General features: G+C 46.6%; 1 protein-coding gene across 13 annotated transcripts; it reads right to left on the bottom strand.

The window, feature by feature from the left end:
- Nucleotides 1–616: 616 nt before the first annotated feature.
- Nucleotides 617–54,397, bottom strand: Nod1 (nucleotide binding oligomerization domain containing 1). Of its 13 annotated transcripts, XM_087206571.1 has the most exons (16): nt 53,986–54,394; nt 39,834–39,897; nt 37,950–38,058; nt 30,565–30,790; nt 26,298–26,603; nt 25,211–25,385; nt 21,440–23,264; nt 18,452–18,535; nt 16,143–16,226; nt 15,990–16,028; nt 15,393–15,476; nt 12,558–12,641; nt 11,526–11,624; nt 9,133–9,216; nt 5,217–5,300; nt 617–1,750 (listed from the first exon to the last, which is right to left on the bottom strand). In XM_087206571.1, exons 5-16 carry the CDS (start codon nt 26,496–26,498, stop codon nt 1,678–1,680), a joined length of 2,916 nt encoding a protein of 971 aa, XP_087062697.1. In that variant the 5' UTR covers nt 26,499–26,603; nt 30,565–30,790; nt 37,950–38,058; nt 39,834–39,897; nt 53,986–54,394; the 3' UTR covers nt 617–1,677. The 13 variants fall into 13 exon arrangements, 12 of the variants coding, with proteins under 12 accessions (XP_087062697.1, XP_021109715.2, XP_021109717.2 ...); XR_204989.4 differs by lacking the exons at nt 30,565–30,790; nt 39,834–39,897 and adding an exon at nt 3,244–3,393 and having other exon boundaries at nt 53,986–54,397; XM_021254056.2 differs by lacking the exon at nt 30,565–30,790.
- Between the last annotated feature and the right edge of the window lie 474 nt (nt 54,398–54,871).

Below are 54,871 nucleotides of genomic sequence, written 5' to 3'. Positions count from 1 at the left end.
CATTAGGTGACAACACAGCCTGGGCTGGGGAAAAGGTACATGGAAGTAGTCACCATGGCAGTCAGAGCCTTAAAGGGAAATGAAGTCAGACCCTACAGGATTTCCCCCATAACTTCCTGGATGGCACTCTAACAGGCTACCTGCAAAACCAGGCTAAACTCTGGGAGCCCAAAGAGGCTGCTGGAGGACCCTCCTCAATCACATGCTGCCTGTCACCTCAGTGCCGCCTTTTGCCACAGCCCCACCTGGCCCTCCACACAGCAGGAAGAGCTGAAGAAGTCAATGGACCCAGCCTGCAGGACCTACCATGCAGAGCACTGGGGGTGTGCAATTGGGCCGAGCCCACATGTCCTGACCCAACCAGTTCTGATGCATAAGCTCCCTGTATGGATTCAGAGACCAAACAGAGCAGCTCAGATACTGCCTCCACCTCTTCCTGTCCCTTGGTAGGTGGAGAGGTCTGCCAAGGCTCCACCTGATGATGCCCTAGCCTTCCCCTAACAGGGCTCTCCATACAGCACATTACCCAGAACGCCCAATGCAGGATGGGGCTCCAGTTCCTAGTGTGCTTACTCAGCCACATCCCTTCAAAAAACCCCAGATCTGAGCCATTGAGTAGCATTTTCATTATTTTATTAAATGACATGGCAAAAGAACAAGTTATAGAAATATCACCACCCCATCCCCACTGAGCATCTACCGCGTGCCAGCCATGGTGGTGGGTGTCTGGCTACCATGCTTTGCTGGTGAGTTCGAGGGCAGTTACCTGAGTCCTGACTGTATTCAGTAACCCTCCGCCTGCTCAAGGGCAGGAAGAGACTTCTCAAGACACAAAGAGAGAAAAGCTTCCATTTGGATGCCAAGTCCAGTTTGGAGCATAGAAGTGGATTCTTCTTCCTGGGGCAGGCACGTCAACCCTGAGTATGGAGTCTTCCAGGGAGATTGACTGACAGGAAACAGCCCAGAGTAGGAATTCCACAGCATAAAGGCATTGTTCGTTTTCTCAGACCAGCTAAGAGGGCAACCTCTGATCTTCTTAAGCATTCAGCAAGACTCCAGGACTGACACCAATTCCTGTGATGAGCTTTCTCCCTGCAGGAACTTGGCTGAACCCAGTCTTCATTGTCTACACCTCAGTGTCTACAGCTGCGAAGTGGAAACAGTACCAACTCACGGGGAGTAAGGAGAGGGGGTGTTTCAGGCATAACACTTCGTGTTTATTGAGCACCTTCTTTCCAAGAAACTTGGCACACACATCCTCAGCTCTTCCATGAAGACATCAGAGACCAGTGTGCTCCTGTTGGTCCTCAGGGCAGCATCTGTACAAGCTGAGATTAGCATCTTCTGTTCTCCTCTGTCTTATTACCCCAGCTTCTGATAAAATAATTATGGATATGCATTAAGTCTCTTCACGGGAGAGAAAACATGTTACTGCCTGGCAGTAACTGGAGTGGCACACAAGACACACTTAGCTTCTACAGAATCCTCACTGCTGCTTAGGCAGGGCGCCTGCCAGCCGGAGCATCCGCAAGGAGGCTGATTTTCAAGGTGAAACAGTGGGTTCCTAACAGTCCCCTGGCAGCAGCCCTCACAGGGCATCCTACACACCAACTGTACAGAGCAGTGTCTGATGCTGAGAAGTCACCAGGGTGAAGATCCACACATGGGAAAGTCCTCTCAGAAACAGACGAGACGCTTCTCCTCTTCGAAGACTTTGGCCTCCTCTGGCTTTATCAAATTTCCATTTAGACTTGTGAGAAAGAGAAGAACAAATTTTACATATGTAAAGTCTTAGGGATTATTATATGCTCCTTCCAAACATGTGTCCCTAACACATGCTTGTGCTTCCCAGCACCCCGAAATTAAGGGGCATGCTCTAGTCAAATAGTTCTTTGATAGTAACATTAATCGTCTCCAGCTACCATCACTCTCTACTAATTTGCTCTAACCGAGGTCACTGACAGTCCCCATAAGCCTAAATTTAATGACATTTTTTAGGTCTTATCTTTCTATTGAGCCTTCACAGGCCTTTGGCCATCCTGACCTCTCCCTCCTTTTTGAAGCATCCCTTCCCTTGGCTTGGCATTATGCTCTCTGGGTTTTCTCTAGGTGCCCTGACTCAGTCTCCTTTCCTATGTACCCTTCCGATGTGACCTCTAAATACTGGGCTTTCTCCAAGCTTGGGGCCAGGCCCTTTTCCCCAGGCTATTTCATCCATAGCTCACTAGAGCCCATTTCCTACTTGTTAGCTTTCCTTGGTCATCTCCAGAACCTTGAAGAGACCACAGCTCCCTTGGGCTGATTGAATGGTCCCACTCTTCATAGTACCACAGGACCCTTCATAGGGTCCGCCTTGGCACCTTCTTCCCATCCCCAGAGTCCTTCTCCCACAAAGTTCTACCTCTCCCTATCACAAAGTTCCTGACCATCCCTGGACTGCCTCTCTGGAGTCTCTCGATAGCTTTAACCTACCAACCTCATCTAAGCACCAGCAGCTCTTCTATGGACCACAACAATGCTTTGCTGACTGGTCCCTTTAAATGTGCCCTGGTCTTCTCAAATCCAGTTTCCTAGAAGAGCCAAGAGTGGTTTCTTTATTTTATACATCTGACCCGATCCTTCTTCTGCTTCAAACCTTTCAATGACTTAACATTGCTTTTAGGATAGAGACCAAAGTATGCAATGTGACCCACAGATCTTTTATGGCTCAGCCTCTGCCTATGCCTCAGCCTCCTCCTCCACAGCCTGTACCTATGACACATTAGCTTCTGCAGCTCTGTATGGACCCATCCCCCAGAGCTTTGCACATGCTGTACCCCTACCTGCAGTGCTTTTGCCCCAGCTAACTAACTCCTGTTTATGCTTCGTGGCTTAGTTTAAAGGCCACTTCCTTAGAATACCGTCCCTGAAACCTCCTCCATCAGATTCCCTCCTGGTCTTCCCCTTTATAGAGCCCCCTCCTTGTGGTAACTAATTACTTGAATGATTTTTCCCCTTTCCTGTGCATCTCCTTCAGAGACAATGAACCCAAGAGAGCAGGCCCGTTTTGTTCACCACTGGATTCCCAGTACTAGCACAATGCCTGGCATTCAAGCATTGTGCTGTTCAGGGAAGGAATGAAGACACAGTACTGGCCCCTGGGGACATGGCTGGGACCATGATGGAGGCCCCACCCTTAAGGAGAGCTCACAGTCTGCAGGAGAGCATCACACAAAAAGCTCTGTCTCTGAAGACAGAACTCACCAAGGGACTTCTCTTTGGAGAAGAATGAGGTAGAAATCAGTGCCTGCAGAAAATGAGTTCAAGAAGGTGCTCTGTCCATGTCAGCTATGGCCTCCAGCAGCTGTTCTCCTGCCAGCCTTGCCACAGTGCTGTAGCCTAGTGCAGCAGCCCCTGGACAGGGTCAGAACCCTCTCAGAGTCCAGTCTCATGAAGTCACACACAGGAACATCCTTTGGCAGCTCTCAGGACAAGACAGGAGCTGAAATGAAGATGCCTCAAGGCCAGCACCTGAGCCAGCTGTCCTGCCCCCTCAGAATCAGTGGCGGAGCCCCTAGCCACCTGACACAAGTACCTCCTGCAGACTGTGGAAAGCACGCCTCGAAGGTAAGGACACCTGTCCCTGCTCAAGTAGGTCCTAGCTGCAGGAACAGTGGCCCTCAGGAAGGAGCACACAAATCGTTTCAGGCCTGACAAAATGAAAGCAGCTACAGATCCAGACAACTGTTCTTTTAGCATGGGAGCACCGTGCAAGCCAACTGTGGTCTGCACCCTGTTCTGAAATCTGGCTGGCCTCTTTCAGCTGCCCACTGCCTGTTCTCAAATCTCCAAGTCAGCAGGAAATGGAATGGCCCGAGGCAGGGTCACTGTGAGGGTAGCTAGAGATTTGGGCAGATAAACCCTGCTCTCCAGCACCTTCCTGTCTGAGGAGCCACTGCACAAATATCAGTGTTGTCTTGTTGGATCTCTGTGACAGCATTTTTCAAAAAAGTTTTGACTGCATCTTCACATAAGAATCACATTTTATGCTGAAACAGGTGTGTTCTACACCCCTGCACATGTGCCTGGAATAAGACTAATGAATAATACTTCTCCCTCCTTTGCAGGCTGCAACCGGTGTTCTGTCTTTGTCTATTTCATTTTAAAATAATGTTGGCTGTAATCCACCAGACTTATTTCATGATCTCTAAAGAGTTCTAGAAGAAACACTATTTGAGGAGGCAAGGACTGCATTTTTTTTGGCTATGAAAGTCAAGAAGGGAGAAAGTAGTTAATGGTAACTGCCCCTGAGCGGAGGTAAGGCTGCTCACAGGGCTCAGAGAAGCCACAGTGGGCAAATGAACTCTACAGTCTGTGCCCTCCACAGACACCTGCTCTACTCCCTGCCACTTGTGGGGCCTGAGCTTCACACCAGGAGGGGCTCTCACTTCAGAGGTTGAGAACACATTTCAGAGCATTTAGGAGTCTAGCCACTTGACCTCTCTCCTCGGCTCAGGTAGTGCTCTTCAGCAGTGAGGGCCCCTTGAGTCACATTAATTACTGCACTTGCCCCAGCCCTGCTGCCCACGGTGCCTGGCATAAAGCAGGTGCACAGGTGTGGTGACCCACGGCTCCTGGAATGTAATGCATATTCTACAAGTCCCTCCGGCCCCTCAGTCAGGCCATTTAGTCACCAAAGGGGATGCTGTGTGCATGTGTGTGCACGGGGGAAGGGGGTCTTCTGAGGCACAAAAGAAGGGGAGTGAGTTCCACATCATCCTAAAGCAAAGGATGGCTTTTCTTCCATTAGAATTATCAAGCTCTCAAAGCAGAGGAGAGAAAGAACATATGATGGCTCAATTGCAGCCTGGAAGTCTCCTGAATCCCAGAATGTCCAGAAAAAGGGAAGCACAAGCTCCAAACTCCTGGCCAGCCTGGCCACTCTCAGGCTTAGTGTCCCAGGTGCTTCCCGGGGACAGGCCCATGAAGTGGGGCAAGGACAGGCGCAGGACAGGACAGCACAAACCATGACATCAAGCTGGGCTCAGTTTACTCCTCTATGTGTGAACCTGGGCACATTTTACTCATGGGCCTCAGTTTCTACATCTGTACACCACCACACTACAGAGTACTGGATGAATAAATACTAACTGCCCTGCCCAGGGCCTGGCACACAGTGAGAGTGCTGAGTTGGCATCACTGTCCTTGTCACTCTGCCCAGTCGTGGGTGGCCTTACCAAATCTCCGTTATGCCAGTGTTCTCCCGGAGTGCCTCTGCCAGCTGGGTAGTCCCTTTGGCTGTGATCTGATTCTGGATAAGCCTGAAAGAAGAGCATACCTGTGTCCAGTGCAGAACACTGGGCTGAATCTTCTCCTTTTGCAGGGAGTGGAAGGGTCAAATGGGATCAGAGAGGGGCTGGGGGGGCTGGGTCTTCATGACTTCAGCAAGCTAGGTGTGTCTCGGTCAGATATAGGCAGTGTTTAAAAGGTTTGAATCTCTTACAGTGAGCATAATATATCTGTAAATTCATATATAGACAGTGCAATACATGAACAAATGTGTGTGTGTGACCTTTTTCACCACCCAACCAAAAAGGTTTGGAAACCACTGATCTGAACAACAAATTCTGAGAAACATCGCCAGGGGACAGGCCATGTGACACCACCTGGGTAGAGAGGAAAGGAAAGGCAGTTTTTAAACTTAAGTAGCTACCAACTAGTTGTCCCTCCTTAGGGACCCAAAGGCCCTTAAGATGCTAGCATGTCCTTCCCAACATCCACAGGAAGGGCAGAGAGAGACAGAGTCCTGCTGCCACCACCCATGAGTCCAGTGGGAAACCTTGATAACAGGGTCTCTTGAAATGTGCCCCAGGGCTAGGGATTTAGCGCAGTGGTTTTGCTGCCTGCTGCACAAGTGCAAGGACCTGAGTTCAATTCCTGGTACCAAAAAAAAAAGATTCATTAAAAAAAAGGGCCGGGGATTTAGCTCAGTGGTTTTGCTGCCTGCTGCACAGGCACAAGGACCCAAGTTCGATCCCTGGTACCAAAATGAACAAAACAAAACAAAACAAAAAAGATATAGGAAGGAAGGTGGAGGGGTAGGGGAAAGGAAAGAAGGGAATGGAATTAATATGAGAAAATGGAAAAATAGGAACAAAATCTTTGTAAATAGGGAGGAATGGAGGGGTTGAAGGGAGGGCTGGGCAAGGGTGAAAAATAAGAACCAAGAGAGACTATGTAAAGGTGCAAATTTCCAATGATGAATTTCATTATATTGTATACCTAAAATGTACCAATGATTAGAATGAATAATCGATAACGCAAAATAGGAAGAAAAGGTCCAAAGGGGTAGGGGTAGTGGGAGGGGCAGGGGAAAGGAAAGAAGAGAAAGGAAAAATGTTGAGAAATGGAAAAAATGGAAATAAAGTCTTTGTAAATAGGGAAAGGTGGAGGGCGTGAAGGGAGGGCTAGGAATGGGGAAAAAATAAGAACGAAGATGCATCATGTAAAGGTACAAGCTCCCAGTGAGAAATGTAATTGTGTTGTATACCTACAATGTACCAATAAAAGAATTTAATACAAAAAAAAAAAAAAGAAATAAATGTGCCCCATGCTGCTGAGTGCCGAGATCCAGAGGAAACCAAGTTTCTGACATAGCGGGCATGGCTGGAGCTTTCCTGAAATGCTGGCTGGCAGCCAGGCCCCTGACCAACCAGGAAATAAATGCAGACAGAGACAGTGAGGTGTCTATCCTTCGTCCCAAGCTCACTCCCCACTCCTGGCTGTTGGTACAACAGGCTACTGCTGGACCCAGCTCTTAGAAAGCCTGGGCACTGACCTGAGAAGGTGCCGTGCAGGAGGATATGGGCTGTGCTCTTACGATGGATGAGGTTATAGAGATTCAGCATAAAGAGGCCTCCCTCTTAAAAAGTCCTAATTACAGGGGTCAGAAGCTCCCCTCCAAGCCCTGTCCCCTCACTTTTCAGCAAAAGGACCCTGAAGAAATAAACTTATCCATGCCTCAGTTGTCTCATCTGTAAAATAGGAATAATTACAAAAGTGCCCCCCCCACACTAGGGTGAATGTGAGGCATGGTGCCCAGTGTAAAGAGTTCTTGACATTAATGCCAGGCACACAGGACCACTGGTGGCCGGGCTCCCATTGGGACCCTGTGTTCCAGCCACAGCCCTTGGCTAAGTGGCAGAGATTATGACCTTCCAGTGAGCATTTCCACAAGTGGGACTTGAGCAGAATGAACCAAAAGGGAACCTGGAAGTGCATACAGAGTTCCACATCCAGATAATGCTTTTTTCTACTCACCACCTGCGTGGTAACTGCCACTACCCCCCCTTAACATCTTTTAGGGGGCAAGGCAGGCTGTCTTCAATCAAGACATGGCAGGAGGCCAGGACAGATGGTGCCTAAAAACACCCGGCAGCGGCAGGCACATCTGCACACTGGGGCTGCCTCCACCAGGTCAGCAAGCTGTGCACACAGGAAGCAGTCATGACTCCCCAGTCTGCTCAGGTTCCCTGCTTGCAGGAAAGCTAGCCTGGCTCTGAGGCAGGGCCAAAGAGGAGCTGCAAGCTACATAAAAGGAAGAAAAACAGATTTTGCTGAAATGGACATGGTGATTCTAAGTTCATCTGGAAATGCAGGGGCCGGAGAATGGCTAAAACAATCTGGGGGAGTGAACAAAATCGGAGGAGCTTCACTTTCTGATTTCAAAGCTACAATAATTAAGACAGCACAGTCCTGATGTAAGGATAGACATGCAGCTCAACAGACTGGAATAGAATCTAGACAAGCATTTCTGGTCAGCTGATTTTTGACAAGTGTGTCAAGGTGTTCAACAGGGAAAGAGCATTTTCAACAGATAGTGCCCCACAGCTGGATATTCACACACAAAGGAATTAAGTTGGACTCCCACCTCACTCTAGACACGAACATTAACTCAAATGGATCATAGATCTACTGTTAGAGCAAAACTAGAAAACTTAGCAGAAAATTTGGGTGTAAATCATGACCTTGGATTAGGCAATGGTTTCTTAGATAAAACTTCTGAAGTATATGCAACCAAGGAAAAAGCAAGTAAACTGGACTTCTTCAAAACCAAAACTTTCTGTGCTTCAAAGGTCACTTTCAAGGAAGAGAAAAACCTTATAGAAAAAGAAAAAATACTTGCAAATCCTGTATTAAAAAAAAGTCTAGCACCCAGGGTATGATCCCCTACAGCTCAGCAATGAAAGGACAGAGAACCCAGTTTTAAAATGGGCAAAGGATGTGGAGAAGTTTCTTCAAAGAAGATGTACAGCAGCCAACAGGTGCCTGACAAGACAGTCAACACTGCTAGCAGGAAAACGCACATCAAAACCACAACAGGGTACTGCGTCACACCTATTGGTATGTCTAGACTTAAGACGAACAGCAACAAGGGTCGATGAGGATGTGGTAAAGTTGGAATGATCAGAGGCTGCAGCAAGAATGTAAAATAGTGCAGCCGTTCTGGAAAACAGTTTGGTGGTTCCTCCAAAGTTAAACATAAAATCACTGTAGGATACAGCAATTCTGTTTTTAAGTATATACTCAAGTGAAATGAAAACATAAATACTCACACAAAATCATGTACACAAATGTTCATAGCAGCATTATTCATGATAGTCAAAAAGTAGAAACAATCCCCCAAACCAATCAAGTGATGAATAAACAAAATGTCATATGCCCATGCAACCAATGGAGTATCATTTAACCAGAGAAAAGCAATGAAGTACTGATACATACTATGATGCAGATTAACCTTGGAAATTTATGCTAATAGAAGAAAACAGAGACTAAAGGTCACATGCTGTATAATTCTATCTACATGAAATGCAAAGAATAGGGAAATCCATAAGTAGAAAGTAGATTAATGGTTGTTGGGGGTAGGGGAAGAGGAGGATGGGGAATAACTGCCTAAGGCATATAGGGCTTTTTTGGGGAGGGGGAGGTAGTGAAAATGTTTCAAAATCAGATAGTAGTGATTGTGCAGTCTTGTGAATATACTGAAAACCTCTGAACTGTGTGTACACTTTAAAAGGGGGAAATCCATGGTATGTGACTTTATCTCAAAAAATATTTTTGAAAGTGTAAAAATTCTATGGCTTTCTGACTTACCATAAGTGCTTCAATGTCTGATTGACTTTCAGCATTTCTGCGAAGCTCTCTGCCACTTCATCATTGAGTTCATTTTGGGTTAGCCTAGAAAAGAGGAAGTGTTGACTCAGGAGAGCTGAGCAGGCAGAGAGTGTTAATGAGTTCAGAGAAGCAGGATCCTGACCCAGGTCTCTGCGGCTCTGCAGCTCATCACGTGCTGAGAACCAGCAAAGGGCCAGGTTGGCCAGGCTTTCCACCCCACAGGCACACTGGGGCCTCAGGTTTAGGGAGACCCTCCCGCGGACACCTGTGTCCCAACCCTGCTGCCTGCAGTGAAGCCCTCACTTCCGACCTTCCAAGACCAGATTTCACAGAAGATGGGGCCCCAGAAAGCAAGGGCTCATGCCTGCATCTCAGGCTTCCTCCAGCCCCAGGTCCCCTTGAACACCAGTGACAGCATGGTAGCTGACTCAGTGTGGAGACCTGGAATCCCACCACCACTGCCAAGGGAACACGTGCAACTCTGAGCTCTGAGCCAGCTGTGAACCACCCACGTTCAGTGACTGAGCATTCAGAAAGCCTCTCGATTGTTCTGAACACCATCAGTGGTCTGGATAAAACTCGGAAGCTCCTGGGTATAACTAGGGTTGGACCCTCCTGTTCCAGTGAATGAAGGAATAATAAGAATACTGGAAATAAAATATCATTTTTAAAAAGTCATTCCTGAAAGGGCAGTTGAGTTGTATCTGTTCGAATTGTAAATGTGTTTAACTTTAAGAGAAAATTCCCCTACACTGTGCAAGATGTAGAACAAAGATTCACACCTTGCAGGGTACGCCATGGTATTACTGGTCATAATGAAAATTTGAACAATTTGAAACACCTACCAATGGAAACAACTGATAAAATAGCAAACATCCATCCATTCAGAGGGACACTGTGTGGCCTTAGGAAGAAGGAGGGGGAATAGAGGAGGCAGAAGGGTACAGTGTTTCAAAGTGCTCTGGAGTCAGACAGGCAGGTTTGTATCACTAGCAAGGTGACCTCAGGCAAGCGGTTTACCTCTCTGGATCAGAGTCTTCCCATGGGAAAATGTGAACAGTAATGGTAGAGCTGTACCACATGGGTGTGTGACTGAGTTAGTACATGGAAAAGGCGCAGAGTAATACACAGAGTGCAGTCACACTCAACTCCTAGGTATCGACGTCACTATCCATGCAGAGCAGTGGTTCTCAATCAGGGTGATCTCGCTCTCCATGGGACACCTGGCTGTGTCTGGAAACATCTGTGACCATCACATGGGGGAGCCAGTGGTGTCTAACAGGTAGGGGCTGGTGATGATGTCTAACATCCTCCAATGCACTCGACAGCCCCCAACAGCAAGGAAATACTCGAACCAAAATGTGAACAACGCTGAGGTCAAGAAACCTGACATGAAGGTACATGTCAAATATGTACAATATTTAGTTATTTTTTAAAGCTACTTGGTAAGGGCTGTTTGCATATATTTGAATACGTAGAAAAAGGCTAAAGGGAGAACACAAGAGATGTAGTTTCATTTCCTATTTTTCAGATTTCTGGGTTAATACTTTTAGTCAGACATTTTTTTAAAAAAGCCATATATTACTTTTCAAAATCATGAAGATTTTTTGAGGGAAAGAATTAAAAATTCATTTACTGGCCAACAGGTCTAGCCATCAGAACTATCAGAACTCTCTCATAAAGATGATATGCTCATTATTTTCAGTAATTATGTTAGCAAAATCTAATGAGCGCTGGGCTGTGGGTGAGTGATACAATAGGGTATAATGTGCCTTGCTCAGTCATAAGGAATTTATGATACAGATAGGTAAGTAAAATAAAAATAAAGGAAAATCAAAGGTCAAATGACACAGAAAAGAAACAACAAAAAGCACCATCAGGAGGCAGCATCCACTTGTGAAGTGCCCTGGAGTGCAGAGAGGGAGCAAGAGCGGTGGGCTTTCTGTGACAAGTGACAGGCAGGATGGGGCACTGAAGGCCAAACACTGATGTGATGTAGAGACCCAGGGAAGGAGGCGTGGAGGGAAGGCAGCTCAAGAAGAGAAAGGGAGAGCATTCTGAGCCAGGCACATGAAAGCTGGGCTCTCCCAGGCATCTGGGAGGTGGCCTGAGGGGACTCCCGCAGAGTGAATGGCCGGCCTTCTGACTGCAGAGTGGCACAGGAGGACAAGGCCTCAAGCCCACACACGTGAGGCCCATGTCCCCCTTCTATATCTATTTGTGCTTCTGGAAATGGCTGTTTTCTTTTCTAGGAAGAAACTAAATCCATCTTTTTTCAATTGAGAGGCAACTTTTCAGTCAGGATTCCAGGCTGTGAGCAGCCCCTGGCATAATTACCAAGACCCAACCCCTGGAGATGACTCAGGCTTTACCAGAATATTGACAGAGATGTGTTGTGCTGCAGGGCCTTCGCAAGGCTCTTCCCTCCTTCTGAGGAGATGCCGTTGAATGCAAGACTAGGAAGGAAAACACTTGGGGTGGGTTATTTTAGACACATCCATGAGGCCCTCAGCTTCTACTCCAAACATCAGGGAAGCTCCATCTGGATGTGGCGCCTGCCGGGCCACTTTGAGGCAGGAAGTGAAACCACTCAGCCTCATCAGCGCTGCCCAGGCTTTGCAGCCTGAGCCCAAGATCAGCGCAAGGGGATGGGCATAAGACTGCTCAAGCAGAGGCCAGATGGAAGTGGACACAGACTCAGCGAGCTAAGGAGACCCGAGAGCCCTGCCTCAACTGACAATCTCAAAGGGCTCCTTCAACAATCTGCAGAAGTTCCCCTTGTTATTGTCCTCACTGGGACTCTCATTCAGGGGCACAAAGGGCAGTGGCAGAGCCTGAGGCACCAAAGCTCTTGCGATAGGCTTTAGGCCTGAAGAAGAGCTGGGAAGGAGCACCTGTTTACAGGGAGGAAGGGTCCCCTCTATGCCGCACCAGTCCGAAGGACAGGAAGGGCAGGAATCTCTGTGCTAAGGGGCCTTTCTGTTTTATGTAGTTTTAGGAATTCTTCCAACCCCCAAGGGGCCTGAGGGGATGGCTGAGGGGCTGCAAATATCTCATGTGTTGGCCCGGGGATTTAGCTCAGTGGCATTGCCGCCTGCCTTGAAAGCCCAAGATCCTGAATTTGATCCCTGGTACAAAAAAAAAAATCCCGTGTGTTGGTTGGGGTGGCGGTTACACTGGGGTGTACATGGACAAAACTCACTCTGCTGAACACATAAGAGTACTGTGTTTCATGCTTCTAATGCATCAAGAAAAATCTTTTAGAAAGAGGAAAATACCACCTATAATCTCTCCCCTATGAGATAAGCCAATCCCCTCTTCCTCATCAGTGCACCTTGGTAAAACCCAGAATAGCTGGGTGACTGGTTCCCCTCGGGGACCTCAGCCTCAGAGGCAGCCGTTACCTCAGGAAGGTCAGACTGGGGTGGTTCCTCAACGCCTCTGCGAAGGCTTTTGCTCCTTCGTCCCCGATCTTATTGCCCCACATCCTGAGGGCAGAGGCAAGACACTGAACATTAGCTCCCTGTTCCACTAACAGCCACGCTCACCCCTTATTTTATGCCCATGGCCAAGGCTTGATTCCTATCAACAGGCAGGCTCTTTGCTCAGTCTCTGGAGACCAGTTCCTCCCCCTGGCCCCAAGTGAGCGGCTCTAAATTTTCAATTCAAAGGGAGATGTAAAAGAATAAAGAAAAGTGGCAGCCTTGTGAACAGAAGTCGATCAACAGGTTGTACAACTAGAGACTGGAGCCTCACCCAAGCTTTTGGAGAGCTGTCAGCCCGAGAGCCTCAATTCATGACTGCTGAGGATGGAAATGTCCTGTAAGTCATCTGCCAGGTACACACATCTGAACTGGCTGAAAGGAAGGCATGGGGGTGCTGGGCTCCCAGCCCTGTTTGCCTCTGGGTGGGTGGGGGCTGGTCCTGCAGACACTGAGCTCTTCCAGGAAGCAGAGGTCAGGAAGTGTGGGCAGAAACCACACCAGTAACATGCTGTGCACGCTAAAGACACTGCCAAGCCACACGCTGCGGATGCTGCAGCGTTGGCAGAGAGCTGGGCTAATGAAGCTGACTTCTCCCACCCAGAGCAGATGACTGGGGAGGATCAGGCTAACAAAACCTGCAAGAGAAGATGCAGGGCTCCCGCCCTGGCTCTGCCACCTACTACCTGTGCAACTTTAGGTAAATGGTATATATCTTAGAAGACCCCAGGGTCCTCCTCTGTGAGATGGAGATAGTAGGAAGACCCTCATAGAGTTGTTGGAGCATGCTGGGAGTCAACAGATGTAAAGAACTCAGAACAGTGCCTGTCCTGTACAGGATGAGGGACCGTGTGTCTCCAGGGGGCAAAGCCATCGGCCTGGCTCTCCGTTAGCAGTGTGCTCCCATCCAGCCAGCCTCCTGCCTATGTCCTTCCAGGTGTGGCCTGCACAAGCCAGGGTAAGACCTCAGTATTTCGCTTACAATATGAATGTACTATACTAATGAAGAGCATGGAGTCTGAAATAAAGTGGCAAACTACTCACGCCATGAGAGTAAGTGAAAAATGAAGGCTAAAATTCTGTACCTATGCATTGACCTCTACTATATAAAAATAAGGTGGGGGAAAGAAACCAGGAGAGTTTAAATGAGCTCAAATGTTAACAGTTATTATTTCTGGGAGATAGCTGTCATATTTTCCATAGTTGCTAAATAAAATTATTTGTGTTCTTTTTATAATCCAATAAAAATTATAATGATTATACAAAGCTATTAGAAGCTTTCTAACCTCCCACGCATTAGGACTGCTAGTAATAACAAAACACAAAACTATTAATTGCTGGTGAGGATGGGGAGAAACTGCAGGCCCTGTGCACTGTTGGAGGGAAGGTAAATTAGTGCTGCTGCTGTGGAATACATTTTGGCATTTCCTCCAGAAATTAAAAACAGAATTTCCACATGATCCAGAAATCCCATCTCTAGGTCTATATCCAAAAGAAATGAAAGCAAGATCCTGAAGAGGTACTGGTACACTGTGGTCACAGGACCATTATTCACAGCAGCTGAAACATGGAAGCAACCCAAGTGTCCACTGAGGGATGAAAGGATAAGCAAAATATATACATGCAGCTGTGTGTGGTGGCACATGTCTGTAAACTCAGCTACTCAGGAGGCTGAGGTAGGAGGGTCCCAAGTTTAAGGCCAGCCTGGACAACTTAGTGAGACTCTGTCTCCAAGAAAAGAATAAATATAATAATATAATATATAAATATATATAAATAATAAAAATATATAAATAATATATATAAATATATTATATATTATAAATATCTTATATTATTATATATAAATAATAAAAATAAATATAGCTGGGGATGTTGCTCGGTTGTAGGGCATCCCTGGGTTCAATCCCCAGTACGGAAAAAAATCTAGTATCTACATACAATGAAGTTTTATTTGGCCTTAAAATGGAGGGAACTCTGACATGTTACAAGAGGAAGGAACCTTGAGGAGATTATGGTAAGTGAAATAGGCAACTACTACATGACTCCCCTTACACGAGGTTTCTAGAGGAGTCAGATGCATAGAGACAGTGGATGGTGGCTGCCAGGGGTTGGGTAGGAAGCAAGCAGAGGTTGGCATGGAATAGTGCAGTTTCCGTTTTGCATGATAAAGAGTTTTAGAGATGGTGGTGGTTGAATAATGCTATGATTATGTTTACTACCACTGAACTATACAATTAAAAATGGATAAGATTAAAAAAATGGATAAGATGGTGAATCTTACGTGTATTTTGCCACAATGTTTAAAAACAGAAGCTAGGCATGGTGAGGATGGCTGTAATCATAGCTCTCTGGGAGGCTGAGGCAGGAGGGTCACAAGTTCAACCTCAGCCTGGGAGACTTAGCAACTTAGTGAGACCTTGTATCAAAATTAAAAACATTAAAAAGGGGCTGGGGATGCAGCTTAGTAGGTTCAATGCCCAGTACCAGAGAGGAGCAGGGAGAGAAAGTCTCCAGAGACGTCCTAAAGATATCTCTTCCTGTAGCAGCCACCACGCCAAGCTGGAACAGCTCCATCTTTGCTGGTGGTGATAACACTGATTCTGCACAGCCTAATTAGAAGTCTGAGCTGCCAGATTGGCCCTCAGTCCTGGCACTTCCCACACCACGGCCCTCGGCTTCCTTGCTGCCTCCCCTTTGTGGCCAGACCCAGCAGCGGCTGCACATCCCCAAGTCACACTCCCCAGCTCAGCTCACCCAAGGTCAGAGATCCATGTGCTGTTCTTCACCGCCAAGGCGAGACACTTGCCGCCTTCGCTCGTTATTTTGTTTTTTCCCAGTCTGCAGAGAGTAATGGGGTCAGGCGGCAGGTGCATGGGACTCCACCCCGTCCCCACACAGAGCCCCCCCTCCTCTCCCTCGCCACCGAGGCCTTCCCTTGCCCCCAGGACACACAAGAGCTGTGCTCTGGACCTCTCTCAGGAGGGACCTGCAGCCCTGAAGGCAGCCAGGCAGGGCTGCTCTGCAGGAGACGGCAGGAGTCTCTGCAGAAAGTTAGTGACCCGAGCCATCCTGTGTCATCTAAGTGACCCAAAGGACATCAGCAGGCCGGCTGCCAGTGGTCAAGGTGTGTGTTTCCACTGCCAGGGCAGGACCAAGAGCTCCGTGCCCCTTGCGCTCATGTGGGAATCTCCCCTGGGGAAAGATCTTTCTCTCTAGTATTCCCCAAAGGGTGGTAGTTATGCCCTTTCTTCCTGGTCAGCAGTTAATGAAATCAAACACACACACCAGCAGGGGACCCTTTCAAAATCCACACCTCGCCCTGGTCATAATTTCTCCACATAGCAAGATTACCTTCCACACACAGGGCTCCTCCATGGGACCAGCCTGGCCCTAGGGCAGGTAGAAGGTTTAGGATGAAAGCTTTTCACAGTTACATTGATTCTTTTAATAATGGAAGCAGGGACCGCAAGACTCGAAGGAGGAAGAAGCTCCCACCCCACTTACTTAAGGTGGGTGAGGCCTTTGCATTCCTCTAGGATCCGGGCGACGTACCTGGCTCCGACATCAGTGATCTGGTTGCTGTATAAACTGGGCGAGAAAGCACAGCCAGGAGACTATGACGCCTGATGCCTTGGGAATGTCTCCCAGCCCTTCTGCAAGTGCTGCCTCCTGGTTTCTGAAGTCTAGGTTGAATGCAGAACATGTGGGGACCAGAGTTTGGGGCTCTGCCATTCAGCCTAGCTTCAAACCAGCCACCACTTTCTCCTGTGCCTCAGTCTGTCTGCAGTGGGGGTGACCTTCACAGCCCCTGACTGGGCTATGGAGCAGGTGACAGAGTGCACAGCCTGGCATGTAAGTGCTAGACGATGGGGACTTATCAACTAAGATGGTTCTCAGGCTCTTGAGGGACGAGGTTTCCCTCTGAATATCACACTTTCTCTGGGCCCAACCTTAGTCACATTACTGCTCCATTCCAGTTCAACAGGAAGGGAGAACAAAGGTGAAGGGCACAATTCAGCCAGGGCTCCCCATCACACAGCACTCTGCTTCCTTGTCCACATTTCACCTGGAGACAGTGGAGGCACAATGGCCCTAAGCAATCACTCCAGCTCCCAGGGCTGACAGCAGCTTTGGGGCCCACAATCCCTCATTTCCAACTCCAAAACAGAACGCTCTGAAAACCCAAAGTTCTTCACAAGTTTTTTAGCAACCGATGTGGAGCTGCTTATGGTTTTGACTTACCCTACTTGCTTTGACTGTTGGCATACTTCCTGAACCTGGGGTGTGCCCTGGGCCCTCCCTGGCTGAGCCACTGTAACACAGCACATAACCTGAATCCTGATTTTCGGTTCAGCCCAAGGGTTCTGAAAGAGGGGTTCTGGGCCCACAGTAGGAAAGTCAAAAACTGAAAACCTTCATGCTAAAATCAGGAACAAGATGAGGATGTCCACTATCACCACTCCTGTTCAATATAGTCTTGGAAACATTAGACATGGCAATTAGACAAGAGAAAGAAATAAAAGGAATAAAGATAAGAAAGGAAAAGGTTAAACTGTCATTATTTGCTGATGATATGATACTCTACATAGAAAACCCAAAAAACTGCCAAAAGTCTTCTAGACTTAATTGACAGATTCAGTAGAGTAGCTGGATACAAGGTCAACACTGAAAAATCAATAGCTTTCTTGAACACAAATAACAGACTCACTGAGAGAGAAATTAGGGAAACAATTCCTTTCACAATAGCATCTAAAAAAATGAAATATCTAGGAATCAATCTAATGAAGGAGACAAAAGACCTCTACACTGAAAATTACAGCACTCTGAAAAAAGAGATCAAAGAGGATATAAGAAAAATGGAAAGACATCCCCTGTTCCTGGGTAGAAAGAACCAATATAGTGAAAATGGCCATACTTCCAAAACTGCTATACAGATTCAATGCAATCCTGATTGAAATCCCAACAGTATATTTCACAGAACTAGAGAAAACAATCTAAAAATTCATTTGGAACCAGAAGAGACCTAGAATAGCAAAAGCATTTCTAGGCAACAGAGACATGGCTGGGGGTATCACAATCCCCAACTTGAAACTATATTCCCAAGCCCCTGTGATAAAAACAGCATGGTACTGGCAAAGAAACAGACCCAAGGATCAGTGGAATAGATTAGAAGAGGTAGAGACAACTCCATACATACTCAGCCACCTCATCTTTGACAAAGGAGACAACCATCCTCACTGAAGGAAAGATAGCCTCTTCAATAAATGGTGTTGGAAAAACTGGATTTCAACTTGCCAAAGATTAAAACTAGACCCATATTTCTCACCATGCACTAAACTAAAATCAAAGTGGATTAAAAATCTAAATATTAAAACAGAAACACTAGGGCTGGGGATTTAACTCTGGTTTCGCTGCCTGCTGCACAACCACAAGGACCCGAATTCGATCCCCGGTAACCCCCACCAAAAAAAACCAGAAACACTAAACTTGCTGGAAGATAAGTTAGGTAGAACTCTCAAAGACAATGGCATATTACAAACAGGATTTTAATGTTTCTAGAGTCCCCCCACCCCATTCTCTCAATTCATCCCCCAGTACCTAGTGGTGAAGCTGCTCACCTAGGTTAGGATCCCAACTTTACAAGTAGCGAGGCTGAGCTCAGTGACAAAGAGCTGGGCCAAGCCAAGAACAGAAGGCAAGACTGCAGGTTCTCTTCCCGCTCCACCCATGGAACCACACGGATGGGATCTGTATTCTGTACTGCTCTATATTCTTACTGTGTCATTGGCCCAGTGTTCCCAGGAAGGACATACCCCAAAAATGTCAAAATCTTGTACTTGGTCAGTTCTTCACACAGCGCCTTTACCCCATTGTCAGTGATCTGGTTGACGCTGAGTCTGAAATAGAGCGGCCAAGAAAATGACAAGTCAGGGTTGTGTACCTTCTGAAGGACTCTCACCCCCTGAGGACCCAAAGGCACAGAGGCCCTGGGGGCTCCCAGTTATGAACGCTTCTTCGAGGATGGCCGTAGGTATCCACCAAATGGCCCCTACTGAAGCTGGCCATCCTGGCCCACAGGCCACCTTGCTCAGGCAGCAGAACAGCCCTGCACACCGCAAGGCCAGGAGGGCCAGGTGCCTCTGTGCACAGCCTGCGCTCCTGTGGCTCTCACCACACAGTGGGTGAGGGGTTGTGAATGTGAGGAGCTGTCATTAGTGATCTCTGCAGCTGGGAAAGGAACAGCCTGTCATTTCACAGGGGGACAGTGAGGTCACCTCACACAAAAACAGCCTCCGTCCAGACATGAGGGCTGAAGCTGACTTTCCATTGGTAGAGGCTGAGGGTCCTGCTGTGGCGGGAGACAGCTCTCAGGGAGCAGTGGAGGGTGGACGTGCACAGGCGGTGGAGACGCCACCAGAGGTGGGACCAGGAGAGGCAGGCCCTGGCGAGGCCACTGTCCAGCACTTCCTCAGTGATGCCGTACAGGGCACTGGGACTAAGCTGGCAGCCAGTCACACACTGGGAATTCTCTACACCTGCAGGACAGCTTGCCATGGCCAAGATGGGAGGTACTTTTTTGATTCGTGGTGCTGGGTATGGAACCCAGGGCTTCGCATGCTTGCTAGGCAATTGCTCCACCACTAAGCTACATCCCCAGCCTGCCTTCCTTTCCTTTCCTTGTTTTCTTTTTTTTCTTTTTGAGATAAGGTCTCACTGTTTCCCACGCTGGCCTCAAACTCATGATCCTCCTGCCTCAGCTTTCCAAGTAGCTGAGATTACAGGTATGTACTACCATGTCTCTCTCTCTCTCTCTCTCTCTCTCTCTCTCTCTCTCTCTCTCCCCCTCTCTCCAGCTCCATCTCCATTTGCATCTGTCTCTGTCTCCATCAGTCTCTGTAAAAACAACTGACCTGCTCTTCTCAGTCCCCCACTCCATCATGAGGTGAGGCTAATGGAGGGAGGAAGGAGGGAGGTGACAGACCAGGGGCAGTGAACTTTTCTGCAAAGGACCAGCTAGGAAATATCTTAGACTCTGGAGGCCTGCTGGTCTCTGGCACAACTATTCAACTCTATAGTGTAAAGCAGCCAACGATTATGGCTGTGTTCTAATAAAACTTTGTTTACAAACATAAACTGTGGGCCAACTTCTGTAGTAAGTAAAAGGCTGAACAGGTAAAAGCTTAACTTTCTGGGCTGCCTCAAAATTACCAGAAACTAGGGGCTGGGAATTTAGCTCAGTGGTTTTGCCGCCTGCTGAGCAAGTGCAAGGACCCGAGTTTGATCCCTGGTACCAAAAAAAAAAGTTATCAGACACCCTGGACCCTCTTCCCAAGGTACCTGGCTTTACATATTTTTTTCAGCTTGACATAGCTCCTGGCCACTGAAATCTGAGAAGCAGTATCATTAGCAATAGCTGAGAAGTTTTAAAAGAATGGAGTGTGCCCTTTGTCCTTCCTTCTTCCTGGTGGCACGATGACTTGATATCTGAAGCTTGGGCAGCCCATCTTGGGTCAAGAGGCAGAAGCCAGTACTAAGGAGGTCAGAACAGCAAGGCAGAAGAGAACCTGATCTTCTGGTGGTCAGAGACACCATACCAAGCCCTGGACCACCTTATTTCTAGATTTTGCCTAAAACAGAAATAAGCTGTAACTCAAGCCACTAAGATTTTGTACTTTCTGTAACTCTGAGCTGCAGTTAATCCTAACTGATGCCTTCAGGAAGTTCAGAGCGCCTCCCTGTGGGTGCACAGACCCCCTGCTTTCCTGTGAGCTACTGTCCTTTGCTGGAGTGGTGGGAAACTTCACCTGGGGACAGCAGGGCAGGACCACCACACTGCTGTAGAGTTTCCCTTTTCTATGACTGGTGGCGCTGGGTGGGAGGTGGCTGAAGGCTGGGGAAAGGAGAGTGGCTGGCTGATGGGGCAGAGGATAGACTCGGGCTTTCAATTCCCAGGCCAGGGCAGCCTCTGGCTCCTGACACTCCACGTGTCCATCCCGTCCCCACTCCAGTACGGGATACCAGGCGCTGGGAATTTCAAATCCCCACTGCTCTGCAGAGATGCGCACGCCAAGTCACGGAAAAGTTTAGGCTGGAGACACTGACCAGGTTTCGTACAGGAAATGGTGAGAGAAGAAAGCAGGCTGGCCTCGCTTTCCTGCAAACCACTGGGCAGGAAAATAACCATGAGACAGCATTTTGAATGATGTCTTTGGGGTGCAGGGTTCTTGATTTGATCACAAAAAGTAACTACTGAATGCTAGTAGTCTTCTTTCTCTGCAGGAAAAACAAACCTCCCAAGACCCCAGAACTTTCCATGGGCTACCTCTGAACCTCAGATTAATCTTAAAAGGTAGGCTCGTTGTGGCATTTGGCTCCACTGCGTCTCAGCTGTGTGACTTGCAGCAAGTCATTAACTTCTCTGTGCCTCTGCTTCCTTATTTACTAAAACGGAGACAGTAACAAAACCCACCGCACAGGGGTAGGAGCATTAAACTAGGTGGTATTTCCAACGCGCTTCGCCCACTCTCAACTAGCACTGGCTGTTATCACTATGACCGCTAGGATTAGGAGCGCCGGCTATTTCCCAGCCACAAGGCTGGGGCTCAGAGATGTTCAGCAGTTTGTTCAAGGGCGCCTACTCACTCACTTTGCTCCTTACCCTTTGCCACCGAGACAGAGCACGTCCGGACCTTCCAAGGCCACTGGTCCCTAAGTCCTGAGGTAAGGACAGGCCCAGAGGATCCCGATCCATGACACGTGTCCCGGGCCCCGAAACTGACCCACCCGTGCCTGGGCCTCACCTGAGGACGACAAGGCGGCTGAGGCAGGGCTGCAGCTCGCGCACGCCGTAGTCATTGAGATTGTTGTTGTCCAGGTCGAGGGCCAGGCGCTTGTGGAGGTGGTGGAGGACGAAGGAGAGGGCGCTGCAGTCGGCAGAGCAGGCGTTGCAGAAACTCAGCTTGAGGTAGTCGGCGCAGACGCCGCGGGCCGCCAGGCGCGCCACCTTCTGGCTCTGCGTCTCGTAGATGCAGCGCAGCATCCACAGGAAGGTGGGCATGGCCTGCACCTGGTTGAAGGCCTCGTTGCGCACCCGGGGCAGGCTCTTCAGGTAGGCCCGCAAGCTGGCACACAGGTGCGCCCACAGCACCCGGCGCTTCCTCCTCAGGGTGGCGGCCGGCACCAGGTGCCACAGCAGCTCCTGCCTGGCCTTGGACAGCAGCCCGCACAGGAAGAGGTTGGTGAACTGAAAATGGTCCTTGTTCTTGAACAGGTCGGAGCCCGCTGGGCGGCCGCCCCGCCAGCGCTGGAAAGGGAGCAAGGAAGGCAGGCAGGACGCGGCTGCGGCCTCCCCTGGAGGTGTCCACTCTCGGAAGAACCGGAGCAGCTCCTGCATGCCCACCTTGTCGTCCACCACGAGAAAGAAGGCCGTAAAGAAGGCCTGCAGGGTGATGTGGAAAAACTCGTAGGACTGCTGCCCCTCATAGGGGCCCAGCACGGGCACGGTCCGCAGGAAGCCGAGCGCCAGGTCCTGCTCCCGCAGCCCGGAGGCCTCCACCTCATCACTGCAGAACACGAAGAGGTTCTGTTCCATGCCGCCGCGGGCCACCCGGCCCAGCGAGCGCAGCGTGCGCAGGCCTGCGCGGAACGTCTCGGCCGTGCTTCGCGTGTTGCGCTGCACCAGGCTACGGGGCTGCGTCCTGTTCAAGTGGACCTCGGTGACCAGCAGGAAGACGTCGGTCAGGGTCATGGTGCAGTCGGGCCTCTGCGGGGAGCCCTCGAAGGGGGAGTGGAAGTGCTGGAAGCAGCGGAAGATGATCCAGCAGAAGAGCGGCACGGCGCACAGGCCACAGAGGTTGGGGTTGGCCTCTAGCTGCTGTAGCAGGCGGGCCTGCACGGCTCGCTCGGGGAACATCCTCCGGGCATAGGTGCGCAGGTGGCTGGGCGAAAAGCCCCGGAGAAGCACCTTCTTGCGCAGGAGCTGGCGTGGCACCTCGACGCCCGTGCGCGCAGTGAGCAACTTGCGCGCGCCCCGGAGCAGCCGCCCACTGAGCAGGTTGGCCAGCAGGACCAGCGGGTGGGCGGGCTCCCAGGGGCAGCAGGTGTCCGGCACGCGGCTCAGGTCGAAGTCCGAGTGCAGCTCGTCCAGGCCGTCGAAGGTGAAGAGCGCCGCCTGGGGAAAGCGCAGCAGGAAGGCGAACACCTCGTCAGGGTCCTGCTCCGGGTAGCAGAAGTGCTTGAAGAGCAGGTCCTGCAGGCTCAGCGTGTCACTGTCCTTGAAGCAGCTAAACATGCGGCAGCGGAAGTGGAAGAAGAACTTGATTTCCGCGCCCAGCCGGCCCGAGGCCCAGAGGCTCTGCAGCCGCTGCAGCAGCATGGACTTGCCCACGCCCGCGTCACCACACACGAACACGGTCTCACCGTGCTCATTGAGGACCCCCAAGCTGGGGTCCAGCAGGCAGGCCAGGCTGCCCAGGCTGCCCAGGCTCTCGTTGCTGAAGCCCACCAGCTCCATGACGGTGTCCGTGTACGTCTCCTCCAGCAGCAGCTCCTCCTTCTGCGCATAGCACAGCATGAACTTGGAGTCGCAGCCCAGCTGGTGTCGCAGCTTCTGGGTGTACCGACTCACTGGGGCACAGCGACCCGCGGGGGAGTCAGAGGCAGAGAGAGAGATGGGAACACGTCAAACAGGGCGGTCGGCCGGACGAAAGGCAAGCTCACCAGCAAACCAAACACACAGTCCTCACCAAGGCCAAAGGTAGTCACTCCTTAAACATCCCCAGAGCCTGCAGGCCCGAATCAGAGAAGCCCTAGCTTCCACCTCTAGGCGTGACTTCAGATTAGGCCGCTAGAGGGCGACAGACTTCAGAGACCTGCCGGCCTTGTTCCCATTGAACTCTTAAGACTGAGCCGCTCACACTTGATTTGACGGACCTGCTCCCACGGTCCTGCCCAGATAGCGCGAGCCAGTCCGGTAGAAAGTCATACTATTAACCTATTAAGGAAGAGAGGACTCTACCCTTTCTTTTGCCTATAGCACTGACTGATCTTGAGACAATGGGGACCATAGTCTAAACAGGTGATAAAACACAGAGATGGGCGTTAACCTGGTTTCCTTAGGAGCCGCGCCTCACTGAAAGCACTGTGACTAAATTCCCTGAGGAGAAACAGCACCCCGCCCGCCAGGCCTCAGTTTGTCATGCGGGGTGTAAACTATAGGGTGACCCCTAGTGCCCACCAGAGCGAAAACACCTTAATTCTCCTACAAGGGTGTGGTGGCCCTAGGAGACCTGAGTGACAAAAATGGGACTTGTATCAGGAGGGAAGTGGTTCTCCCCCAAAAGGAGTTTGCAAATATTTCTTTAAAATACTTTTTGAACTTTAAAATTATATTCAGTTAGCAAAAAATTGGACACCTGTACACATTTTCAGAACCATCTAAACCCCTTTCCCATCAACTTAGTCTAAGTTGGTTGTCTGTTTAAAATTTGTAGTGAATTGTATTTTATTTTCAGCTTTACTGAAAGATGAGTTATATGCCATAAAGTTCACTGCTGTGTTACATAATAGGACTGATTCTTAGTAAATATACAAAATTGTGCACATATTACATCTCCATCATCCTCCCAAAACCTTCTGGTTCCTATCTGCCCCAATCCAAGCCTCAACCTCAGACTTTAGGAAACTACTAGACTGCTTTCTTCAAAATTTGCTTTTTTAAGACATTTTGTATAAGTGGATTTGTACTATATGTCAGTAGTCTTTTTGTTTTGGGTTTTTTGGTTTTGGTTTTTTTTTGAGACAGGGTCTCACTATGTAGTTCAGGCTGATTTTGAACTCACTGTGTAGCTCATGTTGGCCTTGAACTCTTAGCAATCCTCCTCCCTCAGCCTCCCAAGTGCTGGGATTACAGGCATGTGCCACCACACCCAGCATAGGTAGACTTTTGCATGTGGATTATACTTTAAAGGCTAGTGAATAGCTGGCTAAAGGGACCAGTGGAGAAGTCCTTAGAACTTCTCACCATGGGAATATTTTCCTTTTCTGGTGGGGGAAGGAAACAAGCATTGTGTCAACTTGATTGGCCTGGGCTCCATCCTAGGGATAGGAAAAGCACACTTCTGGGTGTGTTGGGGGGTCACAGAGGTGTGGCCTTGGGTCCTCAATGTACATGGTCCTTGGCCTCTGGTTCTCTGATGCTGTTCTCCTCCTCTGATGTCAGAGTGGGAGGTAAGCAAGACATCCGAATGGAATCTGTATCCACATTACCAGGAGGCCTATATAAGCTATCGAAGAGGGCTGGGGATGTGGCTGAGTCACAGAGCTGTTGCCTCAAACAAAACCTTGGATTCCATTAACAACCAGACCAGCTACATGTGCTCAGCCCAGGTACAGTCAGCTGGGTACACTTAGGTAACAGGGACCAGCTCTTCCTTTCTAAAATCCAAGTAGCACATAGGCCTGCTTCCCAAGGTGGGGCCATGCGTGGCCACCCAGGCCTAGCATTATAGCATTCCCAAACTCAGGGGCCTTGTTGCATTGGTGCTTGCAGTCCTGCTGGGGCTGGCTTGTACCTGGGTCAGTGTTGACAATACTTCTGCTCTGAATGAGCTGTGAAGGGGAAAAGCCAATCTCCAACAGCCATGGCCTGAGGTCCACATAAGCATCTGCAAGTTGCTGGAGCACATAGAGGAAGAACTCGGACACCTCCTCGCCCTTGCTCTGTACCAAGTCCAGAATTTTTCGAACCTGTTTGTGGCACAAGCATAAAGGCATGACCTGTTATGAGGAGTGGACACAGCACAGGGCTCCAAGCTCTTACCATAGCCATCTGCCCTTCCAGAGTGAGAATGGATATGTTGGAAGCCTAGAATCTGCAAAAGTGACCTTCTTAGCAAGAAATAAGACCACAGAAATCGACAAAACCTCCAGGCATCTGCGAGCCTAAAAACAAAAAGATCAGGTACACAGTGAAAGCTGTGTCCACCCATGGGATTCTCTGTCTGCCAGCAATAAGAGCGGAGAGGACACGTCACCCCTCAGGTATAATGAGGTGGGGCGGCTGGGCCACACAGCAAGAAGATAACAGACCTCATATACATTGTATGTTAAGAACAGCCTTGGTATTAAAGCTGCAGAAAAATCGAGAGGAGACCAAGCACACGAGTGTGCTACTGGGCTTGGCCAGAAGCCGTTCGGGTCTCTGTGAACCCTGACAATGTCACACAGCAACAGGGGTCTCGCTTCTCTCCACAAGGACTCATGGGTATCCATTTTATTCTTCAGAAGACACTCCAAGCCAAGGTGAAACTAAGGGAGCACAGACATCTCTTCAGTGAGGACCCCTTGGAATGCGGTCATTCTGAATCCCGACAGTGCCCATTCTGAGTCTTGGCCCAATGTGAGCAGCCCTCAGGGTGAATGGATGTGACTGACAATGTTTTGTGCTCATTTGCTTCTTCCCTTTGGGAACAATACAGCAACAAGAGCTGAGCAGCAGTAAGAGCTTGCTCCAGCCACACATACACGCACGTACGCACATATGCATGTTCACACACATGCACACGTATGTACTGTCGAGCCCACACTATAAAATCCTGCCTAGTGTACTAACCGCCCAAAACCCTTCCCTCAGGCCAGCAGGGAATCCTGCCACAGTACCTTGTCAGGTTGGGTGGGGCAGGCACACACGATCTCTGCGTCCTCTACTGAGAAGTAGTCATTCTTCAACAAGTTGTCCACCAGACACTGAATGTTGCGGATGTGCGTGACTAGAAGTTCCCGGCTGACCTTCAAAAATCTAATGTGGGAGTGAGACCCGGGTGGGCCACCTTCCATCTCACGATGGCTCTGCTTTTCCATAGCTCAGGTAGCAAGCAGTTGCTTTCCCCAAACTCATCTTCGGCTATGTGTGTCTTCCTGGCAGAAGAATGATAAGGCTCCAGGGCCCCTCCTCTCAGTGAGCCCCTGAAGAGACAAAAGAAATCAGCAGCTAAGCAAAAGCTGTGGAAGGATCCCTCCTACTCTCACCAGTGGTTCTAGGATTTCTCTACTTAGTGCCAGAGGGAGCCAAGCTTAAGACTTTTATCTGAGATGCAGTAAAGGAAAAATAAAAGTACCTCATAATTCAATTGCATTTACCTAGGGGTTTTTTTGTAACTAGGGTAGGTGATCAGAGATAGCCAACTCTTTGATTAGCAAATCTTTCTAATTATTACTGTTTTCACAGACCAAACTGTGCCTTAGTCCTGCACTGGGTTAAGATGGGAAGATGTGTTATTTTACTAAGATCGATCGGGGCTGGAGGTTTTTGCATCCTCAAGTGAGGAACTTAGCCCAGAACCATGAACAGAGAATTGGTGAGAACTGAGGTATTGGTGGGTAGAGGGTCTAGACATAGAATAGCCTGAGAAGAGTGACAGCCAACACCAGGGCCAAGGAGCATGGGGACAGTGATGTCTCAGTCATGACTGTCCCTTCTGGGTTGAGCCACAACCCCCCCCCCACACACACAGACACACTGTTGTTGCAGAATTTAAGAGACCAGAGAGACCAACGAGTGAAAGAGGAAGATTCATTTAGGTGCACACCAGCTCAATGGATTCATACCCAACGGCTGATCCCTGAATAAAGAAAAGGGCTCTAGTTTTATACTAAAGGTCAAAGGGGTCAGTCTACCTGGTGGTGAGAAATTGGTGGGTGGGCAAGTGGGTTTTCAGAAGAAGGACAAAGGCAATTCATCAACTAGTGATAGTTTTGCAACTTAGCATACCTTAGTGGAAAAAACAGGATCTTATAGAACCAAGGGGTCATAAAACCTTACAGGAACAAAGTTACTAATTTATTTGTAATAGAACAAGGAACAATAGCCATAGGAGGCAGGGAAGTCTCAGGGAGAACTTCTTAATGTTGGGTAGACTTGTATTTCTTTTTTGTAAGTTCTGCTTCATTCCTATTATAAATGAGTTATAATAGAGAGCATCATTATTATTATCATTTGTCCTATTACAAGGGAGTGGCTCCCTATTGGGCAAAGGTTGGTACTTGGTCAGAGCCATTAGTCCAGTGGTGGTATGTCTGTCTGCCAGGGTCTCTATGGCTGACTGAATATTTTGACATGTAAGAGTAAGAGGCAAGTGAGAATGAGACAAACTCTCAAGATAGCCAGAATTTTTCCTATCAAGCTCCTGAATCCTCTAAAGAATGAAAACCAGCTTCTGAAGAGAGAAGATGCTGACACAACACAAAGAGATGCTGAGGTTTGGGGCTTTGTCTTTAGCTAACTGGGTGAACAGCTTTCTGGCCAGGAGAGAGGTGGTTCAGGTAACTCTTGTTGAATATGTTTATAGAATGAGTTGAAGACTTGGAACTATTGGGACAAATGGGTTCAAGTCTTTTTGATAAAATATATGTAGGTCTTCTGGTCTGGTTCTCAATAGCCAAGCTTTAATATCATAGGGTAACTCGCAGCCTATTCAGGCAGATCCACCTTTAGAATGGTGAAGTTTATAGGATTAGAGGTTCTTGTCTGGCATTTTGGTCAGTACATAATTCTGTAGGGATTGTAGCCTCTTGCCCCAATGTTTTATATGTTGGGTTGGATCGGCCAGTACCCCAAGTCACACAGTTTTAGCAATACCATTTGGAGTCTTGACATGATAGGGGAGAAAATGAGTAATGGCTGGTCTCTTTCAGAGGTGCACATAAGACTGTAGGACTATCCCTTTAATATCTTTCCCATGACAGACCTCCACATGAGGTTCCAGATAGGCTTAGATATGTTGCCTGGCATGTATCAAAGTACAAAGAAATGGCTCCTTTATGATTTGGAAGGACCTTAGTTTTGTTTAAGAGGCCACCGTCACCTTTTCCCTCCTTCCCAGAATGGACCTTGAACCATGTTTCATAAGGTGGAGACTTGGGGTCATACCAGATGTAAGGCTGGTTGTCTCCTGGATCATAGGCTGAGTAGGCTGTTTGTGAGTACAAGTTTCCTGGTGTACATTTATAATAGGTATGATATAGCAGGGCTCTTGTTATGATGCTCCCTAATTGTATGGTGTAGATGTAGTAGAAGCATCTCTCTAGGGATTTCTCTCCTAGTAGGGGCAAAGGGAGAATTATAACACAAAGGAAAAGAGACTTATGCTGTCATTGTAACTCCATGTTAATCCTCAAGTTTCAGCCTTGCATGGACTGATCAGCTTCTGGAGTGACCAGAGTAGGGCTGCTGTTTCCTCAGGCTTCAACTGTGCAGAGATTAGTCAGCTTTCAGAGTGACTAGAGCAGGGCTGCTGTTGCTGGTGGCAGCTTGGTTTTGCTATAGGATTAGCCGGTTCAGATGATCTGGATTGTGGTAGCTGATCCACTTGTCTTGGGCTGGCAGTTTTAGCCAACTGTGGTGGATCCAAGGCACAGTTCCTGCAACTTTAACAGCAGTGGGGGTGGACAAGATTATAGTATGAGGCCCATCCCATATGGGTCTCAGAGTGATTGGATTCTATTTCTTGACCCAAAGTTCCCAAGCTTGAAGGAGTGTACTGGGTCTGTTAGACTTATGGGTATTCTCTCATGTACCCAGCCATGGATATCTTACATGGGTATTTCTAAAGCCTACATCTGCCTTTTTAGGGTCAGTTCCCCTAGTTTGTAGAGATCACCCTTGATTTGACCTGTGATTGGGGGTGGCTGGCTGAACAAGATCTCATAAAGGGAATACCTTGTTTGTAATAGTTTGTTTGGTGGGGGTGCACCTGACTCAGAGGAGGACCATGGGCAGGACCTGATCCCATCTCAAGTGGGATTCTTGGCAATATTTTTTCAACAATTGTTTGAGCATCTGGTTCATGCGCTTTACTTTTCCTGAGCTCTGTGGCCGGTAGGCTGTGTGTAGTTTTTATTTTATCTTTAACATCTGTGAGAGCCTCTGGACTATCTCAGTTATGAATGCCCATCAGTTATCTGACTCTAGGGTCAGGGGCAGTCTGAATCTTGGGATGATGTCCCTTCACAGTACCTTTATCACTTTTTGTGCCTTTTCTGTTTTGGTGGGGAAAATCTCAACCCATACTGAAAAGGTGCAGACAAGCATCTACGTATACTGATAGTCTCTCACTCGAAGTAGTTCAGTGAAGTCCATAAGCAAGTTCTCACAAGGGGTAGCACCCATTTCTTGAATACTCAGGGGCCCTTGACTTGGTTGCTTTGATCACAGATTAAGCATTGTTCACAAACAGCTCAGGTGATGGCAGTGAGCTGTGGCACACAGAAATGATAGCCTGGTAATGTCTCTAGTATCATTTTTCCCATGTGACAAACCTTACAAATCTTGGGGCTACCATTTCAGGGATGGCTAGTCTCTCATCAGAGAATTTTTACCATCTTCTCTTGAAATAATTTTTTTTTTTGTACTGGGGATGAAACTCGGGACCTTGCACTTGTGAGGCAGGCAGAGGAATCTTGATATAATTTTTAGATTCTCAGACAAACCAAGCTTCCCACTGAGCAATGCCAGTCCTAACCTGAGTTAGGACTCATGGCCATTCTCTTCCATTTGTGGACATACAGGAAGAAAGGGTTGGTTATATCTGGCAGTCCTAAGCCTGGGGCCTGAGTCAGGGCCTTTTTGATTTGTCTAAATGTTTTTTCCTGATCAGTTTCCCAGAGGAAGGGCTCCTTTTCATCCCCCTTTGGTGACTTCATATAAGGGCTTAGCCATAAGTGAGAAACTGGGGATCTAGATGTGACAGAATCCTGTTGCCCCCCAAAACTTTGTTATCTGGCATCAGGTGGTTGGGATCAGAATGGCACAGACAGCCTGTTTTTGTTCAGTGCCCAGTTGGCATTCCCCTTGTGTCACTATGAAGCCTAAATATCTGACCTTTTGTCAGCAGATTTGTGCCTTTTTCATGAACATGTTGTACCCAACCTTCCAAAGTAGAAGAAGGAAGTCTAGTTCCTTGATAGCAGTCCTCAGAGGTGTGGGAAGGTGCAGTTGTCCTCTGGTATGATGAAGATTTTGAGGTTGGCAGCAAGTACCTCTCCCCAGATCATAGGAGGGCTCTTGAATCCTTGGGAAAGCCTAGTCCAGGTGAACTGTTCCTTTATGCCCATGACAGGATCTTCCCATTGAAATGTAAAGATGGGCTGACTCACTGGTGTAAGGTGGAGACAGAAAAGGGCATCTTTCAAAATCCAAGCAGGTAGCACTTGCTGGAATGAGTCTCATCAATGTATACCAATTTGGTACTATTGGGTGAATGGTTTTAGTGACCTGATTTATAGCACACAAGTCCTGTTCAGGAATATATTCATTAGTTCCCAGTTTGCACACCAGCAAAAGAGGGGTGTTTCAAGTGACTGGCACCTAGCCAAGATTCCATGTTCTAGGAGCTGTTTTAAATGTCCTTAAATACCTTGTATGGCTTTCTGGGGGAGGGGATATTGGTGGATTTGAACCAGAACTGCCCCTAGTTTTAGTCCCACTATCACTGGTGTTTGATTTACAGCCAGCCCAGGTGGGTTACCTTTGGCCCACACCCCAGGAACCTTATTGTCAGCCCATGTAGCTCATCTATTCTTGGCTTTGGTGACCTTTCTGAATACAGTCTCTACTCTTTAGCTTGTGGGACAGTAAGGGTTAACATTATGGCCCCTATATGAGTCAGACTTAAAGTCATATTTCCTTGTAGTCCAAAGGCAATTTGGGCCTGTAGTTTTTGGTGTAGGTCTCTTCCTAGCAGAAGCATGGGGCAGTTTGGAAGATACAGGAATTCTTATTGGACTTGTTGTTCTCCTATGCCACACCTTTTAGATCAACAAAATGGCCTCTTCTCTGGGAGCCCAATGGCTCTAATAGTCACATATTTTTTGGATAATAGCCCAGTGAGTTGTGTTACTACCTAGGGTTTAGCCCCACTATCTACAGTAAAGTCCATCAATTGGCCCTCTACTTTTATTGTGGCCATGGGCTCCTGGGGGCCTAAGGAGATGGAGCCTGGTCTTGCCTAATCTTTATAACCTTCAGTTCCTGCCAGTCCGATGAGGTTGGCATCTGGCCCCTTCTGGGGGTGGTAGCCTTTAGCAGGTGGTCTCCTGGTTTTATAATTTTTATCATCACTACCATCATTTTCTGTGCACTTATTTTTCTAGTCCCCTCCCCCCTTTTTTGCATTGCACACATTGACCCCAATCTAGCCTTGGCCAATTCTTGGGTTCTTGTCTGGTTTTGCTCCTTCCCTGATCATGTCCATGCCCCTCCCCCTTTTGTGGCTTCCATTTCTTCCCCTGTGAGTGCCACTGCAAACAGATCTGCCCTTTTTTTGAGCCTCTGATTGGCTTCCCACTTGGCCTCCTGGTCACAGGTAATATACACATTGGTGGCCACCTCTAAAAACTGGGTCACATTCATGCCAGAAAAACACTCTAGCTTTTGTTGTTTTCACCTGATGTCTCCTCGAGCCTGTCCCACAAAGGCTGTGTTTACCATGTGCTGATTCTCAGCAGCCTCAGGATTAAATGGAGTGTAGAGCCAAGATGCCTCACAGAGCCTCTCGTAAAACTGGCTGGGACTTTCACCAGTCCCTGGAGTATTTTTGAGATCTTTCTCATATTGATTGCTCCCTTTTTGCCCTCCTTTAAACCTTGGAAGAGAGCCTCTCGGTACCTCTGCAACGGCTGTAACTAAGCTGCAACACTTAGGTCCCAAGGGGGAGGTCTGTCTCAGGGAACTGGTCCTGAGCATATGTTTGAACATTCTTCATGCCTGCTGGGCCATTTTCTAACTGGGCTACTCTCTGGCTCTCTTCACTGTTAAACAGTGTCAGGAGAAGCTGTTTGCAATCTACCAAGTTGGATTATGTGTCTGGAAGATGGACCTGAGGCCTCTCCATATAGGAGGGAGTATGACATTTCCAATTAAGGAGGTCAGTGGTTGAGAAGGGGTGGTAGATATAGCTCTGTTGTCCTCCTTGGATTTGGCCATCTGTATCATAATAAATGGAACCTTTAGTTTCCTGGTGGGGCATCTGCAAAGTTCTTGCATGGCCTGATTGGAGGCAGCTTTTTTTTTTTTCTATTCAATTCTTTTATTGGTACATTGTAGGTATACAACACAATTACATTTCTCATTGGGAATTGTACCTTTGCATAATGCATCTTGGTTCTTATTTTTTCCCATTCCTAGCCCTCCCTTCACGCCCTCCACCCTTCCCTATTTACAAAGACTTTATTTCCATTTTTTCCATTTCTCATCATTTTTCCTTTCCCTTCTTTCCTTTCCCCTGTCCCTCCCACTACCCCTACCCCTTTGGACCTTTTCTTCCTATTTTACATTATCAATTATTCATTCTAATCATTGGTACATTTTAGGTATACAATATAGTGACATTCATCATTGGAAATTTGCACCTTTACATAGTCTCTCTTGGTTCTTATTTTTCACCCTTGCCCAGGCCCCCCTTCAACCCCTCCAGTCCTCCCTATTTACAAAGATTTTGTTCCTATTTTTACATTTTCTCCTATTAATCCCATTCCCTTCTATCCTTTCCCCTAGCCCTCCCACTTCCTTCCCCTTTGCCCCTTTTCTTCCTATTTCACATTACCTATTATACATTTAGTCGTTATTTACACTTTCAGTTTCTCACACCAGAGAAACTATTTGGTATTTATTCATGTGTGTCCTATTTATTTCACTTAAGAGTATTGCCTCAATGTGCATCCACTTAGCTATAAATGTCTCTAATTTCTCATTTTTTATGGCTGAGTAGTACTCCATTTTATAAAAAAACCACGTTTTCTTTATCCAGTCTCCAGTTGATGGGCATTTGGGCTGTTTCCAAGTTTTAGCTATCACAAACTGTGCTGCTATGAACATGGGTGCACATATATCACTGTGGTATGATTCTTTTAATTCTTTGGGGAAGATCCCCAGCAGTGGAATAGCGGGGTCAAATGGGACTTCCAGTCCTAGTTCTTTGAGGTATTGGAGGCAGCTTGTTTGGGCCCTCTTCATTTCTCTCCTGGAGCAATGGTTCTGATTTTTTCCTCTGGGGTGATTCCTGGAACTTATCATCTGATCCTGCTTCCCTGTGGGCTGGCCTTGGTAAGGAAGGTTAGATAAGGGCAGATCTCTGCCTCCTCAGGTGGCTACTAGAGAACTGCTTTTTCTTGTACTTTTTGCTGTCTTTCCTTTGTTCCTGACTCTCCAGGCAGAGCTGATTTCTCTTTCCCTTTTGTTTTGGGCTCAGCTCTTGCCGCAGATGTTTTTCAGTATGCCACCAGACAAGGCTATACCCATGCAGGTCAGGTCTGGACCATATTCAGCCATAAGTCAATGTAAGGAAATTGGTCTGGATGCCTCAGCTGTCCTTCATCCCCATTCACCACCTGATATATATGCCCACTGTTCCCCTAGCTATTGTCTCTTGCCCCGCCATCCAACATCAAAGGAAGATCAACTAATTTCACAAAGAGTTCTCAACTTCTAGGGTTTCAGCTTTATTCCACAGTCCCCCATGTAGCCTTTCTTAAAGTTTTTCCACATAAACTCTAATGGGGTGGGTTTCGATGCTTTCCCTCCCTATTCTCTCTGTTATGGTGCCAGTCAGTCTCTCAATCACTTTTGCTTTAGGCCAATTAGACTGTCTCCCTCCTGGGAGTTTTCAGGCACTGCTTACCAATCAGAAGATTTGTATAAGCCTGAACTTGGACTTCACAATTTATCTGCCATTTGTGGGGTGCCTCCATAAGCCTTATGCAGATCACCACTAGTCCCAGCCTGTCCCACACTTGGTCAGTCTACGCTAAGAGAACCATGGCCCCATACACTTTACTCCATTTATCTACACACAGTCACACAACTTCCTGTTTTTGGTTCCTCTTCCCAACTTGGGTGTAGGTTTTGTCCAAACTTGCCTGGGTTGGATTACATAGAAGACCTCTTGCACGCCATTCTCACTGCTGGTCACACCTGAGTTTCTGACTTGGGTTTGTAGGTTTTTGTCTGACTTAATCCAAGCCAGACTATTCAGTAACCCTGGCAGGTAATCAAGCTCCCCTTCCATCCTTATAGGATGGGTCCTGCCTTGGGCCCCCAAACCCTACTTTGGTCCTATAGTGCACTGTTCCAGAATCATCCTGTAGCCCCTCAGGTTCCATTGCTCTGACAGGGGTGGATACCAGGGTGCAGGAGAGATGATTCCCTCTTAGAGTTTAAGTCTCTCCTGGTGGTGCCAGGAGTCTTGAGGTCTCCCCCAACTCAGGGTCCCCAGGCCTGCAGGCAAAGACTGCAGCAAGACTGTTGTCTCCAGTCCCTTCATGGTTGCCAGGGAATGTTGTAGAATAAGAGACCAGAAGGACCAATGGGTGGGTGAAACAGGAGGATTTATTTAGGTGCACACCAGCTTATGGATTCACATCCAAAGGCTTAGCCAAACAAAGAAAAGGGCTCTAGTTTTACACATGTGGTCAAAGGGGTCAGTCTACCTAGTGGCACCAAACTGGTGGGTGGGCAAGTGGGTTTTCAGAAGCAGGACAAAGGCAGTTAATCAAGTAGTGATAGTTTTTTTTTTTTTTTGGTACCCAGAATCAAACTCAGGACTTTGCACTTTTGAGGCAGACTTGGTACCGCTGAGCTAAATCCCCAGCCCAAGTAATGATAGTTTTGCAACTTAGCATATCTTGGTGGAAAAAAACCAAAACAAAACAGGATCTTATAAAAGTGAGGGGTCATAAAATCTTACAGGAACAAAATTACTATTTTATTAGTAATACAACAAGAAACAACAGCCATAGAGAGGGGGGAAGTCTGAGGGGGAACTGCTTAAGGTTGGGAAGACTTGGTTTTTTTTTTTTTAAGTTCTGCTTCACACTGTCACACCCTCCACAAAGTCTATTCTGTTCAGCACTTTGGATAAGGAAGGAGAAGCAATGCCATGTGTGGAGTGAAGGACAGAGGGAGCTGGCATGGAGTTCTCAGTGTTCTGTGACTAGCAGAGGCATCTGTCTCTCTGGAAACCCTCATGCACCTGCTGAGCTTCCTGTCTGGGTAGGAAAAGATCCAAGCTATTTTATTTGGGTATTAAAAAAATAACTTCAGCTCATTGGAGTTATCTCAAAATTGCACCAATTTGATTTCTTGTAACAATGACAACAAAATTAAGATCCTTCAGCTACTTATTTAGTCGTCCTTGTGCTTGTAGAATGAATCATCATCTTGGAGGCGGAAAGACCTTGAACTGGCTACTTATTTCTTTGTCTAAGTAGGATAGTCCATATATTTCAGGGAGATGATTTAAATTTTGTTGTTGTTGAATTTTAAAACAATCCATAGACCTCTGCACACTCTCAGTGTCATTAATTTATGTTCTGTGAATCATACCTGTTAACATTCAAGTCCGGTAGTTCTCAGATTTTTTTCCCACCAAGTCATATGTGAGTTTCTTCTCTGACTTACTTCTTTTCCCGTCGTTTTTTTTTTTCTAACCTAGAAAATTGCTAAATCTCTACAGAGATTCTCAGCTGGATCCCACACAATAACTTTCCTTGGTAGTCTCAGTGAGTGAGCAAGTAATAATTCAACATAACATTCTAAACAAAGGAAGGGCATGAAATACTTACCGAAGAGAATTTAAAGGTATGGAATGATTAATTGTGGTGTCACTAAAAGCGTGCTAATCTATTAGATGGGAAGAGAACCTTTTCTACTGTGGTCAATTCTGTTACCCACTTGAGAAACTGCTTGAAGATTTTTGAGACAGGGTCTTATTATGTATTTCAGGCTGGCCTTGAACTCACTATGTAGCCCAGGCTGGGTGCAAACTCGAAGCAATCCTCCTGCCTCAGCCTCCTGAGTGCTGGGATTACAAGCATGTGCCACTGTACCTGGATATTAATTTTTGGCTTTAAATTGAGTTTTAAAAACTGTAATAGATTAATTTGAAGTAAAACTTTGCATTATCATTGGAAACAAAAAACTCACAATAAATAGAAAGTGAAACAAAAATAAATTCATCAGAAAGAAAACAATGTAAATGTATCACAGCTAGTAGTCTTTTCTTGGAAGTGGTTTCCTGTGAGGTACTAAAGACAGAGTAGCATAGAACTGAGGTTTAAAGATAGTCAGATGTCTGAGAGAAAACTAAGAAGAAAGTTACTTTCTCACATAGTGAGTTTGAAGTTTTTAATGTCACCCTGCTCTCTTTTGGAGGCTGGGAACAAAATTGCACAACTTCCCTTATCTGTCTCTCACGAGGGCCCTGTTTTACTCACTCCTTCTGTCTCCATGCCTGTGATTTCCTCAAAAACAGTGGCTTGTCTTCGTGGATTTTCCTGTAATAATCACAGACATCTCCCCCTCTCTCCAAAGATGGGAACTTGAGGAAACCACCTGATTTCTGGACGCCTAACCAAGCAGTATGGCTCTTTCAGCCAGCTGGCCGGAGGTGGTTTTGTAATTTCCAGAGTCCTGGATTGGAATTTAACTGAGTGTGCTCAGCTCATTTCATCAGACACTCAATGAGTTTGGATGTCAGAAGGGAAACAAACTGAACACTGCTCTGGCAAATGGAAGCCAAGTTTCCTGGGCATCTGTTACCAAAACACCAGAGAGCCAGTTGCTCCTGGCCCTGGGTGGAGACACTGACTATCTTTATCAGATAGAGGGTTGGTCCTGTGGAGAAAGGGGAAGGGAGAGAAGAAGGAAAAAATGGGAGAGGAAAGGGAAAGGGAAAAGGAAACAAAAAGGAAAAGGAAAGGCAAGGCCAAGCCAGGGTACTGGGAGCTGGGCCTGCCTTATGGGGTATCCCTTTCCCAGCGGTAGGGTAGAGCAGTGAGGACCACAAATGGGGGAGATCCTGGTGGGGCAGCTCCAGGAAACAGTCAAGCCATGGAGGTGACCAGAAAGTTTCCCAGGAGGGCTTTGAAGTTGTGATCCTCCTGCCTCAGCCTCTAGCGGAGAGGTGGTGACTCTCTGCCATGTGCCACAGCAGGTACGTAAAGCCCTCTCTGTCAGCACGCAAGCCAAGTGTATGAGTTTTTTCTAAACTAAAACCTCAGTATTCAGGTTTAATTGCAGTGTTGGTGCTTTGTGATAAATACTGTGAGTAGGTTTGGGTTGCAGTTTGGGTGCTCGGTCTCTAGAAAGTTGGCCATTACTGCTCTAGAGTAAGTAGCAGGGGTTACAGATGTGCACCATGACATCCAGCTCTTTTGTGGCTTTCTGATCTGCCCCAGAAATTTAATTCCTAAAGTAAAAGAATCCCAGGAGCAATCCACCATTCCAGGATTACTGTGGAAATTGGTGTCAGGACCCACCTTGCAATTTGAGCTTCTAAGAAAATAAAAAGTCTGCCAAGCCTTGAAGAGAAGATTCAGGAAAGATGCTCTGATCAGAAGGAAGCAGGCGCTGCGGGAAGGGCAGTCACTGAAAGGAAAAAAGACACATAGAAAAAAAGTGTAATTCTATAATTTAGTTGAAATAAAAGCCTAATTAGTTACTTCATTGAAATAAAAGCCTCATGGTAATTTAAAATTTTCTAGAAGCCACATTAGTAAAACTGAAAACAACCAGGTGAAATTAATTTTAATAATATATTTCATTTAGCTCAATATGTTCAAAATATTATTTCAATGTCATAAATATAAAATTTATTAAGGAAATATTTTCCATTCATTATTTTCATAGTAAGCCCTTGAAATCTGGTTGTACTAACTATAGGCCAAATGCTCAATAGCCACATATTAGATACAATTTCTCGGCCTTGGATACTTTGGTACAAACGTGCTCTTGGTGTGGTCAGAAGGGACTCTGTCCCCTGGTAGGAGTGTGACCTGGTGGCAACCTCTGAAAAGGAAAGCCATTTGACAGTATGTGTCAACAGCTTGTGAAAAGTGTGGGGTTAGTAACTACCCCTTCTAGAAATCAGCCTTTTGAAAAGAATAGGAGGCTCTCACAGGTTCTTTTCTTTTTTTCCACAAGGGAGTTCAGAGTTTGTAGCTCCCACCCAGGCCATGAATGGATAAACACAGAGTATAGTTGGCCAATAGAGTACTAATCAACAATAAATGTGAATGAAAAACTAATACAACACAAATGCAATAAATCACAGGTATTAGGCTGAGAAAAATCAGACACACACAAAAATGGAACATAGTATATGATTCTATGCATAGGATTCAGAAAATCAGATCTAAACATTGGATCCATGGTTTCCTGGGGTAGGGTATAGATGGAAATGGGGGAGATATTGGCTGCAAAGAGGAATAGGGAAAGTTATAGAAACATAGAAATGGTCTATATCTTGAGTGGAATGCTATCTACATAGATATATAGATTATATCTATATAGATTATATCTATATAGATTATATATCACATGTCATATATATATATATATATCATGTGTGAAATCATTAAGACTGACTACAGTGGACTCAAACTTGAAGTCAATAATAAAAAGGTGTCAATAATAATAATAATAATAATAATAATAATAATAATAATAAAAAGGTGTCTTAAAAAAAATCCCCAAATTCACAAGTCAAAGAAAGAATAAAAATGGAAATTAGCAATGTTTTGAATTGTGTGATAATGAAAATACAACATATCAACATTTGTGGGATACAATTAAGGGAGTCATAGAAGCACGTAGCCTTATATGTGTATATTAGCAAAGAAAAGCAATAATTAAATGTTGCTTTTATCATTGTAAATTTATTATTAATCATAGATGTTTACTCTTGTTCATAAATATCTTCTGAAAAGGTTTTTAAAGAATATGTGAAATTTCAACATGTAGATAGTGGAAATCCGTATCAATTGTGATTATTGAGCTACAGGACTATACAGATGATTTCTATTACTTTGGTTTGGGGAGACATAGGTCAAACTGCCTAAAATAAGGCAAAGACCAACTAAATGAGGTGAACTTGGCCCCTAGATTGGAGGGGGGTTCTGTGTCTGCTGGAAGCCTGGGAAAGGCAAGTGGGGCGGGCCCAAGGCTTCACCACTGACCCACTTTCAATGCAGCTGTCACTGCACACAGCGAGGTCACCTGCACACATGACTTCCTAGAAGGGAGAACAACTGAGACCCATGGGCGGAGAGCAACTCTTTCTATTTCTGTCCCCTAATCCGGGGGAGGCCCCAGAGAAACCACAGACACACACATTCAATGTCACTTTCTGACAAGGGACTTACCCTAGGCTTTTGTCTTTCCTCTCCATTATCCCAGAGCTCCCTGAAAAATGTGCATTCCTCAAGCCTGCAATGCCAAGATAAAAAACCATTCTACAAAGATGTTCTCCAGGTGTCTTTTCTATGTTTTACTAACTTGGCCTATATAGTTAGTCACTGCGGAAAATTTGTGAAATGAAAAAAAAAAAGCTTACAAGAAAAAAAATAAGTCACCTATCACTCTCAGACAATAATCACTATTACATTTTGATTTTGGGGCATTTCATTCAGCTTTCACCTCTGTGCATGTATGTGGATACTGGCATTTCACACATTTGGCATCACCACACGTTTTTGTTGCATCCTGACTGTTAGCTCTCGTTTCTTTATAACTGCCAGGACTCTCTGTTGAGCTGCAGAGCCTGGCTTCCAATCAACCTGGCTTCTTTATAAAACAGAATGCTTTGCATTACATGGTTTTCCTTTTATTATACAGAAATACTCATTGGCCATGCTTCTGTTTTAAAGCTTTGCACCTGAGCCATTCCTTGTACCCAACAGGGATTCCGAGATGCCAAATGGTAGCACCTTCCTTGGCTGACCCTGCCTGCCAAACCACCACAGCAAACCCAGGTGACTTGCTCAGCAGCCTCTACCAACTGTCAAGTCACACAACAATGTTCTACCTTCCACGTGACCCTTCTAGCTGCCAGGGGGTGGGCAGGGGTTGGCACCATGGAAAAGTCTCCACGGTGCTGCAGCCTTATTCATTTTGCAGAGATCCTCTGAGCTCTTGCTCACTGCCAGCCCTGGTCTGCATGGAGGACTCAACAGGGCACAGATGACAACAGCTAACACAGAGTAAGCACTTTGGCAGGGCTCCTGCACTAACCTAGTGCTTTACACATACTGTCACCCTGCATGAGCAGTACAAAAAGCAGGATGACCTCAGGATTAACTGCATGATCTTCAGAGAAATCACTGGCTGAGTTCAAGCCTAATCACTAACAAGTGAGAAAGAGGCTCCTGCATGTGGACCCTCAGGTAAACAGACTGGTTGTTAGTGTTTTTCAGGCTGCCAGGGACAGGGATGCACCAAAGTGATCTCTGTTTTCAAGGCTTATTAGAAGGAACACTTGTTATAAGAACCACTACTCACTAGCAAGTGAGCCAGTCTCTGTGCCTTGATTTTCTCACAGTGAGAATCCCTGCCACACTATGTTGCTAGAGGGATAAAGAGAGTGAAGTGCACAAAGTGCTTAGATGAGGAGGGGTGCATAGTAGATTCTCAGTAATTTGTCTTCTATCATCTCCATCCTTACCACTACCCTAGGTAGCAGAGGTCATTGTAACAGTCAGTTTACAAATGTGGAAACCAAGACACGCCAAAGTTAAACACTTCCATGTCCACACAGAGTTTACAGGTGAGTAGGGGAAGGGGACTCAGAATGAGGAATTCCAGTGTGGTGAGGGTGTAATAGCCTGGTGAGTCTGGCACTCTTTTGAGGGCTTCCTTGGGATCCAGTCACCATGATCAGAGGTATCTGCTCTAAGGCAGTCCTCCGAAATGGCAGGTAATAGGGAGATATGGCTAGAGCCATATCCCTTCTCTTTTAGGGAGTTTGACTTTGAAACAGCCAGAGGGATAACTCAGAGAACATGAGTAGTGGTCTTCCCAGCCACCTTTGTTCCACAAATCCTCATATTCAACCTCATGAGCAGAGATAACCACAGTGTGGCCTTGCTTCCTGCATCCTGGAAAACATTGGCAAATAGCCCATTTGGTAGGATCTTGTTATGGCTTGTGTCTAGATGTCCCCCCAAGCCTCATGCGATCCTAAGTGGAGCTTTTCAGAGGTGGTTGGATCTAGAGTATGTGATGCTGGGATTAAGTGTGTGATGCTGGGATCTAGGGTGTGTGAATACTAAATTAGTCCACTGATTGGTTTAGGACAGTTCTGGGTGTGAATAATGGGAAAGCCCACCTGGTGTGAATGATACCTGCCCTAAGGTCTTGTAGCCTGGATAGAATGTAAGGGACAGAAACAAGACTGCTGCTCATTTCTTACTGCTGTTGCTGCTTGCTGCCTTTTGCCTGCCCTGCTTTGCCATGGACTGTTTCTCCTCTGTGACACCCTTCTGCCATGCCACCTGCCTTGGGGCCACCAACTATGAACTGAAACCTCTACAAACTGTGATCTACAATAACCTTTCCTCCTTTAACTTTGGGTGTTGAGTATTTTGTCTCAGCAACAAGAAAAATAACTAAGACAGACCTTCATTCTGTGCAAGATCATCCAGCAATGCTTGAGTCAGCCTGCCTAGAACATGACTACTAAGTTTGACTCCCAGTTAAAGCAGACAGAATGTGGCCCCCATCCCATCCAATGAGGGCTGGGTGGAGAAGAGAAACCTTGAGAAAATCATTTCCCATCATCCACACTGAATTCATGATTTCACTCTTTTCTTAGACACGCAATTGTTGGGAACCATCATTCTTTCTTTTTTAAATATGCATCTTTCAAAATAAATGACACAACTTCCTGCAAATGGGGTGTTGCAATACCATCAGATAAGATTTCAAAAGGATCTGACTCCTATTCCAAAAACATTCTTTAGCAATGAAGCAGAGGCTAACTTAGAGTTTTAACCCAAAGCTGGTTTTTATAAGCAGTGAGCAGGCCATTCTGCAAGAGTTTCTGCTCAGGATAATTTCTACATATAGGTTGGAAGCAAATGTAAACCAAAACCATGCCAGGGGCTTTGGAATCTGGCCCAGTCCATCTGCTTCTGCCCCTGCCCTGCCTCTACCCCCAAGCTCTTTTCCTTTCTTGAGATGTGAGTTCCCAAACATCCTGCTGCTCAGGAACCTTGGTAGCCACAGGAAAAGGCCAATGCTGTTATATATACAGAGAAGTCTGGCTTGTGAGGTATGATTCTACTGACCATAGGACAGCTTTCAGAGACCTTCCCACCACTTTCTTAAAGACCAACACAGTGGTAGAAATACACTGTTGATTAAATAGCTCAGGTGTCCTGCCTAGGGACCTGCATGCCTTGCTTTGGCTCATGAGATGGGAATAGAAATGGACTTGGTCACTTGGGCAGGCAGTTTTAGGCATCAGTGCAGAATTCATCAGTACACAACTCTCTTTTTCTTCTGGTACTAGGGCGAGCACCATGTGAGGCAGTGGCTGCTCCATCAGCCCAGGGTCATAAGTGACTACATGCAGACTGCACGCAGCCTCTTGCCAATTCATGACAGACATTGAGTGTTAGCAGGCAATAAACCATGACTGTTTAAGGTGCTGAGATTTATGAATTATCTGTCACTGTGGCATAACCTTGCCCAAAAATTTGACTGATAAAATAATTTTCTACAGGAGCATTCGATCCATGAGGAAACGGAAGTCCGTAGCTGGGATAGTGAGCCGTCTAAAGCCAGTCAAGACTGGAAGTAGAGCAGGGACATTTAAGATGCTTTTAGGCCGAGGGAGGTCACTACAGCCATCTCCCTACCCTTGCAAGACTGCAGTTTCTACAGGACAGAATTAAAGGATAGCATTAAGGATGCATCTAAGTGATCATCTTGTTCTAAGGAACCTAAGAAAATGCCAAAGGATGCTTCATTAAAACCAAACACACTCAGGTGGAATGCAAGACTCTCCCTGTGCATTGTTGACAATAAAAGGAAAGCTCTTCCTAGTTTGGAGAACTGTCACAGTAAACCTGATACATCTGTGGGAAAAACAGATTTATTTTATCTTCAATTTAGGAGGAGACAGTCAACTCATGTCCTGGTTTGAAATAAGGAGTCAAAGTGAAAAATGAATGCCTACACAAATAGTATGAGCAGAAGACGACAAAGCAGACATTCAAAGTAGGTTTTTTATAAATCCCAGGACCTCAAGGAATACCATGTGAGACAAATGCTCCATGATTACCAAGCATTTCAAGATTTCCTTTATCTTGCACTTCCCATTCTTTTCATGTGAGACAGACCTCTGAACACTATAGCACACTCTCAGCTCAACTGCCTCTGGGTATCATTCTGACCCCTGCAGTGCTTTAATTCTGAATTCTCAGCAGCAGGTAGATGATGTCCAAGGACCAATACCTGCTCCCCACCCAAATGAGTACTAGGGAGCCATTTTTTAATTCTTTCTCCCTTTCTATTAGAAGCACACCTTATCACTAAAATCTAACCAGCAAATAACATCTACAGTAAAGCCTGATCTTGCCATGCACAGCACGGGCCTCCAAAACATTCTGTCAACCACAGTCCTGAACAATGGGAATAGCTGATTGATATTTATTTATTGAATTAAAACAAGTTAAAATCATCATTTCTTGCCTACCTCATGTAGGTGCCTGCCTGCCTTGGAACTGATATTATCCAGATGGCAAAATGTCAATTAGAACATTTTGGCTCCATCAGTGTGACCATAAGGCCCAGCATAACCTGAACACATAGATCCATGAATGCTGGGTAGTATCTGGATTCTCCTTTAGGAGACTACTTCTCTCTTCAGTAGATTCATTTTGATGACTTTAATCCACAGCCTCCTTATTAGAGGAGTTTTACAAGTGATAAACAATTGTACTCTACCGACATGAGCCACTGGGATATTCAGGGATAAAGACACCATAGGGACAACAAGGCCAATCTTTAAATTGCCCAGCAGAGAGGTGGGAGGACTAACCCAGCCCAACAGCATCTACAGGAAGCTAAGGCCCAGTCTGTTTTTATACAATATTGATAAATATACCTGGGCAACACAGGCAAGTGGTCAACAAACTGGGTCCTTACTCTGCTGGATGGTACACAAAAATCCACATTTTTTCCCTCTTTCCTTTGTGTGTTTTCAGTTTCTTAAGGAAATTAGCCTGGAAAACACACCCATTCCCCAAGCCTCTGCCACACCAGGCAACTACAGGCAGTCTCTGCTGGAGAACACAGAGCAAGTGGCGGAAGCTGTGATGACTACTGGATACTTTTTGATCATTTACCCTAAACATCCCAAAGCACTTAATCCCGCAGAATTTCCAAGCAGATAGAAATCACTCCTCTTGTACCTCCTCTCTCCTGCTCTCGTCTCTCCCCTCCTCCCTTCTTCCCTCTTGCTCCCCAATCTCTCCCTTTCATGATGAAACACCATATAATTTGGACCCTAGACAAGCAGACATTGCCACCTGCCCACAGAGGAAGGAATGCAGACACAGCTGACTAAGGATCAGGGGCGGGACTGTTAAACACAAGCACCTTTCAGAGCAGCCTCACATTCCTCAGGGCCAGTGCCTCCTTCCTCTGCTCCAAAAGCCCTGTTTAGTGTATGTGGAAGGCAGCCTTCGCCCTGCGAGAACCTGGGCTTCCAGATGGAATGGAGAGGAAGGCCATCCACAGCCATTTTGGACATGAGGAAACTGAGGCTCTCAGTAGGGCAGAGACTTGTCTGGGTCACACAAAACTAAAACCTATGCCTCCTGGCACTGAGGTCATTGCTTCTTTTGTTTACTTCCAGCTAAGTAGGTCCCTCAGCAGCAGTCTCCCCTCGTCCCAGCAGGGACTGACACTGTCAGAATGGGGAAAGGGCAGGGGAATTCCTGCCCACTGGGTTCCTGTCTCAAAGGAGGAGGTGCTTTCTTTTCTAAACTGACTATTTTTCTTTTATGTGTACTTTCAATTGATAGTGGTAGTGAAGGTCAAAGACTATAGCCAGGCTACCTGGTTCTGATCACTGTGTGATTTGGACAAATAACACTACCTTCTAGGCTTCCATGTCCTTATCTGTAAAATGCAGGTAATAACAGCACCTGTGTCATAGGATCACCTTCTGCAATGAGTATATACATACAGCGTTATGTTAGAACAGCACCCGTCACATAGTAAGTGCTTGTCATGATCTACAAGACAGTAGTCTTGGGTCATCTTTGAGGCCCAGCACTTGACTGCTAGCAATGGTGTCCATCTGGTCACCTACTGCACCTACAGCACACAGTGGATGCCCATAAAACTGGTCAAATGAATGAAGTGCCCCAGGCACTGTCCACAGCAGGGTTCATTGTGCATTTCAATAACTCACAGGTTCACCTGCTAGGGTGGTTAGTGAATAATCACTAATATTTGCATCGTTGGCTTTTCCTATCTCTGTAAGTCTTTTACATTAGTTGCTGCCTTAGAAAAGATTAGCCAGTGGCACATGCCTGTAATCCCAGCACTGAGGCCATACTCTTAAGTGAAATAAATAGGACACACATGTGTAAATACCGAATAGTTTCTCTAGTGTGAGAAATTGAAAGTGTAAATAAGGATGAAAATGATTAAAATGAATAATTGATAATTTGAAATAAGAAAAGGTCCAAGGGTTTGGGGATGGTGGGAGGGAAAGGGGAAAGGGAAGAAGGGAAAGGAAAAACTATGAGAAAAAAAATGGAATCAAACTCTGTGTAGATAGGGAAGGGTGGAGGGGGTGAAGGGTGCACAGGTAATGGGAGAAAAAATAAGAACTAAGATACATCATGTTCTGGTACAAACACCCAATGATAAATGTAAATGTATTCTATACCTAAAATGTACCAATAAACATATATATATATATATATATCTCCCACCACTTAGGAGGCTGAGGCAGGAGGATTGCCAAGAGTTCAAGGCCAGCCTGGGCTACATAGTGAGTTCAGGGCCAAGCTGAACTACAAAGGGAGACCCTGCCTGAAAAAACAGAAAACAAAACAAAAAGATTATCCAGAGCCCAGCTTTCAGTTTCCAAAGTATTATCTGCACAATGGCTTGCTATTTAATCACCTGCTGCTTGATGACCATGCCCTCACAGTGAATTGTGGGAATGATATGGAACTATTGATTGATATTTTCTTGGCTTAATCCAGGCTTTGAAAAACAGAAGTTCCAACATCACCGTGCTTAGTGTTCACTTCTCTTGGTGAATAAAAACTTTTTTTTTAGGAATAAGGGTTGAATTCAAGGTTTCGTGCATGCTAGGCAAGTGCTCTACCACTGAGCTACATCCCCAGCCCCAATTAAAACATCCTAATAACAAGAGTCAATGGCATATCACATAACCTTGAATCAAAAATCCAGGTCCTGGAACTCTGCAAAGGGATTAAGTGTTGAGGTAGAAGAAAATGCTACGCAAGGGGCAGATCTGGAAGCCTCAGAACATCAGGAGGACACATTTAGAATTAACACAGAAAATGTCTATGGCTTTGCAAATGCAAAGCATTTCACAAGGACAAAACTTAGTCACCACAAAAGCTTAGCTGAAACTTGGCTGTGAGCAAATAAACATGCTGCTGATTGCTGGCCAAAGTACTTACTTGCAGACTTGTGTCACCCCACTTAGCACATAAGCACAGCTACCCAGCATCTGCAGCAGAAGCCCATCACACAGCTCAGCCCGAGAGCCCCTGGGCATTCATGTGCATTGACCCCGAGGGGCAATCAGTACTGAGAGGATGACCCAGCCACAAACCCTGCACTGTCCTCCCCAGAGTCTGACAGCCTGTGCCTCCGTAAGTGAGGTACTAGCTTACGAAGACCTGCCCAACCAGCCTCCATACAGAGAGGGAGGAGAGAAGGTATGTGCAGATGACCCAAAGCAAGCCAGCAGGCCATGGAAGGGACATGGCCTCAAAGGGTGGAGGCTTTTCTAGTGGCTTGAAAGCTTCAAAAATAGAATTTCTTCTTTCCAAGCCCTGTAAGTACACGCACACTTGTCAGAAGACAAATTTGGATTCTCCAAAGTAAACAAGGTGGGGGAATCCCCTCTTCTTAGGAGTGCTGAGCTACAACCAGAGGGCACAGAACAGATACAAAAACACTGCTTGCCTCTCCCTCCACCCCTTAGACAGGAGGTCTTGGGCATTTTGGGCCTGCAGACCTTGATTCCCTGACTCACAGACTCCAATCTTCCTTCTGTTCTTTGGGATCTTTTGTTCCTGCTTCCAGGATGCGAGATGGACTAGAATTCCCCAGAGACCATCTATTGCTGCTCCTGATGAAGCATGCTGGGTGCCTAGGGGGTCCCCACCTGTCCCAGAAGACTACAGATAGGTGCTGTAGGCTGGGCACTCCTGGCTCTGAATCCTGGTCCTGCCTTTGTTCGCTTTGTTCTGAGTCTAATTCTTTTGTCTGGAATTTGAAAGCCATCATGTCTATCTCCAGAACTATTCCACAATTCAACACAATGTTTGTAAAGCTAACAAGTAGGTTTGAGTATTTGTCTTCCAGAATGTATGTGCTGGAAACTTGATCCTCAAAGTCATATATTCATGGAATTTGGAATTGGAGGTGACTGAGTCATGGGGGCTCTGTCCTCTTGATGGGTTAAGCCATTCATTGATTAAAGAATTAATGGATTTTCAGGTCTGCAGGTATTATGGTTTGGATTTTAAATGTCCTTCAGAGGCACAGATGCTAAGATCTTCGTCCCAGCCTATGGTGCTATTGGGAACTAGTAGAACTTTTATGAGGTGAGGCCCGGTGGAAGGAATTTAGATCATTTGGGAGTGTGCCCTTGAAAGGGATATTGGGACCTCTGTACCTTCCTCTCTTTCTTTCTCTCTGCTTCTCACCGCCCTGAGGTAAGCATTTTCCTGCATTACACGCTAACCACCATGATGCTCCATCTCCTCACAGGCTCAAAGGCAACAAGGCCAAGTGACCATGGACTGATACTTCTGAAACTGTGAGCCAAAATAAAGTTTTCCCCCTTTTGAGATGATTCTCTCAGGTATTTTGTCACAGTGATGGAAAGCTGACTAACATAATGGGTTATCAAGGGAGTGGATTAGTTATCAGGAGAGTGGGTCTGTTATAGGAGCCAGTTTGGCCATCCCTCATGAACCCCAGATATAGCTCTTTGACACTGGACTTCCCAGCCTCCAGAACAATACGAAACAAATTTCTGTATAAATTATACAGTCTTAGGTATTCATCTATAGCAAGAGAAAACAGATTAAGATGGCTTCATAAATTATCTTTTTCTTGTAAACTAATGATAGAGAAAATATGGGCAAAATTCTTCAATAGCTTCTCACTGCACATTAGAATAAAATCCCAAATCCTTACCCAGCCGAGGAGGCTCTGCATGGTCTGAGCACGGTCTATTGTCTAGCTCCTCTCTGTACCCTCCTGGGCTCTGGCCTCACCAGGCTGGGCTCTCATTACTTCACACACCCAGGTCCTTCCAATCTTTGGGCTTCAAACATGCTGCTCCCTGCATCTGGCATGGTTTCACTCCTTTTGTGCATCCCCAAGTCCTGGGTGAAAAGGCTTGTTCCTGGAAAGGCATCCCCAGACTCTCCTAATCCCAGTGCAGCTCTGACTTCTGTCTCATGACTTGTGTTATTTCCCCTTAAAGCACTCACCACAATTAGTAATTACGTATCTCACTGTATGTTTACACTCACCCCTACTATGGACTAAATGTGTATTTCCCCCCCAAGGTCATATGTGGAGGTTCTAATCCCCACTGGGATGGTGTTTGGAGATGATTAGGATTAGAAGAAGGCCTGGTGAGGATACTAGTAAGAAGAGACATGAGAGACTTGCTCTCTCTCTGCCACATATGGACATGGCAAGAAAGTGCTAGCTGCAAGCCAGGAAGAGAACACCCACCAAACCGGACCATGCTGGCATCCTAACCTCATTCTTCCAGCCTCCAGAACTGTAGGAAATAAATGTTAGCGGTTTACCCTACCCAGTCTATGTTCATTTGTGGTAGAGACAGCCTCCAATAGCCTGCAAATTCCATTGGCCCAAGGCTGGGTCTGTTTTAGTCATTTCTATATCCAAAAATGTTCAGTAAATGCCTGGTTCCAGAAAGATTTTCTGATAATATTTGTTGAATTCATGTTGATGGATTGAATGCCCAAAGAGCCAGGAGGAACCAGGAGCTACCAATAGTTTTCTAAAAGTCTTCAACACCAGGCTGGGGAGCCAGCAAAGCACTTTACCTCCTGGGAAAGGCAGAAATTATCACCTCTTTATCAGAAATGCTAAAGCATCTACAACCCACTCAGTTGAGAATTTGTTTCTCTGGGCCTTCAAGTTCCACTGACATAGGCCTCTGAGAAGCCTGCCAGATCTCAAGAAAAGGAGAAAGCGAATGGGGTGAAAAAGAAGGGGGAAGATGAATGAGAAATTTTAAAACAGGGGATGTACTTAGAACAGGCCTCCCTTTTTCCTTCCCTCTTTTCTTTCTTTATTTTTGTGATACTGAGGATTGAATCCATGGCCTCAGCCTGGAAGCACTCTACCACTGACTTTCATCCCTAGTCCTTTTAATTAATTAATTAGTTAATTATGTCTTGAGACAATGGCTTGCTAAGTTACCCAGGCTGGCCTTGAACTTGCAATGTCCCTGCCTCAGTCTCCCCAGTAGCTAGGATTACGGGCATGGACCACCATGCCCAGCCAGGCCACTGTACTTTCAGTGGAACACTCTTTTAAATTGGAAACTCTGGGCCTGTTTTGTGTGCTCCCAAACTTCTGCCTGTGTGAAGGGATGCTTTAGTACACCCAGGCCAACAGTCTCAGGGCATGCAGATGACATTTATCACAATCCACTGCAAAAGTCAATATCAGAATCAGGGGGCTAATTATTTTTTAAGATCTGAATTAGGGCAAACAGTCTAAGCAATGGTTGAACTTTAAAAGTTATCTGAGCAGCAGGAGAAAGGAGCCCTACTTTCATTTCATATACAGGTCAGGTTAGAAGAATGGCTCTCCACAGAGCAGTCACACATCTATGGTGATGAAGGAGGTGGGTGGGGCAAGCAGAGAGGGAGGCCACTCAGCAGCTGGGCCAGAGGTTAAGAAGAAGGGCTCTACTTCAAATCCTGGGCACAGCACTTCCTCCCTGGGCTAGTTATTTAACCTCACAGAACCTCAGCAGGCTCTTCTCCAAAATGGGGAAAATGATAACTATTGCATAGGGTCATTGGGAAGATTAAATAAGCTGAAAAAAAAGCAAAGAAAGAAAGAAAGAAAACCCCTAAAGCCCTTGCTTGCACAGAGTAAGCCTATGTAAGTATTCTAGGGCCCACTAGATCAGACATAGCTTCATGTCATTTAATAAATTAAGCCTCAAACCAGTCCTTCCAGATAGGTAGAGCTATCCTCATCGAACAGACCCAGAACCAAAGCTTGTAAATACTTATCCAAGTCACATAAATAAGAAATAGTAAGACCACACTGGAACCAATGTAGCCATCACAACTATTACCACCAAAATAATTACCAGTCATTGAAAGCTAGGTGGTATGCCAAGTCATCACATAGATTAACTCATCACGTACTCAAAACACCCTGTAAAGAAAGAATTATGTTACAGAGGAGGACACAGGGTTGGAATGGCCAAAGATCTTGTCCAAGTTCACATGGTAACAAAGTAGGAGTGTGATGCTGACTGACTCCAAAATCCAAGGTTTCTTCCATGTAAGTCTTGCCCCACTGGTATTTTTTGTAGATCTTATATCTCCACTTGAAATCATCAGCATGATTTATTTTGTGTTAAACGTGAGACGTGGGCCTCATTAAGTGGAGCCAGAAATGGTCATCTGAAAGAAGGGACCTATTGTTCTATGTTATAAGGAGTTAGATCTCCAAAGAAAAGCCGAGTGATCAACCCAATTTCTTTTAGGAGGTTTGGTCTTGACATTACAGACAGCAGTCTGGGAATGTGTTAAAATGAAGCACAGGAAGTTCTCAATCATTAGAACTTTAATCTTTTGGGAAGTAAAATGACAAATTCTTTCAAGTAAGTATTCTGCTCACTGCTCTCCCACCTGGTAAGGAGTTCTTTCAGCAGTGTGGAACTGTCCTATGCAGTCGTGTGTAGCTCTGATAATATCCACTACGCCCCAATTATTCTGACACTAACCTATGAGGTAGCAATGATACCGAAGATGGACAAAGGACATTGACTTTTGGAAACAAACATATAACAGGTACATGTCACATTTTATGAATCTATCCCCCCCAGCACCATAAATACACACACATACACACCCTTACCAAAATCTGGGGCTAATCTGGTGCTCATTTAGCAATTACCTTGAACCAGATATTAGTCCTTTAAATGATAGTTCGCTATAAGTTAGGGGAGAATGACTCCTCAGCAAAACAAATTCCAAAGTGATCATACACTGGAGAGTAACTTACTGATTTTAATGAAGCATAACACAAAATTGCCTTTTGGCTCTAAAGAAGCACATCCAACGTCCAGGGTCTCTGCTCCATCAAAGGACCAAGGTAAGATCCTTGCAGAGCGACAGCACCGCCAGCTGACTCCATGGGCCCAGAGGCTGGGAGGAGGGCAAAGGGGAGGGTCACAGCCAGCTTGCCTTGGCCAACTCTGTGTAGTAATCTCTGCCCACAGCTTGGTGTGTAGCAGTTCCAGATAAAACTCACAGTTCTTAAAAAAATCTAACCCAGGAAGTCGACAAACTCTTGCTTTGAAAGGCTTTTGTTTTGTTTTTTTGAGACAGGGTCTGGCTATGTAGTCTGAGCTGGCCTTGAACTCACTATGTACACCAGGCTGGCCTCGAACTCTCAGTGATCCTCCTGCCTCAGCCCCTCCCCTGCAGTCCTAGGATTCCAGGTGTGTGTCAAGGTGCCTGGTGCTTTCTTTTTGGCACCGGGGATCGAACTCAGGACCTTGTGCGTGTGAGGCAGGTGAGGGCACCACTGAGCTAAATCCTCGGCCTCTTTGCCTGCTGCTTTTAAAGACTTTCTGGTTTGGGTTAAAATCTATTAATTGAAATGGCAGCAACCACTCACCTCTTACCACAAAAGTCAAGTCTGGAAGAATCACTTGCCCTTAAAAAGCATTTGATGCACCAAAGAGGAATTTTCCTAGAAACACGTTGAGATCTTGTGGGTGGCTGAAAGGAGGCTCTCGAGCTGTGGGTAACAACTGCCAATGACAGAGCACCTGCCGTGTGCCGCCCACCCCAACAGGTGTCTGATGCACATTATCTCACTGATCTACGTCAGCCTCAGGAGAGAGTCACTCTTTCATCCCCATTTTATAAGTAAGAAAATGGGATCTCAGAGAGGTCAAGTAACTTGCCCATGGTCACATATCACAGAAGTGACAGATTCAGAATTTGGGTCCAGGTTTAATGGGCTCCAAAGCTTGAGCTTTTTTCTCCATTCCATAAAAATTTACTCTTCTTTCAACACCTCTCCTCTACTTCTGGGCTGTGGGTTTTAAATCTGCTCAATATAGTCAGTAGATGCCTGTCCCTTGTCTGTTTGCCTAAATCCCAGCCACCTGCCCCTGGCATCTACCTCTAGGTGAGAACAGGCAACACACTCCTGTCCAACACCCATGGTCCAGCTGCTCTTCCTGGACCCTGACAAGTAAATCTTAAACAGGGAGCTTTAGGGAGGACAGATCTGACTCTCAGGCAAACACACCTCTGGCTTCACTTTCAAACCCAAAGGCACAGGAGTTCAGGCAGGATTTACTGATCTCCCAAGACTTAATTTCAAATACCAACAATCCAGGCATTTCCCAGGGTGCAGAACCAACAGGATATCATGATCTGTCGTTCTGAATGTTTTCACAACATGCTGCTCGAGACCTTTTGCATATGATATTCAATCGACCCTGCCAAACACTGTCTCATTTCCTCATTTTGTAGCCCGTGAATTCCAAAGGAAGTCCTCTCCTGACCTCAGGACCAAGCAGGACCCTGGAAGCAGCCAGTTTACAAGCTGGACTGCAGGAGGGCCAAGGACGGTTCTCCTGGCTTCCCTTTGGTGTCCCGTTCCTAACCCTAGGGGCACGCTGGAATCACCCGGGATGCGTTTCAATACCAAACCTGGGTCCCACCCTAGAGATTCCAAGGGACTTTAGGGAATGGCCCGGGCATCTGGATTTTAGGTATCCCAGGTGACTGAACTGCAGGCGGAACTGAGAACTCCAGCCTCAGGCCACCGTGGGACCAAGGGTTCCGCTAATGCACACCCACTGGGCTCCCAACTTTGGAACTTTCGGTGCAATCCTCAGTCTCCCGGATTTCTCTGCCTCGTCCACCCGAAGCAGCCCCGCTTTCCGACCGCAAGCAGATCTTGCCTCGCCGCGCCCGCTTGCTCTCGGGCCGCACTCCAGAAAGCGTCCGCCCAGCGCAAACCCCTAGAACTTACTTGGCCCTAGGTTTGCAGGACTCGGAGCATCTGGAAGCAAAAGCAGGAGCCAGGTGCGCCAGGAAGCTCGTGGGCCGGGAAGGCGCTGGCACCGCGCGGGCCCGGAACGGGAACTGGCTGGACGCAGCGACGGCCGCGCCTCTCTGCCGGCGCCAGAGTCTGCCGCGCTCCGCGAGGAGGCGGAGGCCGGGCGGTGAAGACTCGGCAGGCGCGGGTGGTGGCGCCGCTCCTCCTGCAGGACGCGAGAAGCCGAGGGGCGCCCCGCGCCACGGCCACAGCGCAGGCCGAGTGGGCAGACCTCAGAGTTCGCCCGGGGGTAACACTCAGGAAACTCATAGCGCCAGCTCGGCCGCGGCCGCCGCGGAGCAAGGCCCGCCCCCTGCAAGTGCCACCCAGCCAGCCTAGGCGACCGCGGCCAGTGCCTGGACTTGACGGGGAAGCTTAGGTTGCGACATGCGCTCCCGACGAAACCAGCTGAAAGTAACCAAAATTGACAACCGAGCATGAACTTACATTTACACTTTTAAAAATCTAGGTGTTTCTTCCTGGCTTGTTTTAAGTCCGTTCTTGGCAGTGCACGTTTTATATTCTTTGTATTTGCTGTAAGGACTTGTCAATGACTCTTTCACATGCTAATAAATTTCCCTGATTAATATTTTTAAACATTATCCACACTATAAAAATTTGTCATTTATTCAAACTAAAGAAGTGCGTTAAATCATGTGACCATATATATATACTCTTGAGTATTAAAATTTTCATCGAAGGCTGTTTTCTGAGAAAAGGAAAGTATGTTCCTAAATCAAAAGTGAAACTGCAAAAACAGTAAGATGCAATGTGCAAACTTGTGAACATCCAAAATGATCCTAATTCCTCCAATTTATTT

The sequence above is a fragment of the Heterocephalus glaber genome, unplaced genomic scaffold (genome assembly GCF_053883595.1).
Source record: "Heterocephalus glaber isolate CG9 unplaced genomic scaffold, H.glaber_assembly_v1.0 deba00000676, whole genome shotgun sequence".
NCBI lineage: Eukaryota > Metazoa > Chordata > Mammalia > Rodentia > Bathyergidae > Heterocephalus > Heterocephalus glaber.
Note: the sequence above shows the minus strand (reverse complement) of the source record. Positions and strands in the feature narration are given on the sequence as shown.

What these genes read in the sequence shown, in the direction of transcription:
- Nod1 (XM_087206571.1), bottom strand. Translation starts at nt 26,498, where the DNA reads ATGGAAAAGCAGAGCCATCGTGAGATGGAAGGTGGCCCACCCGGGTCT. An exon ending in GCCCCACCCAACCTGACAAG is followed by an intron (nt 25,386 to 26,297) that starts GTACTGTGGCAG and finishes TGCCACAAACAG; the next exon opens with GTTCGAAAAATTCTGGACTT. An exon ending in CCCAGTCTGACCTTCCTGAG is followed by an intron (nt 11,625 to 12,557) that starts GTAACGGCTGCC and finishes ACCCACCCCAAG; the next exon opens with TGTTTTCCTTCCTAGTCTTG.